Raw genomic sequence first — 56472 nt, 5'->3', positions numbered from 1 at the left:
GCTGCATCCGGCTATCACCTGATCCGGGCAGTGGAGCAGCATCCGCACAGGAAAAAATTTTTTCAAAGACCTTGATGGCCTTAAAAACGTCCTCAACGACTTTTTATCGTCGCAGCTCCTCTTTCTGGAAGAAGAGCAATGAGATTCTGCTCATTAAGTGGTTATTTGGCTAAATATTGGTGATAATGATGATAATTACATTGTTGATCCTTGATTTGTACCAATAAAATAGGAAAATTCCAAGAAAACTTTCCCAAAAGTTGAAAAAAAGATTTACAAAGACAATAAATAGAAGGATATGAAGACGAAATCCAGCGTTGTCTGGCGCCGTTTTAATGCTTCTCCCATCACTGTCCTCGTTTTCATTGAAAAGGAAGTTCGTTATCGTCCTATTCACTCATATTATGTACATCTAATAAGGACAAAAACAGTCAAAAGATGGAAAAAAAACATCTGCAGCAAATTTTCCAGTTAATTTTCCGGTACTTGAAGAGAAAGTGCTGTAACATGAATGTGACCAATGCTCGAAAAGGAGTTCACAAATCGCAAATGAAATGATTTCATGAAAAACGGTAGCTTACACCGTTTTTTTTTACCGTTCAACTGGTGCCTTTTTCTTTGTCTCATTCCATACTACACATGGATTTCCCAAGATGTTACGCATTTCTTGGAAGATTTCCAGAAAAAGAACACTGCGTAACATCTTGGAAACTGAAGCTCTTGGTTATAGCTGTCGCAAGAACCACCATCACTATCATCAACCATCATAAGATTTTTTAAACGAACAAACAAACATTTCTCCTTCACGAAATTTTAATTACTTAATAATAGTCTAATCAATAATAATGATGACTATGCAGAAATATATAAAAGGATAAAGGATAAAGTTTCTGACGATAATCAACCCGCTAGGGATCCGCCCCCACGTTCACTTCAATTCAGAATCGTTTGAGGTTCACGAACGTGTAGCTGGCCCATACAATGACTTGCGGGGGCTAGCCGATGTGTCAAGTCAGTGCTTTTATTCTCCAAGACAAGTCTGGTACCAATTTATCGACCCTGGACGGATGAAAGACGTGGTGAGCACTAGGGAGGATTCGAACCTCCGATCAAACGTCCAGGAAGCGGAACCTCTAACCGCTACACTACACCCGCTCCTGCAGAAATATATATCTGAAAGAAAAAACATCCTATGTTAAATGAAAAGAAAATGAGGGACGACAGTGACATCTTGAGGAAGCGAGGCGAGTCCAACGTTGCCAATTTCTCCCCTCATAAACCAAGATTTCACAGAATTATCATTTTTCCGCAGAAAATCACTGATTTCATTAATTAGACATACTATGATTGATCTCATATTTGAGGAGAAAGAGGGAGAAGAAGGAAGAGGAACAGAGAAAGAGAAAGTAGGAAGAAGAGTAGAAAGAAAAACATAGGGAATAATAAGTGTAAATCTGGAAAAGAAACAACTTTTAAAAAAAGGAAAAAATTCATTGCTAGCTGCAATTTTCCATGCTTTGTAGTAGAATGAGAGATATGATTGCTATTTACCGTAATCTAAGAAGAACTACAAATCTTCCGCAGCACCGGCGAACACATATCTCTAGCGTCAGATATCCGAAAAATTTGACGAATGTTTCCCAGTTCGCAATTCGCGTTTATCCAGTTCGAAATGTGTTCGCACCGCACGACGCTTTTGATGTTCATCAGATGAATAAAATCGGCGATTTGTCATTGGCGATTCTTACGTTCTTCAATAGTGATTTGATAAATCTAACACCTAAATCTCAGGCGTTCTCTTCTCCTTTTTTCTTCTTTTTTTCTCCTCTAGATAGATACAAGAACACTACAAAACGAGAAAATTCCACCTACACAATGCGGTTACGCTTGCGTGACGCGCTAAAACGAGCTTCCAGGGACGAAACCGCTTCCCCAGATCAGTCAGTAGTTGTGCACTTTTTTAGCATCATGATATATTGCATCACGGTGTTCGACATCATGGAAACGATAGAAAAAATCCAGTTTTTTCTCTTCTCAAATCGAAAAAAAAACAGCAAACGATAAAGTTCTTAATTTAATCACGTAGTTTAAAGTGATACTGTATGGGAACGACTAGAGAAACGTTGAAAGAACGGGTTTTTTTTTAAATTTTTATTTTCACGTCTCTTCTACACTACTTAGAAAGAAATTCAACAACGAATCGGGGAGCATAAATCTTTGAAAGAAAAAAAAAACTTTCTTCTCTAATTCCAAATTCTCTTATGCGATTCTCCTAGTGACCATGAAAAGAACATCTGAACGAATACAAGAACATAACCGGAAATCTCCAACAACGTCAGAAAAAAATCGATTGCTGAAGATAAGAACGGAAGCACTAAGAAGCGGTTAGCCAGTCATTGTTTGTAAAATTCAAGTGCCGAGCACTTGAGGTCTATGGATGATAACGTGTCCGCACACATCCGCCGGCAAACACATTTACACGGATTGGATCGCGCGCGAGTCACCGCCCTGCTGGCTCTTATCTGTGTTGCTGAGACACAGGTTCCGGTGAATCTTTTTTTCTTTCCCGCCGCTCTGGACACTGGACACAAATATCAGAACAGATCCAGCGGATTTCGACTGAGAAAACCACCATTCCCGAAGTTTGTTTCGGTAATCATTTAAGTATCACATTCCCCGTTTTCGCAAATATCGCACAATGTTGGCTATTGACGAGACTCAAAATTTATGCTGCTTATTATTTATGCTGCGAGTACCAAGCTTTACTACAAGCGTGATTCAACCCCCTGTAATAATCTCTTGGACGCAACAAGGTCATATACACTAAGGTCAAAGCGATGCACGAGGCACCGTAGCGGTTAGGATCGAGAAAGGTCCCATGCTAACACCACTCATTGTTGCAGCTCGGAATGATCGGGCGTCAATTCGAACCGCTATAACCACGGCGCCGCTTGGAGCGCAAACGCTTACGCTTACGCACTACACCGTGCTTCATGTCGTTTTAACCCGATTCTATACGATAGTTCCGCCTTCATTTATACTTGTAAGTAACGAAAAGTTGGGAAGTTTTTGTAGGCGATGGTGAGGTTATTTTCACTGTTTAAATGCAGTATATCACGAAATGTTGAAATCTTTGTGGGCATACGTAGAGTTTGAGGTGTAGATCACGAGTATGAGCGTATCCCCGCCCAACTCTCCGTAATCATCCTCAAAAACAGATTTCTGTTCCTACGAGACACGTGAACACGTACCACCCACGTGCACGCGCGCGTTCACAAGCGAGCGGTCGAAATCAATGAGGTTCTCTCACCAGCCTACTCAAGTAAAATGAATAGGCTGCTGATGGAGAAACGGCGAGTGCCACAAGAACGGCACTACTTCATGTACCTCGCAGGAAAAAAAACCCCACTCCATTGCTCTTTCTTTGGACAACTAGGGGAATTAGGTGAGGCCACCTTCATATTCATTCTCTACACCTTGAACTCTATATTTGTCCAAAGAGACCCCACATCGTGAAATACGTGATACGCTGCCTTCAAAAAAAATCGTCAAAGATAGGAACACTAGCGTTTCGAAGACTTACAGAAATTTTCTTAATCTAGAAAGAAGAGAAATTTTGCAAGGTCATTGTGCTCGTGCTACATCTCAAATCTTCACATATTCATTCAACAAAAGACAAACAACCGGATATAAATCTACAAGCATGCAAAGATCGGAAAAATTGGGTGTAGACACGTATAATTATCACCGCGTACAACAATAAGCGAAAGCTATCATCAGATTTAACAAAAAAAAAACGGAAACTATGTATCGACTTACGTAAAAGCACAACTCAAACACATAAACAATGTAATTAAAGGAGATCACCAAATGTACGACTGCAAGTCGATAATTATCTTCCATAGGGATTTCCGTTGGCCTCTTCTGAGCGCCTAAATAGCTCCTTGTAATAAGCTTAAGTGTAAAGATTGCATTTTTCTAAGTCTAACTGACACTTCATCTACTTACCCATCTGAATATTGACGTCGCACATGTGAGATACCACTATTATCCTTCCCAAGCACATAAATAAATTCAGGCTTTGAACCAATCATCAGTTTATCCACCAAATGATCATCGTGAGTGATAACGATCATCTTAAAATTATTTAGTTAATCACTATTTTGGAAAGAACGTTACGAAACTCAAATCAAAGACCAATACCTGAAAAGGCTTTCTGTGTCCGCCCGATGTAGAATAACCTCTCCTCCGAACCGCAATGAGACTGTTCAACATAGCAGCTATGTGATCTACCTTAAAATTTCAACAGTAAAGCGATTGCGATTGCGATTTTCTCCTACTTTCACTTCTAGCAGAATAACAATAAATTAGAAAACGAGTACGTCGTAAGTTTAATTCGCTCACAAGGTCGATTTCATCATGAGTACTGGTTTTCTATCGAAAAGATCATGCGATAAAGTGAAATGTGGTACTACATCTATGTTGTAATGAAATCGACTGAATGTTGTACTGAATTTGCTCAAAGCTATCTCAAGACCTGTTCTCTAAACCGTTTAATAATGCTTTGCAACCCAAAATCATCTAAATGATCCTTTTTTTAGAATAAACAACAAAAAGAAAACAGTGTCAACACAGACTCAGATGGAGCTCGACTGTCTCAATGTTATCCATTACTCGCAGCTACATTGTTATCAATTAGAGTTTTTTTAAGTTGCCGTTGTCATGGGAAAACTACATTAACTCAGTCATATATTTGAAATTAAATTGTATGGGGAAGTCATCGTATAGGCTTAGCATCCGTTCCAAAACCTCACTGATTACGCATTGCCGTAAAACGCCATGACAGGCCGCCGAAGTGGAATCATATGCCAGAGACTTTTATCCTTTATTAGTCACTAGCGCATCAATCTACTTGAGCGTTTTACTGCAATTCGTAATCGTTGAGGATTTAGAGCATGTGTTGGCCCATACAATGACTTGCGGGGGCCAACCAATAATGAATTCAGTGTTTTTGTCCTCTCAGAGAGGTCTGGTACCAATTTGTCCACCCCGGAGGGATGAAAGGCTCGGTTGGGAGCAGTGTGCAGTTTCGAATCATCGACCGTACGGGTACAGCGGACCTCTAACCCACTGAGCTACACCAGCTCCATCCTTTACATTTGGAATTAAAAAAGAAAAAAAAACATTTGGCAAACCAAACAAATACGACTATGTGTAGATTCTGTTACCATGCGCAAATTTTACGATTATGATAACCCAACAGAGTCCTATTCAAGAAATGAACTAAAAAGAGATAGATCATAGCAATCTACACTCTTAAACTACCGAGAAATTCATTTAGCTTCAATCACCCTGAAAATATTTTCGTTTAATAAAATGTGAAAAATATTACTGTTCAATTTCAATAATAGTGCCCACCGCAACTATCCTACAAATTAATTACTGCAACATCAGCTACAGCTGGGTTCCACTCAATGAGCACTAACTCCTACATCGTACCCCAACAAAAAAGAAAGAAAGAAAAAACAGAATTCTCAATAAAAACCAGCAGCAGCTCACCTTCATTGAATCCAAATTAGTTGTCGGTTCATCAAGAGCAATTATTGAGCACATTCCACCAAAAACATCAGCCAAAGAAATACGAATCAATATACAAGCCAACATCTGTAACTGAAAGTTAGCTTGATCTAACACTAATCATCTAATGGAACCATACTTTTTGTCCAGCACTACAACGATCTCTCATGTCCAGCTCCACGCCGTTCCGCAGCACCATCACCACCCTGTAGTCGTATGCCTTACGTTTATCAGACGTTGCCGCACATTCAGATCTGAAATAGAGATGAAAATGAAAACTTGACTGATAGTTGAACATAATGTTGAAACTAGCGGTATTACTTTAGAGGATAGTACCCTGCAATTCTACGTTCCAAATTCTCTTTCAATCTTCAGTTCTTAACAAATAAATATAATAAACTTAGTTTAATCTTTAATTTAACAAATTTACAGCTTCAACTCACTTGATGCGTATCGTCTGTATATCGGTCCCACCGTAAACCTTACGCCAAAGATCGTCCAAAATCCTGTTTATGGCAGCCATTTTGTCTGTATGGAACTGTATAATGGAACTATCCAAACACTTTGTGTACTTCTCCAAGTCCTACAAAACAGCAATGCAAATTCCTCTTACAATGCAAGTACAACGCTAACGCACCGAAATCATCTCTTGTGTTATAATTCTGTCGATTACAACCTGATGATATAAACTCTCAGCCTGCTTCATTTCTTTCGCGGTTAACGCTTGCTTTGCCTCAGTGATCTGAATGGAATGAAGAGAATTCGAAAATAGTGCGGAAAATACATTGCTGCTACAGAAAGTAACGAAAATACCTGAAATTCACTCAAAAAAGGATATCCTAGGCAATCAACTGTTTCTCTACGGATTATTTTGTGCTATTAAAAGCATATGATATGTTTAATATATAGTATAGCTATAGCATAAATAAAATATACTATAAAATCATTTTCCATAGAAGATAGAACTGTACCTGCCTTAAGCCTAAGAATTGCATTACAAACATCTCTGATGAGTTTTAATACCAAAAAAATTGCGGTCGGTAGCAACCAACAACGATTGACAACAATGTCTTGTTTTGCTTCCTTGCTCTGCTACTTTTCAATATCCTTTGAGTTCATTGCACCAAAAAAAAAAAACAAAATTCCATCACTTCACCTGGGAATGGCAGAAATTATGGTTTTCAACTGCATTTTTGCCATACAGTACCTTATAAGCAATGCAATACCGATATCTACAACACAATACCTTTTTCTCAACCTCTTCCAACTGCCCGTTGAGTCGCGCCTTCTCCAAACCAGAGCTGTCACGATCACGCATTGCTTTCTGTAGGCCAAAGACGTAAGAAGAGTACCAAGGTAAAGAGTACAAAAACAAATAACCTACATCTCGGTCCCTACACAAGGTCTCTTTTTCCATGGGATCCCATGTCAAATCCTTCAACTCCTTCTCAACACTTACAATCTTAGACTCAATTAGCATTCGCGTCAGCTGATCTTCCAAAGTTCGCCGCTTCACGTGCTTAAAACAGAAAAGATGACGGAAGTTTTCCAAACAACGAAAAATTTGAACTAATTTAGACTACAACAACATAATAGTAGGAAGAGATTTTTGCGGAAACAGAAAATATACTAAAAACTCTTCTTACAGTTCCCTCCAGATCGTTAATTCCTAATTCGAAGCCAGCCTTTCGTTTCTCTAAGTCGATAATAGATTGATCTCTATCGGAGATGATTTGTTTCACTTTGTCTATCTATAAGAAAATTGCAGGCAGCGAGTTGAATTGCAGAAAGAGAAGGAAATTACGTAGAGTTTGATTTACGTACCTGGCCTTCTTCAGCGGCTATTGATGCTTTGGATAGTCTTTCCTTCAAAGTGGAGTAAGCATCGTAGTGATTGCAAATATCTGGAGAACACAATTTTATAAATTCACAAAAATACGAATAACTATTTCTTAGTCACACTTCTCATTTTCAGAAGCTTCTTGTCTTCTTCTTCCTTCGCACTACGTTCAGCTGTATCTCGGGCAATCTTTGCTTCCTGAAAACAGCACGTCTGTTCAGGAAGATATTCTCAGGTTTTGAGACATGAATGGAGTTTGAACTCTCGAGTGCGACTTATTTTGAAGTTTCCGCTTAGTTTGCTTATTTTCTGAAATACGTCTAAAAAAAGTCGAAGTCATACATGTAAGGCCTGTTTCGCTTTTGGCATTTCGTTCTTCAAGATTTCTTGTCTACGTTCCGACATTTTCGCTAATTCTTCCTGATGTCGAGGGAGCATTTCACGAAGATGAGAAGATTGTGCGCTCAGTTCGCCCAGAGCAATACGGCGTTCTTTCAGTGAATGCAACTGGAAACATTTGAAACTGCAATACGAGGAACATCAACACGGGCACACGTCAACAAGATCACCTCTGTTGTCAGTTTGTTCCGCTCAGTGACAACTAGTTGGATCTCTTCTATCTCAGCATTTATCGCAGCAACGCTACCCTAGAAGAGAATTTTGTCAAAAGTAGGCGATGAAGTATAAAATCCTCACTTTCTTCGATGCCAGTGAGATTTTCAGAAGTTCGACAAGTTGTCGCTTTCAAAAGTCAAAACTTCCTAATATAAATCGATACCAACAGATTTTTGTGGAAACTATGCAGTGCGGAATGAAAGAAAAACTGTTCTGTTCTCCTGCAAGTTCCTCATCCGCAAATGTTACGAACTCTCACTGTAGAATTCCTTTCAGAACGGAAAAAAATAGAAAAGAGCAGAGAATCTTACCAATAAGGACCCTACCATCCATGTAGAGCAAAAAAAAAGAATATCTCGGTAAATAGCAATGAAAAGTCAATTATACATTTTTATGGTCATAAACATTACCTACCAATAAAAATCCTGAGTATTTCTCCTAAAATGCTATGGAAAACAAAAAGAAAAAAGAAATAAGTTTATTTTTACCTCTTTATCAACGAGTTCTTTCTTCATCTCTGACACCGGTCGTGTATTCGGCAGACGGTCAAGGATTTGACGAAGGTCGTTCAGCTCATTGTTCAATGTCCGTACTGATGCAAACAAGGAATCCATCAGAGATACATCCGCCCGAAATAGAAATTCAACGTAAGGTGCGCTATCAACACGTGATCAAACGGCTCCACCTTGATTTCAAGTAGTTGCTTATGAGCAATCACTGCCGTCTCCATGTCCTCCTTCAACTGCTCCACTTTCGTATTAAGAAGCGCTTCTTCCTTGCGATAAGTGGCAATCTGTTTTCTTACATGTCTAACTTTTTCTTCCATGATCTTTCTGAAGAGTTACGATTACAGTAGAACCGATAAAGCGGTACTGTACTCACTTGCACTGATCCACGTAAACTACCGCACTAGCGAGTCGACGTTCCTTCTCTTCAGATTCCGCGACTTGCTTTTCAAGCCGTTCAATGTCGTCCGGCATTGACAAACTCATGTCCAGAAGCTAAAAACTAGAGAATAAGACAGCTGGGTTGTCAATTATTCAATCCTCTCCTACCTTTCCAGACAACTCGTTAACACCCGCTTTGCTTGAAAATTTGCGCTCACACAGTGGACAGCAAGAGCGGGTCTTCGTCTCTTCGCTCCATGTCTCGTATAACATCTTCAATGAGATATAAAAATTGTACGAATGTAAAATTAGAGCTGTTTATCTGAGATGGAACAGTGCACCCACGGCTTTAGTGCTAAGTGAAGAGAGCTCCTTACGCAATTTCGTGAGAAGGTGACGCGTTTCGGACAAGTTCTCAGCAACGTCTTGCGAGGAACAGCCGCAGAGCTAAATAGTAATAAGTATATAAACAAATAAATAATAAGTAATAAATTATTAAAGAAATTGTAACAAGTATAATCCTGAAACAAGAAAATACATCGACAATCTTCTTGCGTAATTGCTCCACTTCACCGATTAGTTTCTCTTCTTCAGCTCTCGTTTGTTCCAAACCCTGGCTAGCACGATCCAAATCTCTCTCGGATTTTCTTAACTCATTTTCAGTTTGTTGATTCGATTCTTCTCTCGATCTTACCAAATCGTTCACTGAAGCGCTGAAAACAAGAAACAGCTGAGTATTTTGAAAGATGTACTGAAGATTTTGTGAATTAGGTTTCTAGTGGCCCTTACTGTATTACATAACCAGTAGACTCTCAAAATAACTATTGAGGACACCCGTACATGTAGTAGGATGAATGCCCTATTACACGTTCCAACCGTAATTAACCTCTTAAGTAGGCCCTCAATGAAAATTTCTTGACTCTGAAGGTTAGTTGGTCAATAGCAATTAATTCCTTACAGAAGTTTCTATTAAAAGTTGTTGACTTCGAAGATAAGTTTTTTTTTGACACGGCTCCTAACAGCGTTCTACCAGTAAATTATAATTGCAGTAGTAGGAGAATTTTTAATAACATAAGAGAAAATAGTTAAGCAGATTTTAAAAGAGGTGAAGCGAAAACCTAACATAACAGGACTATCTTCAAAGAAACCAACGAACAAATGGCCTACCTCCACGGACCACTTGGACACTCCCCAAATGTCGAAACAAAAGCATCATTATGTTTCTGCATAAGATCTTCCAGTTCACGCTCAAGTTCCTCCCGCTTCGAGTTCTTTCTCTGAACTTCACGTTCAGTTTCTTCAGACTCCATCGCATCAGAACAGCACTGTCGCAATACCTCAACCTGAAAATACCGAATAAAATCACGGAGGAAAAGCTACGCGAGCTTCTAGCTGTTATCAAGTCATAGAAGCAAGTATAAACACTAGATGAGCGGTCTCGGTAACGGAAAAATCCACAAAATAAATGCTTGAGGACGTCTATTTACTTAAAATGTACCCTAGATCCATCTTCAAAATCATGCACAAAAAATATTGAAATCGTCTGAATATTCCTCATGAATGAGGATCGACCGCGAAACGTACCGATGTCAACAACCATTACTTATCATGAGGTTGGCGTGGATTAAGACATACACGGATAGTATAGAGAAATTATCATTTAAAAGGGCGGAAGGTCGGTTATAGAACTATAAATCGCATCTAACCACTCCCACTCTCCCCCTCCCCCTACAAAAAAAAAACCAACGCGATCCGCATCGATAAGGCTTGATAACTGCTGCACTACAAAGAAATGGATAATAAAAAAAGTGAGCTTACGATATTCAAAACCAAAAAGAATACAATAACACACTTCTTTTTGCAAATTTTGTCGTTGCTTTCTCAAACTTTCGGATCTCCTCTCATCAACATTAGGTATTTCCGACATCCTCGTTTCTAAGGCGTTAATCTTCTCAGAAAGTTCAGCCGCTCTGCAAATTTATTTTATTTTATTACACGATAGAAATGGGTTGCTGTTGTAACATTTAGACAGAATAAACATCGAAACTTCATGAAATAAAGCTTAAAAAAGTTTTCAAAATATCACGATAAGAGAAACTCTCTCAAGAACTCACTCATTGCTCGACACTGTTGCATCTTTCAGTTTCTGCTCAACATTCTTTATCTCACGAGTCAACGATTCAATTGCCGTAGAAGACGAATTCAGTTCGTAATCCAACTTCGAACACTCCATCTGAGCTACTTCAAGACGAGCTTGCCTTTCTTCGCGTAGAGCCGCAGAAGACTCCTACGGTGTTGCATATTTACTCGAGTAATGAAACGATAGCAAACTTTTTGATGAAGAAATCAACAAGAAGGAAGGGAGGAGATAAAGGTACGCTGAGAACATAAATATGTGATTATCGGCACCTTCAGTTCTTTCAGTTCACTCTCTTCACACTCAATCATCTTCTGCAGCTCAGCAACGTAATCCTTTCCGCTTAATCCGTATATGGTGCTCAATTTTCGTTCTGCCTCTTCCATTTCCACTTCAAGGTTTCGTCGAACCTAATGTGAATTAATGTCTGAAGAAGAAGTAAAGGTTTATTCAAATATCAACTCACCATCTCATAACTCATCAGCTTCCGCATTTGACATTCAGCCTCGTCCTTCTCCATCTTCAACTTTAGTATATCATTTGAAATCGACTCGATTTTTGTCTTAAGACGATCTCGTTGTGCTTCCAGCTCCCGAAATTCGGAAGATGAGTCCATCTGTAAGCGAGACCACATGAAAAAGGAGGAAGAAATTTTAGTTCTTCTGTGTTTTCGCGGAAGTGACATACGGAAACTCCAGGGAACTACAAGAGTTCACCTTGTAGATTACGAAACCTAGCGTTGCTCCGCTCAATTTCCCCTAATCGTCGAACTCCTCTGTACATGCGCCGCGTCCATGAGCGAGCGGTCGAAGGTCAATGATCCATCCTCACCAGCCTATTCGAGTAAAACCAATGAATAGACTGCTGAAGCGACCAGAACGTGTGCGAAGGAACGTGTTCTAAGGCACCTCGTGTGAACAAACGTCGTTCTCGCATCATTTTTTAAATGACGATTAAGAGAACTTGAGCGCAGCAACACTGGCCTCCGTAATCTACAACCTGAACTCTACGGGTTTCCCGAAGTTTGCGCATTGCGTCAATTTCATAATACGCTTCCTTTAGAAATCGAATTGAACTCGCTGTGATGCACGTGTTACAATATATTTGAAATAATTTCTCCTCGTTCAATGACGAAGAAATGCTAAAACAGTATTACAAAAGAGACGCTTATTGACTAAAGCGTTGGTTGATTCGAATGTTACTCTATTCGGAAATGCAGAAATACTGGAAATGAGGAAACTCGAGAGGATGAAGTATCCTCTCGAGAACGAACTCAAACGCCTAACATAGCCGCATACTGAGTATATATTTTAGCGACGACAATACTATCAATGATTTCTGCTGTTAGATAGCTACTGTTTTCAGAAAAGATCTAATGAGAATCTATTAGCTTCCTAAAAAAATAGCTGTGATTTGCATTGCTGAAATTCGTCAACTGATATTCGAATATGTTTCTTGATGAATATGATAGCCTACTATCCTTTTGTTTGTGTTTTTTTGTGCAACCAAAATCACAAGAATCCAACAAAATATTTGCATTAAATTCAATCTATATACGGAACAATCAAAAATTAATGTTTTTTTTTTAAGCCAGCCTCATGGATGTTCACTCTCAATTGCACTTGTACAGAATTCTCGAGCGAGAGAATTTCGTGACCAACCCAAGAACAAACAGCTATTTACAAAATGAATACAGGCGTATCGAAAAACTACGAAAAATGAAGAAATTACATAGAAGAGATTAATGAACATTTCACATCAAGAGATACATATGATTAAAGGAAAGTTCACATTCAAACACAAAAAAAGAACATCCCCTAAAACACAAACCTCACTAATCTCTGCTCGAAGTTCACTTTCGCTGCCAGGATATGGAGCGACCCTTATTCTTGTCAACTGATCATTCAACATATGTAATTCGGCACGTTTGACCTCTGAAGAAGAAATCGTACGATAGAAGCATGGATGATACCGCCAAAGGTAAGGAGATGAACTCGCGACAAGAAGAAAGTTAAGTCTTCTTCAGGCCTCTGCGGTAGATCTGCTTGAAATGCTTAAATTTTAACCTTGAAAAATACTTCCGACTTTGATTGACAACAATTTCCTTTTGTTTGATAATCAATACTCATACTTTGGATATGTCTATGTCGCGATCTTCTCCCATACATTTCTTTAAAAATAGAAGTCGTCAACAGTAAGAATGATTGAAAAGCAAATATAAGGAGTCAAATAAACATCAACGAAGTGCAATGTACTGAGAAATTTGCTGCATCGAAAATTCAAGGAAGATTCCATCCAAGGATGCATCGAAAGATTGAAGGATTCACCGCTGTTCACGCCTAACATCTGACGATATTACCGTTTTCTATCAAGTTCTAATGGGAAACTGTAAACACTTAAGACTATTTTGTAAGCAATGGTTCTACAAACAAAAAAAATCACGCAATCTAACTCGGTCTGATATCTATCAAAACCTTCCGGGGAAAATGTTGTTGGTGGGGGAGGGGGGAGGGGGATCATTCAATGCCGCCCTTATATCCGGACGCCCTATCTTACTTTTTTCTTTTAGTAACTTTAGCTTACATGTCATAGATCTTCTGAGACTAATGCTTAGGTCTTAGGGCCCCGACTGATTTAGTTATTTACTTCCAGAAATAAGGACGCCACTCGGTTCCCAACTTTTAACCCAACCTTCCCTCTTAGTAAGAAATAGATTAGATTTCGATCATCCTAACCAGGTCGTTTCAGAGTTCACAATTATTAGTAAGCCGTAAGGGGAAACACTGATCGTGCTTTTAATCAAATCAATGGAAGTCGATAAAAAGGATAGACTGGTAAGGTTATCCCGCACAATAACTACCTGCTTTCCGCTCTACTGCTTCATACTTCTGCAACTGTTGGTTCGCATTGGTAATAACAGCGTTGCACTCGTTAATCTTCTTCTCTAATGCTTGAATCTTCTCTTTGGACTCCTTGCGAAGCAGCTCATTTGAATCGCGTTGTTGCGTGTACTGAAAACCAGCATGCGGCAATCATTTCCAAAAAGAAACGAAAAAAGAGTCAAACTTTCGCCTTCGACTTGACAACCATTTCTTTACAGGACTGCTTTTCAACGAGAGCTGCCAATTCTCCTTCCTAAAGTCAGATTTTCGAGAATGTAGAGGTAATATGCGAAGCATGTGCACTTACATAATCTCTCTTCATCTTTTTCATAACCTCCAATGCTTTTACGAATCTGGTTAACTGAAAAATACGATCGAATCTTAGTTTCAGTTCTTTAGGCTCACTGAGCGGCCTGCAACAGGAAAGAAAAGAATAAGACAATGGTAAGGAGCAAAGAGTCGAACCGAAGTAAACAGTACCAAACTGATTCTTCCTGATGACAAAAAATAACATTATCTAATATAGCAGCAGGAACTCCAAGCAAATTCACAATCTGAAAGCAAATAATAGCATGTTTAAGAAGTAGTAAATTAAAGCTGATTACCTCCTTCTGAAAATCGGCCACCTTTGAAGAAAGGCTTTTTATTTGACCGTCAGCAGCAGTGACCTGTATGTTGAACTCATCCGATTTGCATTGCAGCTTACCACCCTGCAATGAATTTTAAAATATGAAGGAAAAGAAACCAAAACCTATGCACAACCATGTTTCTGAAATGCGCGCGCAAATTTCGACCCTCTATTTCGTTCCCAGAAAGTTTATATTAACTGGAAGACTTTTCCGAACCATTAGGAGGAAAGCAGGACTAGGAGCTGTTCGCTAAATTTTAGTGATGAAAAAGAGAACCACCGCTCAGTCGACTGTGTTTAATCCTGCTCAACTAGAGAGCAACACCTAAGAAATTGAGTGAAAAATAACACCTTCAGGTACAGTATGCGTTTCCTGCCATAGGTGCGATAGGGAGAAGCCCGACCCTCCTCAAGTGAAGGGGGTTCAGCTCATGGGGTGCAGCTCAAGTGAAGGGGGGTCCTTTCGCCAAGTACCCAAAAGTGAAAGGGGTAATTTCGCCAACCTTCAAAAAAGAAAGTGGGTCCCTTCTCCAACCGTTCAAAAGTGAAGGGGATCAGAGCACCGGCTCCGACTATCGCATCTATGTTTTCTGTCATAAAAAAGAATAGCAAAAAATAAGTAATTAAAGAGACGTGTCGGTAAATTATTGAAAATGTGAATGCGTTAAAACAAAAAAAAACTGTCAAGTGTTTAAGTATTCATATTCCAAACCAAGAGTAGAGATTTGAAGTTTTAAGTTTGTCTGAAGGGGCTCAAAAAGACAATTCCTGTTCTAAAATTATTTTCATTCCATGGTGATCGCCAGAGGCGATATTTAGCGAAGCAATAGTTTTAAGAAATAGTATGACGGAAAAATTAGTTAGTAAAGGAACAGCAAAGATTTCAATGAAAAAAACCCACCTTAGTGAGAGCAGCATTTACTCGTTTTGTAGCTACACATGTTCGCCCTTTACAGTCTTCAAACTGTAACTTGACCAAACCATCGACTCGGGGCTTACTTGAGGCCTAGAACCCTTCTCAATTGAGTAGATTCAATGAATTAGAATCTGGAAGAAGTTAGGGAAAACGATAACAAACCTCCACACTATGCACAAAAGAAGCTAACTTCCCCGCTGGAAGTGCGCCAGTGGTGATGTAGTTTAGCGCTTCGATAAGTGTCTGGAACCGAATACTGTAAGAAGAAAAGGTTAGTTGATTTCGAATGAGACGTACAGTTTTTCCGCTACCATTTGGTCCACTAATGATTGTGAGTGGGTTCAGAAAACGTATCACTTGAGTCTCTTCTTCCGATGGTCCTACACTTCGAATTCCTCGAACCATTAACTTCAAAAGAGTTGTTGAAGTGAAAACAAATGTAAGAAAGAGAAAAAAAACATAAATACTTCAAACTCGTCAAACTCGAATCTGCGAGCTACTGTTGAAAGTATGAATAACTGGCAAAACAAAAAGAAAAAAGAAATAACAAATCAAAGTCAGGTCGTTGAAAAGTTCGACTTTCAATGAACCTCGAACCTAGTTGAATGTAGTATCGAGTTTGATAAGCTGCACACAAGGTTGTTTAATAAATTTACTGGTTACTTTCGGAAAAACATCACCTGATTCAGACCCTCCACAACTAAACTGATAAACTCCACGTATACTTTTAATTTACTTTTTTTAAGTCAAAACACAAAACCTCACAATGGGAGAAATCGATTCAGAACAACCATTGTTCCGGTGAAAAATTTACATCAAGAAGTCTGTTTAAGAGGTTCAAATTGAAATTTCCCCACTGAATTACAGAACGAGACGTGGATGCGTACATTGCAGTGGAGCTTCCGACAAAAAACAAAGGTGTTCACGTACAGATCCTGGGATCCTGGGATAGGACAGTTCTTGGGGCGTGGAGTCTCGATCTTGAATTTTGGCTCATCGTCGACAAGTTGAAATGGTGTGCACATGGTGTATACGAATCAAACATATTTCAATGTATTTATCTCATATGGTTACAACATCGTTCCCTTTCGAATCTCTTGACTATGATGGGGTTACGGTGCACCTATTTGGGTACAGAAGGTAGTTAGGGGAGGGGGACCATCAACACTGCTCTAATCGAATTGCACTCGAATGCACACTGAATTTCACACCGGCGCGCAAAATTACCCCTAGACCACAAAAACCGTTCTTAATTGTCACAAAGCTTTCCCATTTCAGAAAGCGATAGTTCATTAAAGGCATCATCCCACGAATCTGAGGTAGCACGAATTTCAGGTGGAGAGTTCCTATAAGGGGTCGTAGATTATGGAGAGAGGGTGATTCCGTCAATTTCGTCCTAATTGCCTTAAAAAACGGCCCGGTAGTTGCGGCGCGTGCACAAGGCTGGCGCGCTCCAATCGAACTCGTTGTAGAAAGTAGCGTGCCGGAACGCTCGAAGCCGCATCCTCCGGGCCGTTTTTTACGGCTATTAGGAAGAGATGGGCAGAATCACCCTTCTCTCCATAATCTACAGGTGAATAGCAGAGTCGGTGGAGAACCTAAAACTGAAGCATTATTCCTAAAGGATCCATGATATGTAGGCTAAAGCTCCTGAGAGAGAAAAAAGTGAGATAAAGGTTGAACTACTAATGCTTAGACATCACCAAACTCTTCAAATAGGCTTGCTGGAAGTGAATGGCTAAGTCATAACCTGTAGTACCTTTTTTCTTCCATGTTATCCTTTCTTACCACTCTTTTTTCTTATTTTTTTCTACCATTATTTGAATTCTGTCATTCAAACGGAAAAATCGAAATATCCCTGAGAAGCGGTTTTTTTTTTCGCAATTCGCACTTCACAGTTAAGATCGGTTTTTGTGCTTAATGAGCGATTTTTGAACCCTAAGTGCAGCTCGACTGCAGTTTGATCAGAACAGTGTCGAGTGCCCCTCCCCACTTCCTTCAACTACCTTCTAACCCTATTCTGTAGCAAGGGTGACGGGCTTTGTTACAAAAGTATGAGTGAGTCTGCTTTTTTTGGGAGTTTATGAACGAAGTGTCCGCTGATTTCTTTGTTAGAGGTACCATACCTCGAAATTGGCGATGTTGGGATTCCCAAGCGATTCTATATGGGTGGAGTTGTAGTTCACGCGTATGCGTTCTATCGTGTAACAAGTTGCATCGTAGGGGGCACAGGTCCCAACAAGGTTGGATTTCAAGCCTTTTGTTGGACTACTACGAGGAAGTGTGATCGCACTCAAAGTCGTGAACTACATCTCTAATACTATATAGTTAGGTCAGAACGAGATGAAATACGGATAGTTGCGTAAGCGGCTGCGCTCGAAGCGACGCGGTGGAGCGTAGCGGTTGGGATCGTGTAAGGATCCTCCCTGCCGGCACCCATCTCTACAGTTCGCGATGGTCCCACCTCGATTCCAACCGCTGTCTCCACCGCACTGCTTCGAGCGCCGGCGCTTACGCAGCTGCACAGTCTTTCATATTGTTTTGACCCGACTATAGGATGGTGATGTGGAAAAGAGACGGAGTTCCGAATACATCTGGAACAGAGATGATGGATAGGAACCGCTAGAGATAATGCTCCCATACAGTCGGTTCTAAAAAATCTCTTTTCTTAACAATTCTTTGTGAAATTCATTTCTTTTTTTTTTGTTCAACAAATATAACATACTGATTGTGCCATAATGATAAAATAATCCTTCTCCGGTGGTCCCGTGTTCAGATGTCCACGGACCTCTGCATGTCGAGTGCTAAATTTAGGTTGAATGACGTAAATTATAGCCCAGTAGCGCTAGTTATCTGCACTTAAGGCTGCCTGGTCTCGACACGATTATCTTTAAAGTTTTTGATATGAAAATGAGTTTTTTTTTTGTGGATTTAGTTCTTTTCCGACTACTCATCTTGTGCTCATGACCATGTTTAAGTTTCTTCTCATGTTTATCTGTGTGAACATATGGAATGAACTTAATTTTTCCCTTGAATAACGCCAGACCATGTTTGAGGAAAAATCCTATACACAGCAGATCCGGGTGGGGTTATTTTCCAAGAAGCATCGTCGTCGGCCAATGTTCCCAGATCCATACGATAAGATCGTCACATTAACTTTTACTTAGCAGTGTTCGGCACGTGAGTCGGCGGTGAGCGGATGGAAGACTGAGGATAATTGTGATCGCTGAACTTTTCGTTTGAATTTTTTCCTGTCCAGATACGGTACATTACTACAGTACATTTTTCTGCTCAAGTACTGTCGTCTCCGGGTCTCTCCTGAATAGTTTTATCTCTAGATGGATGACGTGTATCGGACTGAAGCAGTCCTGGTACCGTACCACCACAATCTCTATTCTATGGATAGGCGGTCAAACAGGAATCATTTGTTTATGTAAAAATTAGATAATTTAAAAATTTATGCGTTAAAACATAATTTATAATTCTATGCACAGTATAGTAATACATTTACAGTAACACACTTATACAAATACGTACAAACAATCAATTTATCTATGCTATGATCTACAAATGGGATTTTCTCCATACATACCACTCCCCAAACTCGTATTATTTTAAATCCAGGAATTTTGACGCGGTTCGCGGCGGATACACAACGTTCATTCCATACAACTCCAAGCTCCACGGAGCCTTCCGAGTGTCTCCAAGTCCCCATTTTTCCTTATTCTGTCACGATTTCGATGAAAATTTCGTGCGGTTTGAAGCCGGCGGTTTAATCGTCCGGCATATATCACAATTGGCGGACTTGACAAGCAAAGACGCCATCGTGTCTGCACGCACCTGCTCCGTATGCGGTTTTTTCCTCCGGCCGCCTTCTTCCTCCACCCACTAGGAGGGTTGTCAAAGAAAAGTGACGAAAGTGAAATGAATTACATAATAATTCACTAGGTAAACGAATATAGACGTTTTTATTTCACGGCTTTATAAAACAATTTAGGGGAAAAATTGTAGTTAAAGTTCAGGTTCGGATTAGTCCGGAAATCCATCCGGAAATAGAGACATATATGTATACATAAAGCAGATGAATGCCCCTAAACCACACGTACTTATAGAATCATCTCAAAATAGTACAGTAGGACAATTGATTGAATTTGATTCATTTTTTTCTCTTCTACATATGTACCTTGTAGAGAGTCATAAACAGGATTAACAGACCAAATCGTTGATGGATTTTTTTTTGCCTGCGATTTTCTGTTGTTAAAGAAAAAAAAACTGAAATGCAAATAAACAATGGGAGTAAATAGAAATATTTAAAAGAAATGTAACATAAAAATTTGTTATTAAAACAAAAACGATGAGGAACTACATATAGCGGCAATGAATATTAGAAGAGAAATTATGCGGATTCCCTTGAGTGAATTTCTAATATGGATCCTAAAATCAATAAAGTTCATATTATTATTTTTCTCTGTATATGACGAGGATTTGAAATGCATAAAACGTGTATTTTCTGGAATATTCTCGGGATTCTTCATTGATTTCAACACTCTACAAATCACGTACATAAGTCCTCTCAAAGTTGCTTTCGGAAGAACGAATCGTACAAATTGCCATCATTGTTTTTCTTTTCACTGGTCCACTCATCACAGTCATAATTTAACCGCGTGCGTCGTCGTGAAAAAAAAATCACCTTCTCTATGAGGAGGTCCCAGCCAACTGTTCAGCCGAATGAAATATGCTACGGGTACGTTGAATATTCGCTAAAGCGGCTTTCAATGTCCTGGATGGATTTCGTGTCAACGTTCGTGAATCGTTTCGTGGATAACCGCGCAGCTCTTCCTTCAACAGTCCACGTACTTCTCGTCGAGTGATTGTGGCTGGCAGAGCAACGCTGAACGTTGACGTCGAGTTGGACCTGAAACGGGGCGGCGAAAAATTCTCTTGACATTCGCTTGGATGGAAAGGATTTTTTTCCTTTAAAATTACGCACTCAGGAGATGAATACGAGTGAGGTGACAAGGTCGGAGGCAATTTTACTGTCGTCGGTGCGATGGAGAAGTCTGAAAATTAGAAAAAATTAAAAAATTAAAAATTAAAATTAGAAATTAGTAAATATTAAAATGTTTTTTCTCTGGATTTTAAGCACAACACTTTATTTATTGATTTATTTATTCCTCTCAATGACCCCTTAAAGTCTCGAAATGATTTCGACGAGTTGGCTACGACATAAACAAATTTTTCTAAAACTGTTTCCTTATGAATATCCACAATATGCATTACAACTAGCTTTGGAATAAAACTATTTCAAAAAAAAAATTCTCAAAGAAATTGAGATATTGAAACTTTTTCACTTTACAAAGGCACCGGTATTTATTTTGTACGTACAGCATTCATATTCTACGTATGAAAAGAATAATTTGAGATTATTTGTGTGAGGAAAGAAGTATCTGTGAGTTATTTTGGATGGATAGCGGTAATTCAGGCAAACATAAGTACCAGCAAATGTGAATATAAAATAATGCATCGGTCAATACTAAATTTTTAATGAAAACGTAAATCAATTTTCTGGAGAACTGGACAAGGATGGAATTATATAAGACAAAGAATATTGTTGAACAAATAATGGAGTTGGAGACATGCAAGGAACAGCAACAGCGGTGTCGATAACCACTTATTCTGAGAATTTCTAAGGATTTCCTAGATAGATCCTAGAACGAAGAAGACCAGTCGAGGCACAAACCTGGAATATCCGAAAAACTCTTATCGCCAAGGAATTTGTTAGCATAGCTACACTTGTTGATCATTTTTGATCATTTTCTGGAAACATATCCGTCTCCTCTTTTTCACGTGTTTCCATTCCAGAACTTCGACTCTAGGGCTCTAGGACCGTCCATCAAGAGAAAATTACTTATTAAATGTCTATGTTGTGTTTGTGTTAATGTTCAGAAATGAATGAGTCGATTTCGACACCGTTCCTGGTTTTTTTTTCTGTAAGATACGGATTCAAGGAAGCTGGGACGATGCTATACGTTAAACCACTGTAAATTATTCTTTCTAAATTCTTGAAAATATAATTTTTATACAAGCAGCTTTCCTACAAATAACCATCCAAGCAGTAACGATTGAAGATGAATATGCGGGAGAAACAATGCGCAAACTGAAATTATCCCAGCAGAGACCAAAACTCTTAGTGCCTCTTTCCCCGAAGTAGTGCTATTCTCTAGTTAAAAGGTACACTTTATCCAGTATATTCATACAAGGGAAGCAAGAAAAAGAAGTGATTTTACTCAAATTACAGTCTTAATATGCCTTAGATACAAGTACACTTTGGCCCTAAATCCCTAATCCACATATAATATTCCATATATCTCAATAGGACCACCCACCTCGGGCAAAACTCATTCACAAAATGGCTGTGTACAGCCATTTTTTCGGGGATGTCGCTTTTTGTGTGCAATTGCACAAGACTGCACAAAGAACGGCTGTCAGAATTTCTTTAGTACGAACGTTAACAATTAATCGACACTAAACCGCAAGTTTTATGTCTCTTAGGATCGCAGCAGGCGGTCGAGTTTTTCGTTAGGTTCTCGCCAAGCGGCTAAGCTCGTTATAATTTAGCACCTTTCCGGAAAAAAATGAGGCCCGGCAAATTTCTCAATCTATGTATTTCTACAATCAATAGGAATTCGGCCCTAGCGGAATCGGTGGAGGAGTAGCGAGTATCCGTGAAGATGTGCATTCGTTCGTCGCCTTACAGTATCCCCGCCAGGAATTTTCAAATTCCCCGCCCTTTTCGTTATCTCTCCTTGCAACATCACATCACATCACGGCACGGCACAAGGCACGCGCAAAAATGCACTAGTCCGGGTTGTAAAAAAAAATCGTGTTGAATTTATTAGCCGACAGCAGAGAGATGAAAGAAATTCCGACAATGTGAATTATGAAGTTCGGCGATAAGCACACAGCACCGGGTATCAGTCACGAAAAATTCGACACGATGCCGATGACAGATATAGCGGAAAACTGTGAGATCGTCTTTCATACAGAGCGTTCCACACACATTTGGCCAGGAAGAAATCGGTGACTTTTTACCGTTTGTGTTTTTTTTGTTTTTTTTTAAATAAGAATTCACTTTTCACTTTTGACCCGGAAATAGTGGATGAATTTTTACCTCCTGTATAAATTACAGAATAATATTTGTGAAATTAATTAATTTTTTTTGGTTCCAATAGGTTTTTTCTGGAAAGGTTCCAATGAAAAAGTCTTTTCATGGTCTCAGGGAACCGAAGTAAGCGTTTCCGAAGCCATGATGGCTCAGGTTTTCAAAAACAGCTGATGTTAACTCATATACAAACAGAAAAGTACCTCATCGCCTTCTATGGAACTGCATGTTCAGGTTTCTATCACTTTTTCTTTAAAAATTTCAAGTGATGGAAACGAATGGAAAAGCTGATAGGAAAATCGGAAATAAAAATATTTCTGATGAACAGCCTCTTAATTTAAAATGAGTTCCACAAGTTTCCGTCTAGAATTTTCTATGGTTAAAATGCTAAGGAAACTATTGTTCGAAAAAATCTTTTCAGTTTGATTTGGAGGTTTTTAGGGAACAAATCGAAAAGAGTTCCGTAGGAATGGATTTGAAATTAGCCAGAACATGCAGTTTTCAGCAGTAATTTTCGTTCTATCTCCAAATCCGCAGGATTTTTTCGGAACCACAGTTTAAATGTTATAGTCTGACTTTTATAGTATAAATATACTAATTCACATTGGTGTTACCCACGTTAAACAATCCGTGAAAATTTCTATTTTCTCTGTGAATTTTCGAAACTTCCGGATGATATAGAAGAGAAAGAACGGACGTATGAAACCTACTGTCTAAAAAACCTTCACATTTTCAAGAATTTTATTTATTTATTATTTTATTTCATTTCAATTCTTTATATGATATGGTGACATGCACCATTAACTCCATTTATAGGATTAAACACTACAAAAAGTACTTGAATGGAATGATATTATTAAAAATATGTCCGTGTTTAAATCTCACTTTAAAAAAAATCACCTAACCAATTATCTGCTCTTATTCTCAGCTTCATCGCAAAGGGTTCCATCAAGGAAAGACATAGCACCCCTTAAGGGAATTTCAATTTCGTTTATCGCTCTACGAATCCTCTACAGTATGCGAGAATCACGTCCTCCTCTCCAGGCCCAAATATCTACACGATAGTAGGTTTAAAAAGTAGATCCTTAGTGGAAAACTAAGAAAAATCAGAAGAAAATCGTGAAATTAGATAGATTTCCAGGAATTTTCAAAATTATTGTAAGATTATTGTAAAAAAAAAAATTAAAACAGGTATTTCATATCCATCATCTTGAGATTAATTCAAGAAATATAATCACCTTCTGAATTTGTGGACGTAACGTGATCAATTTTCGCTTCATTTGATGCGTTCTTCAATTGTCTCTCGATCTGATCCAGAGCTCGTCGTTTAGTGTTCAGCGCGCATAAACTGCATCTAAATTTCTCGTCATATTTTATTTTCCTCTAATTCTGATTATGTGAAATTGAAAAAACCTCACAACATACGTGCAATTTCTATGTGGACATTTTTGTTTATGTCCTTTCTTCGGTTGATTAAAAATACCATGATTTGCGCATAGTTGACACATGTATTGTTCTTTTGGCATCTTAGAGAAGTAGATGCAAAAAAAAATCCTGGAAAATTTCTACACTATGGGAAACAAAGAACAAGTTTTTTGGAAAGAACAATTTGCCGATAGGCCCTGCCACTTCTGCTTACCTGGATCAAGGGGAGAATTGACGATTCAGGATAAGAAACCGTATCCGCCTTACCGGGTCACCCGGGTATATGGATGGATGGGTGGTGTGGCCGGTGGTCTGTCACGGAATCACGCCTTCGTAGTCCGTGGGATGGGCGTGGCTACCATCAACCGCATCCACCAATCGGCGACGTCGTGCCGTCGCTGCCGTGGCTGCTCATCTTCGGGAGACAAACGCGAATCATTTCACAATGACAAATCGAATGATGAACGAGATATTCGGTGTGCTAAGATTTACTACCCTACAGCATCACTATAATTTGAGTCGGAAAATTCGTCGCCAGAGATTGAATCACTAACGCTGGCACAAGCGCTGCATTCAGTAAGAATTAAAAGCGACAAATTCGAAAGGGAGAACACAGGGAAAAAAGAAACTTTTTCCTTTATTTTTATATTTTTTTATTTTTTTATTCACAAATGAATTATCATTGTTATTATTATATTATATTTGCTTTATATTTATATTATATGAATTATTATATTCACGAATATTAGACCAAAAAAAAAGAAAAAGCAAACACATTTGTCTATATCAAAACACTCAAGGAAAAATCGGCAAACTCATTGTCAGTGGGGCCTGGCGCAGTCTTTTTCTTTGTGGTTGACGTTGACGTTTCCTTTTCATTTTTTCATTCAACGGAGTATACCCGAAGTAGAGTCTAGCTGAAGTGCTTTAAGCGACAACTATACTTTAAAAATTTATCTTCTTAGCCTGTCAGTCTGTAGCGATTCAAGAATAACATAAATTAATTTATTATAAATAAAGGAGACTGAAAACATTCATCATAGTCCAAATTTAACAAGACTTAGCATCTTTTAATCCTTTTTTTAAATTTTTCTAGATGTGATGTTATGACTTTAGACATTTTTCACTTCCATATCGTCCAATCTACCGAAAAGAAATATAATGAAATACTTAATTATACAGTCGGAAAATTTTGTTTGTTTTGTATTGTTTTGTTTACAACAAAATGGTGCATCTGCTACGTTCAAAGTGTGTATTTACCATTAAAACCCTTTCTTTTCTGGATAAGTCGAGTCATATGACACAGTTCGATGCCTCCAGTTCCACCTTCGAGGCCCTCGTCAAAATCTGAAAACATGATCGCAGATCAATCACTCTCTGCGTATATGCATATGCATTCGAATGCTGTCTTTGCCAAATTTTGTAATTTTTTAGATTCAGTAAAGAAAAAGAACGAAGTCACAAGTCCGTTAAGGTTTTTTTAGGGGAAAAATATGTCTTTAATCAACTGACAATTTTTTTCAGCTTCTTTGGGTCCTATTAGTTCACATTTTCGATTTTTCGCTCACGTTGATGAGTTGGACGAGTGCAGACCTGACAGCATAATTGCAATATTTCCTGAAAGTGAGTTTTTTTTCAAGTTTTTGAATGACTGAGCTCTTCTCTGCGTCATCATCAGTTCTACGTAGCTTTCCGGAAAATCTTCACAGAGGACCAATCATCGAGAAAGTTTTCGATGTGACTCAAATAAAAATTCTTCATTTCGCTACAGAACTAAGTTCAACTTGCTGTAATCCTCCATTGACGGAATTTTTCTAACTTTGATGTTTTCTTACTTTCTAACTTCTAACTTTTCTATTCTATGCTGTAATCCTCATTATTCCTTCCTTCCATGCAGAGTATCTATGTATAAGAGCTCCTGTTCGCGAAATCAACGTTTTACCGACAATTCAACCAACTGCAACAAATAAAAGACTTAGGAAATTTCAAGGAACAAGTAAATAGAACAATTTTGCTACTTTTAGAACAGTAAATAGACGTTACATTAAGGAGATTAAACAAAAATGACTCTAAGAGGTCCCTTTTTACCATACCTTTTTGGTCTCTTTCCACCTCCTAGCGATATCAAAATGGTATCTTATGAGGTTACTGTACTCTAACATCCGAGACATTTGTAAGGAAAAAAAATGAAGTCTGGTAATATAACCCTAGATCATACTTTTAAGTTCTAGATTTCCTAAATTTCAGATTCTAGTTTCAAAATAATCAAGATCTTCTAAATTCTAGGTTCTGATTTCGAGGTAAAGTAGGGGTTTTTCTGCTCCTAACCGGTCATTATTGAGAATTCTAGCCCATTTTAAATTCCTAACAATTTTCCTTCAGATCCCGTGGATTTGCGCTCCATAAACTGTGCATGATTAGTTGCTCATAGACAATGAACTCCTGTAGAAATCCTGTAAAGGAACTGAACTGTTTCACCTCATTTTCCCACCCTGACCTATTTCAGAATGGTATCTTATGAAGTGACTGCACTCTAGCCTCCGAGACTCACCGTCCGAGCCTTCGCACATCGGACGGTGACTGCAACGAGGCACTACGACGGGGCTCGTGTGCACTCGCGGGGAACAGTTGAATCGGCTGAAAACAACGTTGAACTTCTTGCGCCGTATGATACGCTGCTATTTTCAGTGTTAAATAAATGATAGAAGTCTTTATATTCGCGAAAAATGGCTGAAATTCTGACGATTTGGTCAGAAAAATCAATATGGTGAGCCCCATTCTCCGTCAGAATTTCCAGTGCTGAGTTTTCCTGACCTTAATTTGTTCAGATGTTCCCTTTCTTCTCTTTGATATTTTCTCCGGAAAATTTTGGCTCAATTCCATTTTTTTTTAAATTTTAGAACGATACGTAAAGAAATATATTAGTTCATAGGTTCCTAATAACACTTGAAAGATCGCTTGTCTCTCTGGTTTGTCAAAAAAAAAAATTCCCTGAACTCCGTAAAAGACGCGGATTTCAGAAATTTTACATACTGATAAGCTCAGCTTTACCCTGTTTTCTTATTTGCACATTTTGAAGCGACTCATCCGGGTGTAAAACAATAACGAGATTTTTCTTCAAATTTTGAAGGATAAAGGACCGCAAATCTGTAATCCTCATTTGCCACCTCGTAGCCCTCGCCTGCCTCTCATAACTCATTCGCTGTCAGTTCAGCGCTCGAATCTCATCGTTCCTTTCCTGCACACTGTACGTCAATAAATTTCCCAACAATTTGCAATATTTCTTTCACACGCCATCGGTTTAGCCCCGCCCACCACAAGCTGACATTCGCGTTTTTCGAGGGCCGTTCGCTCGTTTTTTTTTCCTGGACGAACGATAAAATCAGTAAACGATCGTTCGGATGTCGTATGCAGGAAAGTAAATTAGTTGGGATCGTTGTTAGTCAGGATTTGATGATTCTTCCTTTCTAACTATAATAAATTATATCGAATCGTAAAATTAGCAATACTAAGCCGTAACGGAGTAAAATTGGGGAGTTCGCGTTCAGTATTGTGGTAAAGAAACTAAATTTCTTGACAAACTTGATTCCAAAGAAATAGACGATTATAGCAAAGAAAGTAAAAAAAAAACAAACCTTTCAGAAAATTCTCAATATTCCAGAGTTTTTCTGAATCCTCTATCCTAGGATCCTCCCTTCCGTCTTCTTTTCTTTTTGATATTCGAAATTAAGTTACAACCAAATTATTTCAAAGAAAAACTCAAATTAATCGATAAAAATTTTGATATTCAAGAGTGCTAGTTAATGAAAATGACTGGCCACTCAAAATAAGCGGTCGAAGTTCAAAAATATATCTTCCTACTTATATATGGACCCATTAAATTTTACTGCTTAATATTTTTCGAAAGAATTACAAATCATGGCTAAAACTTTTGAATTCAGTTGAGTTACCATCATCGTTAGGACTTTTCCTCCTAACATTTTCCCTTTTTTCAAGAATATGCACATAATACAGCCATTATCTCCTCAGAAGAGGTTGAAATAATCCTCGTTAAGGATATTTTTACTATTTTGAGTACGAAAACGCGACGAACGTTATCGGATACAACGTCGTGGAAGTTCAGCTTAACCTAAGGAGTAAGCAATGACAGACATTACCCTTTTCGAATGGTATTTTCAAAATTTAAATTTTTCCCCACTCCCAAGGATTCAAGGATTCCAAAGGTTTGCGACGGATTTTGGGACGGAAGTTAGTAGCGGTGTTGTACATCAGTTAATTAACAAAATCTTCAAAGAAAAGATTTGCTCAAAACCTTGGTTGATTTGGCTAATTCCGATAGTATTCGCTTCCTTAAATAAATTTAAAAATTAATAATAATTAAATTATAGGATCTATTTATAATTATTTTTTTCACTACAGTATGACCTAATTACGTTAATTGTGTTGTTTTGAAAAGCTATTAGAACAAAATGTTGAAACGCTTTTTTCTCTGTAAAATATGGAAAATAATTTCTTGAAATGTCTCTAGTCGGGAAAACAAGCCTTATTCAATAAAAAAAAGCTAAAAAATTGAAAAAAAAAATGTGAAAAACAGGTGGAGGCACATTTTGCAAGGACTTCCAGTGACTTGTGGATAGTGATTTAGGTTGAGGAGCTGTTCTTCATGGGTTCTAATCCGTACTTATCTGTTTTCTTCCTTTTTGTTATTTTTTTTCACATTTTTTGCATACTCAGTTCGTAATTAGTAATTCAATTAATTAATTAATTAATTAATTAATTAGTTAATTCCTACTCACATGATGTTGTCTATCAGAAACTCAAAAGAAAAAAACTTTGGATACTTCATAGCACATTTCGAGTTGAACAATATTTTGAGAGAATTTTGAAACTTTTTTCTCTCCCATCCGAGAAATGAGAAAAAATTACCCTACAATCCTTAAAATTACTATGTTTCTAGTCATACGGTAAGCGGTGGCCATGGCCTCACCTGAAAGCACCTCAAATCAACCATCACGCACGCAACAATGCTTAAATCTTGCGAATGAGAGGATTTTTCTCCTCAGTCCTCACTGTCACCACGAATATCCTGAACATGCGAATGTGGCTCACGACTCTTAAATACGAGAATTCAATGCGCTAAGAGACGTAGGAGACCGCGTTTTGGACGAGCATCGTTGTCGTCGTCGCGATAGGACAAAAAAAACCGCATAGAAATGGATTTTCCACGGACAACCACATCGTCCATGAATGAAAACAACCGCACACATACACACATACACATACACCTGAACACAATCACTTAGAATGGGCGACATGATGTGCGAATGGGCAACGAACGAACGTGGCCGTTGACCTTGCACGGTTACCGCCGAACAAGGAACCGAATCAGTTATGGTTTTGACGGATTTTTTCCCTCCTTAGAGCGAAATAATTCAAAGGGAATCACAGTAGACAAAAGAAAGAATAAGGAAAGAATTAATTAATGTACAACTGTTACAAATGTTAATAAAAATGTTGATAAAAACGTTAATATTATATGTGAAATGTAAAAAAAAATTGTGTTAACAAATGTCTATATGTGTATGTTCCGTCAAATAAATCAATAAAACTATCAACAATTATAAAGTAAATAAACAAATAACTAAATCAATTAGTAGATCTAATGATCAACTGCGAGCACAGTTAATAGGAGGACAACTCAACGTTAAACAACTGAGCTGAGCTGTGGAGGAGAACGTGGATTGAACATTCGAGAAAGAAGCGAATATTCGACTTGATCAGTGGACGAAGAAATAATTAGTGAATGAGAGAAAAATAGTGAATAGCTCATTTTCTGAACAAATGTCTTAGATTATTAGTTGAAAAAAAATTCTATTTTCTGGATTAGTACGTTGATGAATGATTGAATGAGTGGCTGAATGAACGAATGACTGAATAAATAATCGAATAACTGACTGCTTTAAAAAAAGCAAGCAAATGGACAGATGGATAAACCAGCGAATCAGTGGAATAAACGATCGAAAAATGTGATCACAGCGGAAAACTTTAACGAACGACTAAGCGCTGGAAAAATCAAATAAATGACTGCTCTTAAGACGTTTTTTTTTCTCGAAGAAAAAACGTGTTAAAAAATGGGCACATTTTAAACATAATGTGTGAGATAACATCATAAATATGTCGCCATTCCATAAATAAATGACCATCAGGAAAAACTTGAGCAGAAAGAAAAAACCTACACGGCTGCAATACTCAACTGAACGTGTCAGGTCGATTTCCGCCCGCCATGGATCACGTATCGATTGTTGCTGGATGATCTACTTTATATGAAGAAACGATGTAGAGGCAGGGTTTTTCTGAATCAAACGATTTTTCTGGATAAACAATCCGATCATAAGCGACAATTAGGATCAAATAAAGCATAGCGTGATAGATCATCTACACCTTTTCCATGTGTCCCGAAAAGAAAACACTGAAGAGGTTCAATCTGGTTGCGATGATGGGAATACTAGTGAAGTTCATTAGTGATGTTAGCCAAGATTTCAGTCAGGATTTTTTTAAAGTTTCTTTTTTTCGTGAGGTCTTCACTCCAGAAGTTTCTTCACCAAAGTTTTTGTGTGAACTGGTGCAATTTTTATGATTTTTCCAGTAATTGTGGACTGAAGAACGTGCTAGAAAGGTAGCACAGTTTTTCCGTTGAAGTAGCATAGCATATGTATGTATAATTTGTTTCGTTTTGTTTTAAAGAAGTTTTTACCGGTACGGTGGTAGTAATGTTGATAGTTCGATGAATTCTCTGTATTACTTAAAGGCATCACACCACGAATCTGAGGTGGTACGGATTTCAGGTGGAGTATTCTTATAAGGGATCGTAGATTATGGAGAGGTGGGTGATTCCGTCCATTTCTTGCTAATTGGCGTAAAAACGGCCCGGAATATGCGGGGTGTGCACACGGTTGGCGCGCTCCAATCAAACTCGTAGAAAATAGCGTGCCGGAACGTTCGAAGCCGTATCTTCCGTGCCGTTTTTTACGTCAATTAGGAAGAAATGGACGGAATCACCCACCTCTCCATAATCTACGATCCCGTATACGAGTGTTCCACCTGAAATCCGTACCACCTCAGATTCGTGGGATGATGCCTTTAGATCATGGGTGGGTGTAGTGTGGCGGTTAGAGGTTCCGCTTCCTGGACGTTTGATCGGAGGTTCGAATCTGCCCGAGTGCTCACCAAACCTTTCATCCTTCCAGGGTCGATAAATTGGTACCAGACTTGTCTGGGGGGGGGGATAAAAACACTGACTTGACACATCGGCCAGCCCCCGCAAGTCATTGTTTGGACCAGTTACACATTCGTGAACCTCAAACGATTCTGAACTGATGTGAACGTGGGGGCGCATCCCAAGCGGACTGATTAACGCCAGACACTTTATCCACTTAAATCATTGATAAAGTACATATTTGTATCTAGGAAATAAAAAGTTCTAGTTAAAAAAGGAGTCATGCGTGGAAAATTAAGGATAAAACAAAAGAATAAAATGTTTGGTGCTAATTATTCCACTTGAGAGGAACCACTGGCTTTGACTTCACTGCAGAATCGTTTGAGGTTTACGAACCCGAGTCTACCTTTTACAGTGACTTGAGGACAATACAATGAGGCCCAGTCGATCTATCAAGTCAGTGTTTTTATCCTCTCAGACAAGTCTGGGACCAATTTATCGACCTCTCGTAGTGCTGACTCTAGGGCGGATTCGAACCGTCGACCGACCACGTCGCAGCAGAACCTCTTGCTGACTGCGAAACACCATTCCGGAAGGTATGCTAACACTGAGCGCGAAGCTAAAGCTTCAAATCAATTTCACACTTCTAAAATGTGATGCACATTCCTTTTTTTATCGTAGTTTTTGTATAAGTTGTTTTGGTTTTATTATTTTCATTATTATTACTATTATTTTTGTATTTTGCTTAGTTCCAATTACTAAGGTTCTTTTACTACTTTCTGGAAGAATTCACTCCTCTGCTGAACATTTCCTACATCGTATTAGCATATCATTGGTCCATCCGTGATGCACTGATCCCCACAAATTTGCAGTTCATCTCCTGGAATAGTCCAGATTTGTCTCCAGCTTATAGCTTTCACTAAAGCGTCGCGTTTCCACTGTCAAAATCGCCAACCACCATTGTCCAGTTTTACGGATTGTATCGAGTCATTAAATACCTGCTTGCGCTATGTTTTAGAACAAAATCATCCGTCCTGTTCGTTCCATGGATCTGTCTCGGCTATAATTCTCGTCGAAGTTCTCTAGGCAATTTTTCCATCGTTCATTCCCTAAAAGCGTCGTTATTTTTTAGATTTTTTTTGAAACGTTAGGCGGGTTTGAACCTTTTCCGAATGTTTTCCACGAAAAAAGGAGCCACCAACATCAGCATCGACCAAATTTTCGTTCACTTTCATGTGTAACGGACAGGCTCGTGGCCCGACCGATAATGCACCGTTGGTTTTCGTGCGACGGATGACCTGATTTAAGGTGGATCTCAACGCATCCATCGCGTGTATAACGCGGCACGCGGTACAAGGCGACAATTCCGCGAAAACACATCATTCCTTTCACCTATTAGCTCCGATGCCTCTCTTTTAGCCGAGCTTACCAGAATTTTCTCAAGCTTTTTCAATTCTTCTAAAAATCATTTGGAAATAAAATCTCTGTTCATTATCATTTGGTCGGCTGTTTGCTTTTTAAACTTATCTCTTCGTTTTTTTTTCTGCATACGTTTACCAGCCAAATCCAACAGCTTTTGAGATGGAAGGGTTTTAAACAAGGGAAAATTCTTGTCATAATTTCTCTGCCATCTGGATTTTCTGCTCAGTTTTTCGAACAATTTCCTAAAATTCGTTTATGTTGATCAGCTCTGATGCATTGTGCTTCCACTGTGTTGGGTTTAAAAAAAGATTCCTCCTTTCCGCCTTTCTCTTCCTCGATCTTCTCTCTTTCTCTATTGAACAACTACATTCATCTGTATATTCAGGATCCTCGAGTAGTCTACGAGGTGTTTCAGCACTATTTTCTCACCTTTAGACTAATTAATGGTTTTTCATAGGAAACACACTAACAACCTTCGCTCGTTATTATTATTCCAGTTCGACCAATTCGAATTTTTACCTTCCACATCTTAATTTTTTTCTTTCGTCAGTGTCCTACCCAAGCTTACCTAATTCAATTTCTGATTAGTTCTTTTGAGGGCCCATTTGATTCTTCAGATCCTATTCAAACATCAAAAATTCCGTAATACTCAGCGTATCGCGAACTTTTCGATGTTCGAATCCTTACACGAGTAGATAGTGGCAGTAGCGTAGATTATGAACATTAGAAACCGCGCTCTAAACCTCCCATCGACAAACTCAGAAGAAAACCTGAATAATGGCGCTGTGTATTTTCCTCGCCCAACGATACAACTTATTACGCTTAATAGAATGCGGACAGTTTGCAACGCGTCCATCCTTGTGCTGGTGGCTCGGCTTCTGCCGCTTATTTCTGTTATATTAATTGGTTTGCGGATGTTTTGCAGCATCGAAGGTTCTCGCGTAGTATCACGTAATCGGTTGTATAAAGGATAAAGGATAAAGTGTCTGGCGTTAATCAGTTCGCTTGGGATGCGCCCCCACGTTCATTTCGTTATTCAGAATCGTTTGAGTTTAACGAACGTATAACTGGCCCAAACAATGACTTGTGATGGCTACCCGATGTGTTAAGTCAGTGTTTTTGTCCTTCCAGACAAGTCTGGTACCAATTTGTCGACCCCGGACGGATGAAAGACGTGGTGAGCACTAGGGAGGATTCGAACCTCCGATCAAACGTCCAGGAAGCGGAACCTCTAACCGCTACACTACACCCGCCCAACGGTTGTATGGTTCGGGAAATGAAAACACACGATTTCTCATATACGCGCTTATCTGGAGTTGTGGGGAGGCGAGTTGACCATAATCTTTTCCCCAGACCTACACCCCTTCCCCTAACTTCTCCTGCAAAGATTTCAAGGTCGGAAATTTCGTGGTACGCTGCCGTTAGTTAAGCTGTGTTAACGTGAGACACCCGTGGCTCACCGAGCATCATTATTGCAACAAAGAATTAGTTGTTACTCTCTTTTAGCGGTTTAGTTTGACTTTAAAAACTCTTGATCTCACTCATTTTCAGGTGCCTATGTACCTCCTCCAATCTCTGTTCATACTCCTCATTTTGCGACAAATAGTAGCTAATCGTCGCGTGATACCCATGGAACATCCGCCGGATCTACTCTCCGATAATCCATTCTTGAATTCACAAGCTAGTATGGTTCCAATACCCGAATGGACACCACCCTCAACCACTCTTAATCCATTTTTCGGCGAAAATCCACTACCGCCGCCCTATTTCCCACTAAAAATCGAAGGTGACAACAAGGAGCAATATAAGTTGCCTGGGCTGCCGACGGCAGCAATTGCTGCTCCACCAGCGCCGTTTGTATTTCCACCAACGTTTATACTTCCTGTTCCAAGTATTCCACCTCCCATACCTGTCACATTTCCATCAATCGTTACGAATCCAACAGGAAGCACTTTGGAACCGATCAATATCGATCCAGAGGCTATTATGAATGTGGTGAGTGTTTGGTCACTTTAAGAAAATATTTACATCCAGCAGCTCACGGTTAAAGAGAGATTCCTTGTCGCAGTCTGTATTTGCGGACTAGCTTTGTAGCACGCAAATATAGTCGGGTCGAAACGACATGAAGCACGGACATTTGCGCAAGCGACTGCGCTCAAAGCGGAGCGGTGGAGCGTAGCGGTTGGAATCGTGTAAGGATTCACCTTATCGCCACACACCTCTGCAGTTCGCCATGGTCCCACCTCGATTCCAACCGCTGTCTCCGCCGCACCGCCTCGAGCGCGGCCGTTTGCGCAACGGTCCGTGCTTCATGTCGTTTTGACCCAACTATATCCTTCTACCATATCAATCAATAAAAATCTACTAAATAGAAGAATATGAAGTGTCTTGCTTATTCTTCCAGAAATCTTGATTTTCCCAGAAAGCCGTGTTTTTCCAAAAAGCCTCCCGTCAAAAACTGCAATTTTTCACGAAAAAAAAAACAGTTGAATATGATGAAACTTGTGAAATACTGCCAGCGTTACATCAACATCCACAAGACCTAAATGAATCCTCAGTTCAGCCTGAAATAATCCAACATTGGGGTTATCCAGTTGAAGAACATCAAGTGGTAACCTCAGATGGCTACATACTCACCCTTCATCGAATTCCATGTGGAAAAAGTAAGTGAATTCAGTTTAAGCTTTTTGGAATTTATAAATTTTTTTCATAGGCTTCTTCGAAATATTGGAAATAGCAGGAAAAAAAACTCTATTTTTGATTAATCTGGAAATTATACATATGTGATTATGTGTGCATATGTACACATATTTCTTTCCCATCTTGAATTTCCTCCCTGAAACTCTCAAAATTTCAGAAAACTCGAATTCAACAGCGATTCGACCAGTAGTATTCCTACAACATGGTCTACTTTGCACCAGTTCGATTTGGTTGCTCAATTTACCCCATCAATCTGCTGGTAAGTAATTTTGAATTTGAATTTTCTTCCGCAAATTTTATTTTATGGAATTAAAAAATTTGTGCGCGCTTTTTATTACGCAGAGTGCCGTACGCAGACAGCAGTTATACACTTATGAATTCACTCACTAACTGATTGAAAGCTGAACTTGAAAGTACCATCATCCGTTCAAATATTTTTTCATCCATACTACAATTTTTGTATATTTACTTCTGTTTACTTACAGAATTCTACTAAAAAGTGAAGGACCCTTATTTCTTCTTAAGAGTTTTACTTGGGATATAAATCCGAAAAATAAGAAAGAGTATTACTATGTACGTATGTAGACACAGTAGACTACAAAATCTAATTAAATTCTATCTAATTAATTCCAATTATTCTTTTTAATCTAATCAAAATCTAATTGGTCAAAATTTGTTGATTTTTCTTTTTAACATACATATTTTGCCAGTGATGATCTTGTTTGTTTCCATTTCCTGATCGTTTTCCCCTCGAAATTTTTGAAGGATTAGTTTCCTCTTTTTTCATTTGCTATTAGGAAAATGATATTTTTAATCTTGAAAATTAACATTTGCCCTCCACTCAATCCTTTCCTACGATCATCTCATGTTTATTTACTTGTTTACTTATTTAGACTTTGTTTATTTATTTGTTAACCCCTTTTCTACTCTATTTATTTAAGGCTTCGTCTTCGCTGATCAAGGTTTCGATGTGTGGCTGGGGAATATGCGAGGGAATGTCTACTCTAAGCAGCATGTCACCTTAAGCAGTGATTCGAATGATTTCTGGAAATTCAGGTGAGCATATATCTTCCAGCTGGGACCAACGTTCTTGTTAAAACTTTTTTTCAGTCGCACAACAATCGCATGCACTTAGCGTACCTATAGATTTTCTGATAGCGACATTCACTTTTTCTCAGGAATCCTATCAGAAATTAGTCAAAATGAAAGAAAAACCAGGGGTTTATTCTAACGATGTCAATAAATTTTTCTGGCTGAAGAATGTCTTCGATGAATTTTTTCGAGTTTTTCCACTAAGAAAGGTCTAAGGAAGTTATGGAAAAGGGGAAAAAAAGAAAAAGGAAAATAAAAATAATTGCGAAGTGATTTCAGTTGGGAAGAAATGGCCGAGTATGATCTACCGGCGATGATCGATTACGTTCTTAACGAAACTGATCAATCCTCTTTGTATTACGTTGGACATTCGCAGGGAACGTTGACGATGTTGGCGAAACTCAGCGAGGATCAAAAATTTGCTTCAAAGGTCAGGGGAGTTTTTTTCAAAAATAAAAATTTTATTTTCAAATAATCTTGAATCTGTAATCCCACAAATGAAAAAATATGCTGTATGTATGTAAAAGACATATTATCATATTGTAGTGATACCGTCATTCTTGGGCGGGTGTAGTGTAGCGGTCAGAGGTTCCGCTTCCTGCACGATCGATCGGAGGTTCGAACGCGCCCTAGTGTTCACCAAGTCTTTCATCCCTCCGGGGTCGATAAATTGGTACCAGACTTGTCTGGGAGGATAAAAACACTGACTTGACCCATCGGCTAGCCACCGCAAGTCATTGTATAGGCCAGTTACACGTTCGAGAACCTCAAGCGACTCTGAATTGAAGTGAACATGGGGACGCATTCCAAGCGGATTGACTAGCACTATCCTTTACTTTAACCTTAATATTCTTTAACATTTGCTCTAAAAAGTATATGTTTTTTTTAATTCTTCAGGAATTTTGAAATTAAGGAATTCTTCAGGAAGAAGTTTAATTGTAACCGCTAAACTTCGCATGATATAGCAAAGACATCAACCGTTGATATTTTTGGAATTTTATTGTTCAGAATCTATAAAGATATGAAAGGAAGTCCCAGACGTATCAATTCGCTTGGGATTTCCATTTTTTTGTTTCAATCGAGGGCAAGGGTCCCATTGCGTGGTACTGCAATTCGGAATTGTTGAGGTGTTGAAATGGGTGTTGGCCTATGGAATGAATTGCGGGGCTAACCCATTTATCAGTTCAGTGTTTTTATCTTCCCAAACAGATCTTGTATAATTTATCGGCCCCGAAGGAATGAAAGGTTTGGTTGGCACTAGGGCGGTTTCGAACCATCGATCGATCGTGCAGTCTAGACGGAACCTCTTACCACCGCCGCCTCATAAAGATATATATTAGATACATAATTTTCTATTTCTTTCTTTCTTTTGTATTATTTCTATATAATTTTCTCGTTTCTCCTACCACCTTTTTCTTTAGAAATGGATTTTTTCCCTCAAAATTCCAGATTCGAAAGTTCTTCTCATTGGCACCAGTATCCAGGATGTCCCATGTTAAAGGACTTTTCTTCTACCTTGGAGAGATCTATGAACAATTCAACGTAAGTGTTTGACACATTTTTCCAGCGTTCTACAATACAATGGAGAGTACAGTGTTCTATAATAAGGCTACATATTTGAAATTTATGAATAAAACAGAAAAGAAAACAATTAGGAAAAGAATCATTGTAAAACGAAGATAAGTGATCCTTTTTCAGCTCGTCTATCGACTTTTTGGCGACAACGAATTCCTTTCAAACAATATTTTCACAAGATTATTGACAAACATCATCTGCGATAAATCCGTAAATAATCCATTATGTGAAAATTTCATTTTCTCCGTGAGCGGTCCAAATAGTAATCAATTTAATTCGGTAAGTATCGATCTCATTCTATGTTACTGTATCCGTTAAAACCTATAAAATTACAGTCAAGGATCGGGATCTATCTTGCGCATAATCCAGCTGGGACCTCGTCGAGAAATATGCTTCATTTTGCGCAAATGGTGCACAATAAGCGAATAGAGTCGTTTGATCGAGGGAAAGAGGCGAATATTCGAAGTTATGGAAAGGTAATTTTTCTTCTCGGAAATATAATGTATTTCTTATATTTAGTTTGTTTAGTGTTTATACATTATTTATTTCAGTATTTCTCGTATTTTTTCTCGAAAAATCTTATATTGTTTTGGAAATTCTAAATAGGTTTGGAAATGAAGGATCTTTTCCAATTGGAGGATACCATATAAAAACTTTTTAAATATATGAAGGGTAGGGTAGGGTAGCTATCGTTAATTTTCATTCCAGGTAATTTAAGGAGTACGGTATCCTATTTCTCGCTCAGCAGCCTTTGAAACTATTCTTTTTATCAGACATCTCATGTATCTTCTAGGTGAATTTCATTCAAAATCAAAATAAGTAATTTGTATTATTATATTACACTATTATATTATTATTTACTCAAAATCAAAATAAGTTATAAAAAAATTTCAAAATAAGTAATCAAAATAAATAAGTGTTTTCCGTAGTTATGGTAAGACCAACAGAAAATAGAATGATCGAATAATTGACCAATAAATCATCAAAATCAATTAAAACATTATGGTGGCCGTCTTACGTCTTACCTTGAACTACATAATTCTCAGACAATTACCAGGAGGCTATAGGTGTTCGTTACAGTCGAAGAGTCGATCTACATTGGAAAATTGGTGTCGACCTAGATATATGTGATCAAAACATATAGATATATGTGTTCTGATCACATATATCTAGATATCTATATATCTCAATCACTTCTGAATAACCTCCTCTTGCTAAGTTCCGCATCTTTTGGCAGGTTTGGTCTTGACTGCCGCTTGTCTAGATTGTGGTGGTCAGTCGTTTGAGGATCACGAAAGTTGGTGAAACCTCTTGCTTAAGTTCCCCTGTCAGATTCGCTTTTAGTTCAAACGTGCTCTTTATGCCTTGGGCTAATTCGGCTGTCCGAACGCTGATGTTTCGGTAACTTGACCGATGGTAAGCGCTCTGGATGGGATAGTAGATGTCACGAGAGGATTCTTCACCTTCTGGAGTAGGAGAACGACATGTTTGACATGTAGTACTTGTAATCCGCCGCAGAAAAAGACAGCGCCAGTCCTCTCTGGCAATAAATTGGGTTCCGGTTTCAGTAAAGTTTGTAGTTTCTTTTTGTTCCTAAGATTCTTTGACTCAGACAAAGTGTGTTCCATTTTTTATCTCTTTTATCTGGTGCACCATTGATGTATGTGAATAAATAAATAAATAAATAAATATGATCACAAATATGTATGATCTACAGTATACCGAGCATATACTGTAACCTCGATATATCATATGGAGTTACAAAAAGAAAAACTTCTTAAACCTCGTCAAACCTATACATTTTCCAGAGTGTTCCACCACAATACAACTTAACAAAAGTTCATTGTGACATCTATCTCTTCTATTCGGATTATGATTGGTTGGCAAGCGCTGCGGACGTGGAACAGTTCCTTATTCCCACGCTGCCAAGGGAATCAGTCAAATTTGCCAGGTGATCTTTTTTCAGGCACATACTTCCATATCCATCATATTTTCTGTTGAATTCCTACTTTCCCTTTGTACTTCTTTCCATACTGCCTTTTCATCTTTTGACTACTTTCCTTCCGAGTTTTAAGGATTGCTTCCACTGCTTCGCTGCTCGAAAACTCCTAATATATTTGACTTTCGCAAAATTTTCCTGATCCTACTCTTTGTTATTATTACTCTTTATTATTATTCTCGCCTTTTAAATTTTTTTTTCATTTTTAAAGACCATAATATAATTTTAAAATCCCTCCCTGTTCCAGAAAGTTAGACGAATTCAATCACAATGATTTCTTATGGGGATTACGCGCTCGAAAGGAAATCTACGACCCAATCACAAACATAATAAAAGTCGATTTTCGGCGGTTATCGATCCAACATAACATGAACTCATATTTCAAAAGTAAGTGGATTCTTCTCAAGAGATTAAAATTAGCGAGAGAGAAATTATATTTATCTTTTTACTTCTCATTTATTTTTGAAAAATGGCTTTGAGAAAAGTGATTTGTTCCAGGCTACCCTCATCCAATCAAGACGCTCAACGATGTTTCGGATAAAATAAACGTCAGTAGTATAGAACTAGACTAGTTTTTTTTTTTATTTAAAAAAAAATAATGAGCGGGTTGTACGAATCTTCATGACTTTCCACATTTTTAAAGACATTTTCTGATTTCTGAGTTTACCACTTGATAAATAGTTAAAATTTAGTTCGACTTATCTCTAAGCTTTCATTTGATTCCCGACACATATTTTTGATTTCGTCCCATTTTTTTACGTCTTCCGTAAAAAACACAGTAGATGAATACAAAAGCAATTTTGCACCTTACATTACTGCAAGGATTTGTTTGCTTGTGTACGCAACAAATGAGAGACCATGATTACTACAGAGAGTGCAGACCATAAAACGAAACGTACAAGAGACTATGGGTACAAGAGAGACCGTTATTCAAACAGGATAGTCCGAAAACGTGAGAATAAGTGAGAGGAAAATACTATAAAATGGAACAGTTACTAAAGTAACTTTTCAAAATGTTCACAAATGAATTTCTGAAAAATTCTGAAAAAGAGAATACATACATGAAAAAATGGGACTTTCACTCCGAATCTTCTGAATTTCTACTCTATCTGAACGTAAAATAAATCGATTTAGTGGGGATCTCTATAAAGGACAGGATCTAAAAATTCCAGAGAGCAATCAAAAAGCAATCAAAAAGAGGTAGCATTGCATAAAGGAAAAAAAAACTTGGAGAGCAAACTAATTATGAAGAGCACTGTCCCATGTAGGGCGGTCCGGTAGTTGAAGGAAATGTGCAAAAAAAAAACTTCCCTCAAAAGCAAAAATAAAAAAAGATAAATAAAGGAGTCTGTTAAGTAATAATAGAGAAAGGACGAACCATATGGGGCCCTTCGAGCCCGCATAGTTGAAAAATTTTATGATTTCCTCCACTGTTTCTTCACAGCCTCCATAGAGAGACCATCCGGAAATACATACAAAAATATCCTTGAACGAGAAATGCCCCCCATCATTCATCATTCACAGCTCTATACGAATGTCGGATACTGATCAATTTTCACTTTATATAGTACAATGTATTGGGAAACGGGCAGTTTCCGCAAAAACAAAGCGAAAGAGTAGGGGTGCGAGCTATTCTGGCTCTAAAAAAAGTGTACAAAAAGAGCAAAATATTTATTAGCGACTAGAATAAACATGTATAATGAAAAGGCACGCTGTGAGAGTTATACTTAAACCTTTGTCCGCTCTCTGCAAGTGCACAAATATATGAGCTTATTATTGAGCAATTACGAATCTCTAGCTCAAATATCATTATTACTTTGCTTGCGCCTATTTCTATAATAGAAGACCATCACCGCTTTCGTGAGATAAAATATCAACTTAGCACTGAGGCTTTTAATAGATATAGCTAATTCTAAAGAGGAGAGATACCGGATCAAAATAGATGACTAGATAACGAACGGAAAAAACGAAAAAAAAAAACTATGATACTCTATCTACAAGTAATTCAATTAGGATTTATGACTGCAACAGCTGATCTTCATACTGCTTCACGAAACATTCACCAACCGGGAAGAAGTCCCAGTCTCTGGAAAAGAAAAGAAAATACTTTGCATATCAAATATCAAAAAAATTACCATCCAAAAAAAAATCGAGAATTGAGTGCTAAATGTGCATTGAAATATACATTCTGTCACAAGAAAAATCCGTCCACATAAACTTCGAGAACCCTGACCTACTTAGTGAGATATTACACCATACACGACTTCGAGGACTCATATTCTTTTTTTTTAATTTTCGCTTTGAAAAAAAAAGAAAACTTTTTCCTGCTTATCAGGATGAGGATGATCGAAACCTAAAAATTTTTGTTTTCTGAGTTGTACAATTGTCGTTTCAATTTCAAAAAAAAAAACAATGACAAGAGTAAATAGTACAAAAAAAAACCTCTTTCCAGTGAAAAACGTTAACATCATAATAGAAGAAAAACTCAGAACTCAATCTCGGAAAAAATAAACAATATGTAAAATGGGCAAAAAGAAAAATAAAAATAGAGAAATTTCGACCCTCACCTGTTATCATATTTTTCTCGTACATAGGTCTCCTGACCCGTATATTCAGTGTCATCCTTGTTGACGAGATGTTGCAAGAAAAATCTAAATAAGGATCATAAAAATTATTAGTCCATTGCAAAAGAGAGTGGAAAACAAATTTGTTAAAAACAGTACAATATCTATTTAGTAGAGACTACGTAATCATATGTACTCATATGTAGCAAGAACTGGTTTCTAGCCAGAATTCAGCACTCAAATGTCGAGTCAGGACTAACATTCTCCTACACAAGACAGCAGAGACCAGTTCTCGCGAAGAAATATGGGGATTACAGACCTAGTGTTCCTATAGGGATATTCTGAAGTCTTCATAAAACAACGAAAGAAAACTCACAGATAATTGGCAAAGTTGTGCTCCTTTGTGGTGTGTATTTCGAAGCCTCTGGGCATCCGATCAAATGTCTCTTTGCCAATGTCACAGATGAAACATGACGACTCCAGCTTTTCAGTGGCTGACTCTTGTTGGTCTCGAAGCTCTCCGAATGCGTCAATGATCAAACCTAAATTACCGTACTCTCAGAGAAACATGATAATACTGTGGAATACAACATCTCATCACACAGTACCTTGCATAATAGCTAACAGGATAACAATGACGAAGAAGAAGAAGGAAATGTCGTAGAACATCCTGGGATATTCGAGTTCATCTCCATATGGTGACTCCAACTCATCTCCAATACCTCCTCCAGCCCTTACACCGGCGTAGAAATGGTAGATGAAGCACTGAAACGGGGCAATTATCGTCTCATAACACCATGTTAAGAATAGGTGAATGAAACTGGCATTACCGTAAGCATGTTGTGACATTTACGATCAGGCTCTTCGCCATCTTCACCTTCTTGGACATAGAATTTACGGAAGAAATTGAACGCTATCACAGTGTATAGGTACACTACCACCAATGTCATCATAATTGTAAGGATCAACTGAAAGGAAAAACAAAACACTAAAAAATAATCGACTCATCCCAATAATCGATAATCACCTGTTGTAAGTTGTGCGTTACAGACTGAAGAATTGCTTTTAACATAGGGAATGAGAGCACGACATCGATAAGATGGAACGCGTAGAAGAATGGCGAGATGAAAACGCCACAAGCCGAACAAAGAAGATAGCCAACACGGTAGAGAAACTGGCCGTTTGTAAGGATCACACCGATCCAAAGCCAGCATGTGTACCTTAATTATCAAAAGATAACATAAGATGTGAAATAGTGCATGGCAGGTAGCCCTTCCTAACAGTAAAGACGAAGATAATGAATAATTGACATTAAAAGTATCTATGAGGGAAGAATAAAGAGTAATTCCCACCTGTAATCGAAGCTGTTATCACCTGAAGTCTTTTCCTCTCCGAGTATAGACGACAACGTTTCCTCATCTACCTGCAAACAAAGATTTCGGAAGAGGGAAAGAAAAAAGAAGAATATCAGGGAAACTTACCTGGTCTTTGAACTTCTGCCTAGTCTTTCTCCTCACAAATTTGTCCCAGTACATCATTGGGAACGATTTCGAGCTGATAACAATCCGATCGAGGTACCTGTCAAGAAAAGTCATTCCTTGCAGCTTAAACAAGACTCAAAACCATTAATTTCCCTCAAAAAAAAAGCAAACGAACACTGTAAACATTCAGTTAAAACACTCTGAGCTGAACTAAAACCTCAGGTAACTAAACTTGCATAAACAAAAGGAAATTCTCGAAACAATAGCAGATGAATAAAAAAAGAAGAAGTTTGTTCACTTCTTGGATGTTCATGTAATAGATTAACAAAGTCATTATGGAATTATTATAAGAATTTTGGGGGTAGTGTGCCTGCGAGGCTTTTTAGATGGAACTCTTTATTTACCTGATGTTTCGGCTTTTTCGCCGTCTTCAGAGGCCTAAATAGAGGATGACTGGAGAAATGCTACGTTTATCCCGTCAAGTGCCACACTACCCTGGGTCAGTGTTTCGATAGTCGTTCGGGGTAGTGAAAACAGAAACCTATCTACATTGAAATTAGTCTTACGAGTTGTTCCACCGGATGTGGCGCGACTGGTAGCACGCACTTATCACTCAGTGTACCAGCGAATGAGTATTGCTGCGGGTATAGATATAGAGTATAGATGCGTGCGTGTATAGAGTATAGATCACCAGCGACCTTCGTTTTTAACAGTTTGATAACACCACTAGGAAAGCAGACATGAGGCCCACAACGGAAACGATTATGATGCGAAATGCGTTGTACTGGCTCACGAAACAGAAATACCGGCAAGGAAGACGTTGGAGGCGTTTTGGATTCTTAAAAGAAACCCTTCAATGAATAATAGGAATGAATGCTTATCGATAACGAATGAGTTCTTGCCACTTGTACCGCTCTGTGACCTATAACCGCCTGATATTCTGTGTATAGATCAAATTATCTATTTCGCCAGTCGCGCCACACCCGGTGGAGCAACACGTAAGACTACTTTCAATGTAGATACGTTTCTGTTTTCACTACCCTAAACGATTATCGAAACACTGACCCAGGGTAGTGTGGCAACTGACGGGATAAACGTAGCATTGCTCCAGTCATCCTCTATTTAGGCTCTAAAAAGCCGAAACGTCAGGCAAATAAAGAGTTCCATCTAAAAAACCTCGCAGGCACACTATCACAAAACATAGACAGAATATGTCGACGTTTCAAGACAAGAGAACATTCGAACTATTATAAGAGTCTTTATGCAGAATCCAGAGAAGAAGCATACCACAATAAGGTGTCAATGACACCACTTTCTTCATTATCCTCTTCGGTAATCCAGCATCCGTCGAACATCAATCGTCGTGCCACTTCTTTTTCACGTTTGAATGTGATTAGTGGGATCTGAAGATCAAGAAACAAAACTCTATGTATTTTCATTGTACTGCTCCACAATGTCTATCCTTAGAGTGAACTGTAAAAAGATTCTGCATCATTACATGCTCACCTTAAGCTGATAGAACGAAACCAACAACGCGAATGAAGTGGACAGATGTAGCACACTAATCCAGTATAAGATCTGTAACAAAGGATTATTTTGGGAATTGATATTTGCCACCACTATGATTTGGATCCAATGAAACGACGTACTTGAGAGAGAACCCATCCAGTGACTTCGTAATCGATGTACGGTAACATCATTCCAGTAATATACACTGACTCAGAAATTGCATCATCATCATCATCACCATCGTTTGCTTCTAAAATGAAGCGCTTAAGAACAGAACGCAAGTGCAATGAATTGGACACAAAAGATTTCTTTGGATTAAAAATTAATACGATAAATTTCGCAAACAGTCGTTTCTTTCATAGAAGACAAGAAGCGAAAAGGTTCCTTAAAGGCAACATGCCACGAATCTGACGTAGGTGAGGAATCCGCGGGGGAAGTTAGAGAAGGGGTTGTAGATTTTGCGGGATCAGGGGTAGTTTGGCTCACCTCTCCCTAATCGTCCTTAAAAAAAGGCGTGGGAAACGCTTTAGTTCCTACGAGGAACGTTAAAACGCTCCTATAGTATATTATCTTGTCCCCTCTGCAACCTACTCGTAGGTTTCACTTGGATGGGCAGTCGAGGACAACTTACTGGCTCTCGACTGCTGCCCAGCTGGATGCGGCGCGAGCTAGGGAGAGATGAGTGGAACCGCACCTGACTCCGAAATCTATAACCCCATCTCTAGCTTGTCCAGTGGTTTCCTTCACCACGTTAGATTCGTGGAATGCTCGCTTTAAGGGTCGATAATCACCAATATCATGTAAAAGTGAACGTGTCACCAAGTGTCGATTGTATACACAAATCTACAGTATAGTTCCCTAACCTGGTGCATCTATATGTTTGATGTCAACTCGGTGGAACAACAATATAACATTGATGAAAAATGCAAGGTATAACGTAGTCTTCTCGATGGTTTTGAAGTTACGAGCAAGCATATTCTGGAAAACAAATATTTTACCATGCACTAGTGATAAGTCTCCTAACTAATGAAACGATAAAAGTTACAAGTATTGATCCGCGGCTGCGTCCGATGTTCTGCTCGGCAATCTTCGGTTCGTAAGCGACAGAAGCGACATCCTCATCCGATACAGCAACAGCAACTTGTGGAGCACCGATCGACTCATATAAGCTAAATAATTGTTTTCACTATTGATAAATTAATAATCCACGCTGCGAATGACTGAAATATTACCTTGGTGGTTTATGGACGCTTCCTGGTGGAGTCGGCGGATGAGATGTGGCTGAGGTTGGGGAAGTGGTTTCCTCCGATGTTGCTTCCTCGGTGATGATTTCAGGAATACCGTTATGATTTCCTGTTGGTAGTTGCTCCGCAGCTACTCCGAATGCTTCTACACCGATATGAGAGTGATGGAATTCAGGCAAGATTGGATGACCATAGATAGGAGTGTGATGCAACCTGGGAGAGAAATTATGGTGAAAAGGAGTGGAGTTCGTGACTGACCACTACTAGCGGTATATTGCCTGTATAAGAAATTTCATACAATATACATTTTCGCTCTTTCTAAGCCTACTCTTAATGATTTCATAGGTTAATAGCAAAATTCAATTCGTGTCGGGTGGGAGGATCATCTTAAGAAGTTACCTCAACACCACACCTACAAAAACTCCTATCTTCGAACTCCGTGTCTCACTCTTTTTCCGACCGTGGATTATTTCATTTAAAAGACTACAGAAGTTATCAAAACTCTCTGAACTCACTCGTTTTGTTCATCCTTATCCCCTCCCTCATATTCGCTATCCGGCGTGGTGAGATAGTATGCAAATCGGAACAATGTCATCAGTAACAGGTATGCGCAGTATCCTAGCGCTTTTCCGCAGTGGAACAATAGAACAACGATTGCCCAAAGTAGCTGCATCCAGGTCATTTGCCTGTGAAAGGAAAGGATATACGGTAAAATAACAATCAAAGCTGTTATTTTGGAATGTTAGCGAACAACTTACCTCACTTTCCCGGTAATGCTCTTGAAAGCCTGTTTCACATTCTCAGGTCGCAACGCCGAGGCTGCATTGATTCCGTACTTATATCCGCTCTTGAAGGTTTCTGACAGTTGCCTAAGAACATATAATTTCAAATGACTTTTAATTGAAATCTACAGTACGTTGTCATCCAAGAATGAAAATTCTCCAGCACTCACTCTCCTGCGCTGTTTTGTTGTAGGAAATAGTCTCTCTGCTTCATTGCTCGCTCCATTTTCGAATCACTGTCACCAGATGATATTTCGGCAGCGTGTTGCATTTCAAAGATAGTGTCCTTAATATATAAAGATGAGTAAGAAATGGCATAAATATTCAACAAAACACCATACCTCACAGAAATTGATGAAAGCTTCCAGTTTCCCTTGATCTCCACCATCATCTTGAAGTACATTGAAGAGGAAAGAATTCTTTGAATCACTAAATTGTTAACCGAATATAATATATTATAGTTCAGTACTTCCCATTAATAAGCAAAATACAAAAAGAATGTAGTAAGGTTGAAGTGATAGCATAAACTTTCGTGAAACGCAAAGTGAATTTGATTGTTTTCAAGGCAACATCCAACAAAAAAAAAAGAAAAATACTGATCACACCAGCAATATGAGCACATGCTAGAATTATCACAATGTTAAAAACATATGAAGCTCAGTTCTAGAGAATAATCAAACGATGTAAATTCCAGAGAATGTAAAGAACTAACCGAATTTGTTGTTTACCCCATTGTTCAAGCCACGACTCCTGAATCTCGAAATAGATCTTCTCTACCCGTTTACTTGACCCCATGATTTCGATCCTACCCAAAAACGGATCGAAATACTCGAGCAGAGTGTGAGCCTGAAACATCGAGTCAAAATTAGTGGTGAAGTGGAACAAAAAGAAAAAAAACGTAAGAAGTTGGAGAGAAGGAGTCTAAAACAAGTCTACATACAAAACCAATGAAATTTGTAATCATCTCATATTGTCGACAACCAAAAGAATGGTGAATTCAAGAGCAAGAGAGTTAAGAAAAAGAATCTCGTAAGGGAAAAATCGCAACTATTGACAGTCGAATTGGTTAATTAACAAAGTGACACAGTTAGCTTGGATTTAAGGACCCACTCACCTTCTCAATAATCTTTTCCAGCCTTGGATCATTAGTGATATGTTCCTTAAGATTTGTTAACAACACAGCCAAGTTGAAGCCAATATCTCGAGCAGGGTTGTGGAACCTTTCCGTGAATTCCATGTAATCCACCTTTCCATCATTGTTCACGTCAGTACACATCATTAAGTAGGTGATGTCTTCTCTGTAATGTAATGGAAGTTTAGGTAACAAGTATAAATTGGAAATGAAAATGGAGGAGTAACATAAGTATTGAAAATAAACGATTCAGAAAAACATACACTGTGTACATCTTTTGACTCTCCATAGCTCTCTGGAACTCTTTCGGACTTATCCAACCATCGCGATTGGTATCAAAGTCCTGAAAGCAAACCCATCTTGGTCGATGCAATATGCACCAACAGTATACAGAAATTGTACCTGGAAAGCCTGTGAAGTTGTGAGATCTTTAAGCTTCAAGAACATATCCGAGAATTTTAGGATCTTTTCGACAGACGGTTGGGACTCTACTAACGCGTCTACCATCTGTTTCCCAATAGGTCCATTGAGCACATTTCCTGAGAAGAATTTTTATCAATGACTAAATAATTATTGACAGAATACTTTGCAAACCTTCAAGCATGGACAGCATTAGTACGATCATGTCCTTCTGAAGATTGAGAAATTCTCTCAAAAGTTCAAGTTGAGTCGAATTCCGATAAAGTTTCTCCATCATATGCGCAAATAGGAAGAAGAAACCGTTAATGGCATCCCAAAGACGTGAGTTTGCCAGAGTCATCTGGTTGCCCACGCACGGTCCCTAAACGAAAAAGAATTTCGACTAAATTAAACGTCGAGAAAACAAAGGAATGGAAAATATTGAAAAAAATCAAGCTAGGTGCATAAATACTGAAGAATAAGAGCGAGATCAACGCTAAATATAGTTAAGACACAAAAATAGTGAAAAACCCAAGATTTCCAATAGCGACAAAATCGCTCACTTGAATGCTTTCAGTAAGTGTATTGAATACTTGACTGCAGACTTGAATCGCTCTGAGGAAATACTCTTTACCGCCTTCGTCGATCACCTCCTGAAAAAAAAATCATGTAAAAATTTCAATGCCATAACGGTTGAAAGAAAAAGATTTTAACACGCCAAGATGTATAGAAAACGATAGCTGCCAGAAGCCTTATGGTTATGGAACAATACGTCATTTTTTTGCGCATCGGAGTTCGTACCCCAAATTAGAATCACTTTCACAATAGCAACAGTACAAAACAAAAGCAAAACGTTGACAGATGTGGGAAAGTGACCATGATTACTCAAAATCAGAATAATTCACGCTTCCTGGTCACCATGGCGCGTACTTACGAAACACATTCCTATTCAAAAAGAAAAAAAATCAGAAAAAAAAACTCAGCTCAGGAAAAAATTCAACTCACTTTGCTGGAATAATGCCAGTAGAAGTCCATTACAGACTCCTGAAGTCTCAACAGGTAGTCGACAGTGCAGTTGATAAGATTTACACTGGTAGTATGCCCAGGTTGTGTGCGAAGATAGTTTTGGAAATCTATAACATCAAGAATTACTTAATTTTTACTAAAAGACTAGTTAGTTCTCAATATCTGAGAGCTAACTGACCCAGATTATGGCCTTCGCATGTGAGTTGCAAGAATCGGAACAACGAGCATGTGAAATCTGCATCGTTGAGGTTCTGATTGTCGCCTGCAGCTAGCTCCGCCCCCATTCCAAGACCTTCAGCCTAGAAAGGAGAAGTCTCTTCTATATTGACTCGCGGTTCTATACAAACATGCTTCTTACTTTGATCTGACGTTCGAACATTTCCAAGTTCAAAACTGAACACTTGTTCATGAGGCCGGCAACAGAGGTGAAGAATCGAACATCTTTTTTCAATTGTAGATATTCGATCAACATCTGAAAATGTTCAAAAAATGAAGATCTGTTATATCAATTTCCGCTAAGTTGAAATCATACAAAGAAAATATAGCAACCGAAGTTTGTCTGCGCTTTTCAATAAGAAACGTAAATAAAAAGTAACAACATGAAATTCTGTAAGTAAAGTTTCAGAGTTTTTAATTGTTGCCAAACTTTAACATTTGGAAACCTTTACATACCCGCTGAATATCCACATTTCCTCCGGAAAGAAGATGAATGCCAAGTTCTAGCGTTTTAGCGACCATATCATTGGGTTCCCCATTACTTGCTGACAGATACATGAGGCACATAATAGCTGCACCGCGATCGGCAAGAATTCCTTGTTCGGCGCGAAGCGCTTGTGATTGTTCTTCTTTTTGCTGAAAAAAGCGACAAGGACTAATGTGTCCATAGGACAAATATTAAATCAGTGATAAAAACAGTAAAGAAAAGACTCGTCAAGCCTGTGTGCGAAATTAATGAGGAAAAAGTAAGAGAACTAAACATGAACCGCTTACTGCTTGGTCGATTTCCGCATCTTCGCCGTCATCACCATCTTCTTCTTCGATGTGGATAGATTGAGCCATAACATCGGCAAAGCGGATGTACCTATAAACAAAAGATAATTCCGGTGTATCGCACATTTTTAGAGCAACTTGATAACTCAACAGAAATCATAGAGCCTCAGACAGTTAACTTTTACTCCCGAACAAAGAATAGGCTACACACGATGCTGTCGCTAATTCACCCCGTTTTTATTGAACATACTGAGAAAGTAACTGCACGAATCATGCGCATTATTGAAGAGTTGCTAAAGAAAATAGGTAAATGCAAATTTACCTACTTTTTGTCTTGTTTGCCTACTTTTCAACATACATTACTGATAAAAGCAAAGGACACATCCAGATTTACGATGAATAAAATGTTCCTTTGCTTGAGGAGCATTATCTAATGATGTCAAGCTGTCGAGATCAACGTAAGAATAAGAGGAACTTTAAATTCTTACATCTCATCGCCGTTCAGTATTGAAAATCATAGTAAATTATTCGAATAATTACAGTTGACTGAACTTGGTTGTTTTTAAGGTCTTTTACAAGTTTTCAGTAAGGAAATATCTATGAAACATATCTGCAAACACAAAAGTAAATGAAAAAGTAAAAGAAGTAAAAAGTACAAAAAAGTAAATGCTCACAAAGTGTCGTCGTGAATTGGCTGCGCTTGACTCTCCTCACTGGTGGCAGCACGTTGGAAGCATTGGATCAATTGTTTTAATGGGTCAGGACATCTAATAAAAAGAGATCGTTAGGGCTACTGACTCTAGATTAAGACTTAGAATGGCTGTAGTTATTCAAGAAAATTACTCGTTTTCCCGATTTTCCTCCGTAATGAGAACTCCCTCCTCCAGAACCACCTCGACACGAGGTGTTTCGTCTTCCTCCAATCCGCTCTAAACGGAAATTTTCGACTTCAGACAGATATAACTCATGACGAATTAATAAATTAATACAAACGTAAAACCTAGGAAAATATCGAAAATGTAAATATTTCAACATAAATGAAGACTTGTAAATACAAGAAAAAACCATTTCATTTACAAAAATTGCAACTATACCTTTACCATCCACAAAAAACTTACTACTAATTCGGAAATCAATTTATCCTGTCCAACGTCTTCCTCATTGAGCCACAGGCAGGAGAATGCTGGCAAAAAGAAATTGATGCCACGATGTCTAAATGTCATAAGATGAATTAAATTATAACCGAAGTATGGAATAACAAGAGTTACGTCGTTAGAAAGAAGTAACATAACAAGCATATAAAGCATCATGTCACTCAGAAGTATCAACAGCAATACTATGATACATGCGTTAGTTAAAGAAATATAACTCGGAATTAAGAAAACACACACACACATCGTTACACACAAAGGGCACATAATGTACTGAGTTCGAAAAACGTTGCACAGAGAACATTAATCTGTTGATGCTAGCAGAGGAATTCCGATGCAGCGCAGGTGTTCCTGGTTCTCTTTCAAAATTTGGATTAGAACCAATTTTGTAGGCTATAGCACTCATTTTATTACACAAATTTGGAGCACTTTTTTGAAAGTAAACGGCAGTAAATATTTTAGTAGCGAAAATATACGTTTCAACATGTTGTTCGGACAACTATATACACAGGAAGATTCTATGATCTTTCGAAAAGAGGTGTGAAATGAAGGGTAACAATTACGTTTGATAGCATCGAAAAAGAAATAGACGGCTATACAATCAAAAAAAAGAGAAGTAATAAAGCAGGGAGAGGAAAAGACAGAGATAAAAACAGATACAGATTCGCTGCATTAAAAGTACAGGGAGTATCGTAAAAGAAAAAAAGAAGTGTTCCCGGATTTCAGTTACTAAGCGAAAGATACTAGACTACATGTATTTAGAAGCGAACCTCGCTCTATAGCCAAGAGAATACCCTCAAGCGTCCTTCAAGATCAATCAAGAGGAAACAAAAAGTACAGAGAGCGCCGTAAAAGATTTGGCATAACAAAAACAAAAGGTTTCCTTTGTAGGTGGGAATATGTGGCAATAGTCAGGCTTAGACCACGTGAAACCCGGTGCGGTTGGGGAGAAAATGGTGTTCGGGGGTGGGGAATCAGTGGTGCCCTTATTTCTGGACGCTCTATCTTACATTTTTCTCTTAGTAACTTTAGCTTACATTGTTAGAGATCCTCTCTGACTAATGATCTGGTCATAGGGACCCGGTTGATTTAGTTGTTTACTTCCAGAAATAAGGGCGCCACTAAGTGCCCCTCCAACTACATGTTACCTTGGTTCAGCAACTGCGATCGAGGTGGGACCCTCGCTTGCGGCGATCGAACTGGGGAGATGAGTACACTTTGAGCGCGGCCGCTTCCGTGATTGCACCGAGCTTCAGGTTTTGACCCGACTATAGGTAAGGTACGTGGAAGTTATACAATTTTAGTGCCAACTCAATAAACTCAGACGGGGATCCGTCCATAGGGTTCGCCATATTGGTCACGAAATTACTTTTAGCGAAAAAAGCTGCGAGTGGATGTGGTGTAGTTGTTATTTGTCAAATAACGCTACAGAAAGTAAATGATATACGCCATTAACACCCACCTCTCGACCCTATAGAGATGAGAGGCCGTAATCAATGATATGGCCATTCTCTTACGCTGTAGTGTCAATACCTTCTTCCATTTATCTTCTTTTTCCGTACGACTTGTCACCTACCAACAACATTATTAAGAGCAGAGAGAAGAAGAATCTGAGCAGAAGGGAAGGAAGCTAGTGAGCAAAGCGCAGAATCGTACGTAAGGATCGTATCGATGACGGTCTTAGACGCCCTCCAGCCCTACTTTGCCGCCGCACATTCACACGGTTAATAGAACTTATTTATGTAATTACACAGCACACACATGCATATATCACTCATGCATAGACGTGCTAAAAGACGCATAGAGAGGTTTGCATATGTATGGGCATTCCAGTTCCTACCTCGGTATCCCATATAGCGGCACCATACGGAAGCACGCAACCACCGCACGTTTTCGCTGCGTGGAGACGACTTTTTTCCAGGCTTGTGAAAGCAGCTGTTGCGGGTGCTCCGTCTAAAACACGAGCCAAACATCATTGTCACTTATTTTAATCTAGACCAGAAAGTCTATGTGAATCAGTGATTGTGTCACCTCGACTAGAACGCGGTTGTTGTTAAGTATAATTCATTTTGTTGATTTCTTGACTGTTAATATCTGCCAGATGTGTTACAAATGAAGTGCTATTTCGATGAAGTTGAGATGAGCTTAACTGCTTTACATCTAGCCAGCTGCCCTTAAACCTTAAACCAACGAAATTGAAAAGTTTCTCGTCCACCTTTTGCACATTGTGCCAAAGAAAACGATAGGCCTGATTTTTCTTCATTCCCATTTTCAAATTTTATAAACATATGTGTGATAATCACCGAACGCTGGCAGCAGGAATGTAGGAACAACACCGAAAATTCCCTCTTTAATTTTGGTGTCCATGTTACACTTGAATAGTTCTATAGTTTCTGACAAAAGGACAAAAGAACAACGTTTCACTACACTATGTGATGGGTATGTTACAACATATAAAAAATATAACATAAGATAAATTGCAACGAAAGGATAGCCTAGAGACAGCGTTGCGGGAAATTCCCGAAGTCGAGATCTCTGTACTAGTGGGTTCGTGCCATTACGTATAGTAGGGTCAAAACGACATGAAGCAGGATGCAGTTACGAAAGCGGCTACGCTGGAAACGGCGCGGTGGAGATAGTGGTTGGGTTCGAGGTGGGACCATCGCGAACTGCAGCAATGAACGGCGGTAGAAGGGGTCCTCACTCGATCCTAACCGCTACGCTCCAGCGCAATCCCCTTCGAGCGCAACTGCTTACGCAACTGCACAGTGGTTCATGTCATTTTGACTCCATTATGGTTTGTAAGTACCATGATCAAACGAGACAAAAAATACGTTTCGTTTTCACCGCAATACTTGTGCACTGCGTTCAGAATCGCGCCAATATATATTTTCCTATGTAGTTCACCAAAGTTTTTCTCGCTACAAACACTTAACGAGAAAAATTGTGGATTTGAGCGACACAATCACTGAGCAACAAATTTTTGGAGAAATGTAGTAGTGTGAGAGGTGAAAAAGTTAGGCAATTGAAGCAGGAAAAAGAATAGTGAAAAGTGGGCAGTAAAGATAACTAGAGGAAGAAGAGAACAAAAATGGAAAGCGACCAGTGAGAGCCAACGGTGAAGAACCGACTAAAGAAAAATCACTCCCAGATACGGCTACAACATTAGAACTCACTTCTAAATGGCGACTATTAGGATGACGAGTCCCACGAAGGTCATACTGTAGAATGAAAGATTATAAAAAAGAGAATCAGTAAATCGTTGACGATGCAAAAGGTTAGTGCTAGGTGAGTAAGAGAAATCGAGAGTACGATAGTATGAACGGTTTCTTGTAAGCTTCGTTCTATCGTTTTTGTTAACTACTAGATACTACTAGATTATCAATACATCTAATAAAAATCGGCCTGTTGTAAACTTAGTGGTATCGTTTTCGCCAATTATTGGACATTAAAGGCATCACCCCACGAATCTGAGATGGTACGGATTTCAGGTGGAGTATTCGTGGCGTTTTTTTACGGCAATTACGAAGAAATGGGTGATTCCCTCCGTTTTCCTTCATGGCGTGAAAACTACGCCTACCCTTGTAGGACACATTACGCTGCGCCCCGCTTTTGGACGGAATCACCCACTCTCCATAATCTACTACCCCGTATACGAATACTCCACTTAAAATGCGTACCAGCTCAGATTCGTGGGGTGATGCCTTTAAGTGAGAATTGCATAAAGCGGCTGAACTGAGGGAAAAAAAGAGAGATAACTCAGACATTAGCAAGGGTACATTTCTTCTGCGGAAAAAAGTCCCTTACATACCCCTAGAGGATACTCTGATAAAATAATGGTGTATTTCTGAACAGTATTTCAGAAATGATATATCTTACTATAATAGTAGAACAGTGGAGAATTCATATTCCCTCGAGACTTGCTCTTCGGGTAGTGTGAACATAGGTTCGTTTTTGGATCGGCTGAGGGAAAATATTATACTACAATTAAATAATTTATTAAATATTATTAAAATGTTATATTACATTACATATAATATGAAATCATCATTTTAAGTGCAACATACTAATGCATCCCATCTGGTGCGTAGACGCAAGTAGCGCATAAGAAATTAAGTGCA

General features: G+C 38.6%; 6 protein-coding genes across 9 annotated transcripts; 1 reads left to right on the top strand and 5 right to left on the bottom strand.

The window, feature by feature from the left end:
* Positions 1 to 3892: 3892 nt before the first annotated feature.
* RB195_013295 (uncharacterized protein) lies at positions 3893 to 8547 on the bottom strand (the record flags this gene model as incomplete). The annotated part of the gene is made up of 15 exons (XM_013444918.2): positions 3893 to 3932; positions 4009 to 4136; positions 4204 to 4293; positions 5560 to 5664; positions 5717 to 5831; positions 6021 to 6160; positions 6215 to 6319; positions 6824 to 6901; positions 6962 to 7096; positions 7224 to 7328; positions 7402 to 7481; positions 7540 to 7615; positions 7760 to 7924; positions 7987 to 8064; positions 8521 to 8547. The coding sequence occupies 15 exons, from the start codon at positions 8545 to 8547 to the stop codon at positions 3893 to 3895; spliced, it is 1467 nt and encodes a 488-aa protein (XP_013300372.2).
* A 98-nt stretch (positions 8548 to 8645) lies between these two features.
* On the bottom strand, positions 8646 to 16276 carry RB195_013294 (uncharacterized protein; the record flags this gene model as incomplete). Of its 2 annotated transcripts, none has more annotated exons than XM_064203045.1 (19): positions 8646 to 8865; positions 8915 to 9033; positions 9088 to 9192; positions 9265 to 9366; positions 9458 to 9632; positions 10087 to 10262; positions 10772 to 10889; positions 11034 to 11206; positions 11329 to 11466; positions 11523 to 11672; positions 12887 to 12990; positions 13917 to 14067; positions 14123 to 14191; positions 14246 to 14351; positions 14419 to 14492; positions 14544 to 14648; positions 15468 to 15572; positions 15645 to 15738; positions 16248 to 16276. In XM_064203045.1, 19 exons carry the CDS (start codon positions 16274 to 16276, stop codon positions 8646 to 8648), a joined length of 2313 nt encoding a protein of 770 aa, XP_064058926.1. The 2 variants fall into 2 exon arrangements, with proteins under 2 accessions (XP_064058926.1, XP_064058927.1); XM_064203046.1 differs by lacking the exon at positions 16248 to 16276 and adding an exon at positions 15780 to 15887 and having other exon boundaries at positions 15645 to 15725.
* A 3901-nt stretch (positions 16277 to 20177) lies between these two features.
* Positions 20178 to 24170, bottom strand: RB195_013293 (uncharacterized protein; the record flags this gene model as incomplete). 2 transcript variants are annotated; one of them, XM_064203043.1, is made up of 4 exons in its annotated part: positions 20178 to 20397; positions 20473 to 20542; positions 23883 to 23998; positions 24070 to 24170. In XM_064203043.1, the coding sequence occupies 4 exons, from the start codon at positions 24168 to 24170 to the stop codon at positions 20178 to 20180; spliced, it is 507 nt and encodes a 168-aa protein (XP_064058924.1). The 2 variants fall into 2 exon arrangements, with proteins under 2 accessions (XP_064058924.1, XP_064058925.1); XM_064203044.1 differs by having other exon boundaries at positions 24070 to 24152.
* A 1-nt stretch (position 24171) lies between these two features.
* On the bottom strand, positions 24172 to 29080 carry RB195_013292 (uncharacterized protein; the record flags this gene model as incomplete). Its single annotated transcript, XM_064203042.1, has 7 exons — positions 24172 to 24198; positions 24284 to 24331; positions 24429 to 24484; positions 25330 to 25416; positions 25582 to 25605; positions 25638 to 25686; positions 29057 to 29080. The coding sequence occupies 7 exons, from the start codon at positions 29078 to 29080 to the stop codon at positions 24172 to 24174; spliced, it is 315 nt and encodes a 104-aa protein (XP_064058923.1).
* A 5184-nt stretch (positions 29081 to 34264) lies between these two features.
* RB195_013291 (uncharacterized protein) lies at positions 34265 to 40645 on the top strand (the record flags this gene model as incomplete). 2 transcript variants are annotated; one of them, XM_064203040.1, is made up of 11 exons in its annotated part: positions 34265 to 34702; positions 35271 to 35370; positions 35565 to 35666; positions 36349 to 36463; positions 36779 to 36929; positions 37949 to 38041; positions 38198 to 38353; positions 38410 to 38550; positions 39883 to 40025; positions 40321 to 40460; positions 40572 to 40645. In XM_064203040.1, the coding sequence occupies 11 exons, from the start codon at positions 34265 to 34267 to the stop codon at positions 40643 to 40645; spliced, it is 1653 nt and encodes a 550-aa protein (XP_064058921.1). The 2 variants fall into 2 exon arrangements, with proteins under 2 accessions (XP_064058921.1, XP_064058922.1); XM_064203041.1 differs by lacking the exon at positions 35565 to 35666 and having other exon boundaries at positions 34337 to 34702.
* A 1444-nt stretch (positions 40646 to 42089) lies between these two features.
* Positions 42090 to 54217, bottom strand: RB195_013290 (uncharacterized protein; the record flags this gene model as incomplete). The annotated part of the gene is made up of 33 exons (XM_064203039.1): positions 42090 to 42159; positions 42641 to 42724; positions 43014 to 43179; positions 43246 to 43402; positions 43468 to 43605; positions 43665 to 43857; positions 43990 to 44060; positions 44119 to 44215; positions 45406 to 45521; positions 45625 to 45696; positions 45768 to 45877; positions 46491 to 46605; positions 46673 to 46796; positions 46860 to 47084; positions 47387 to 47557; positions 47630 to 47740; positions 47824 to 47939; positions 47995 to 48082; positions 48366 to 48499; positions 48768 to 48951; positions 49049 to 49128; positions 49188 to 49324; positions 49380 to 49566; positions 49748 to 49837; positions 50190 to 50317; positions 50389 to 50509; positions 50569 to 50682; positions 50883 to 51062; positions 51201 to 51291; positions 51875 to 51967; positions 52044 to 52129; positions 52319 to 52412; positions 54192 to 54217. 33 exons carry the CDS (start codon positions 54215 to 54217, stop codon positions 42090 to 42092), a joined length of 3969 nt encoding a protein of 1322 aa, XP_064058920.1.
* Between the last annotated feature and the right edge of the window lie 2255 nt (positions 54218 to 56472).

Source organism: Necator americanus, chromosome V (assembly GCF_031761385.1).
Source record: "Necator americanus strain Aroian chromosome V, whole genome shotgun sequence".
Taxonomy (NCBI): Eukaryota; Metazoa; Nematoda; class Chromadorea; order Rhabditida; family Ancylostomatidae; genus Necator; species Necator americanus.
Note: the sequence above shows the minus strand (reverse complement) of the source record. Positions and strands in the feature narration are given on the sequence as shown.